The sequence below is a fragment of the Tauraco erythrolophus genome, chromosome 3 (genome assembly GCF_009769465.1).
Source record: "Tauraco erythrolophus isolate bTauEry1 chromosome 3, bTauEry1.pri, whole genome shotgun sequence".
NCBI classification, from domain to species: domain Eukaryota; kingdom Metazoa; phylum Chordata; class Aves; order Musophagiformes; family Musophagidae; genus Tauraco; species Tauraco erythrolophus.
In genome coordinates this window covers 8,965,651-9,020,889 of record NC_141467.1, presented here as the reverse complement: position 1 = coordinate 9,020,889, position 55,239 = coordinate 8,965,651, and the positions used below count along the sequence as shown (strand labels likewise).

The following is a 55,239-nucleotide window of genomic DNA, read 5'->3' as shown; positions in this document are numbered from 1 at the left end:
TAGCACCTGCCAAAGGAAAAAAAAAGAAATTTATGGCATTTTTTGGATTTGGACATCTAGAAACACGTAACTGCTTATAATCCTTTCACAGCTACAGGGGCAGGATGTGACTGAATAGCAGCTTATACTTGTGGTTTTAAAGTCCAGTTGCTGAATATTTTCTATTTATAGAAGTAGTGATGGGAGCTCTCCACATAAAAGACTCACAAAACCAGAAGCCAACCTTTGCCCTATGGTTAGAACCAAGTACCTCATTTTGTAATACCAGCACCTGCAGCTGTGTGAGTGCTGAGCAGCACAGGGGTGAACGGCGGAAGTTCTAGCAAAAAACCCCAGCAATGCCTCTGAAACCAGTTCAAGCTTGTGCAGCTGAGGCAGGGCTCTCCAGTTCTAGCTGCAGTGAGCAATGGGATCTCCAACAATGCTGTGGCTTAGTAAAAGTTCAGCTGTGGTCCCCAGACAAACGAGCATTTCCTCTCATTTTACTAGAACAATGTCTGCTCTCCAAGAAGCTCCTCCAACTGCTACAGAAGTGGAAAAACCCCAGATTAGTCATTTACAATTGGGTGTACTTTTTCCTCTTCAGCTAGAAGGATAGTGACTGTTTATAACATTTTTTTTTTAAATAGCTTTATAAAATTTAACTGCAACTGTTGCAGCCAGGCAGCTGGCACACTAACCTACCGCTCCAAGCTAAGTCTACAATGAAGCTCTCCTTCCTAACAGGGAACACCTAACGAACTTAAGGTCCTCTAAAACTCAGCATTGGTGTCGCTGTCAAAAAGCAGAGGTTGGTTAGAGGAAGTGTGTGACATCACTCAGCTTGAGCGCATCACCTTCTACAGCTGCAGCTGCCTTCACAGAGAGTTAAAACTGCCAGACAGTATTTCATAGTTTTTATTGATGGCATTTATCCCATGGTTTAACATGTTAATTATACTGTAATAAACATGGCTTTAATATTAAACTTTTCCTTATTATCCAAAGTCACCACAGTCCATTTCAGTAAATATAAAAATATATACTTAATACTTTGTACAATACTGGTTTTTGGTCCAAACAAAAATGGATCAGAAAAGCCAATAAACTTACTTTAAGAATTCCCAATTTTTAAAGATTTTCTAAATGGATTTAGGCAACTTTGAATAATGGGATTTACATAAAATCTGAGACAATACTAAACAAAAATGGCTGTAACACACAAAATTAAAATTTCAATTTCACAGATCTGTTATGCCAAAAAAGTACATAGAGAAACAAAATTGTATTTACACATGTTTCATAATAAAATAACGAAGGCGAGACAGGTGATAAAGGGCTGTAAGAATGAAAATATAGAAATAGCATATAATTATTAAATGAAGAACTACAGATCTAACAAGTCCTTAGCATGGATCATCCTTTAATCAGTCTCCCTCTATCGGAAAATCTTAGTGCACGATACACCCAGACTCACTCACTTCACACATACACCAGCACAAACTCAGCAGAGAAACCATTCGGTACCAGCACTCTCTACTCTACGCAGCGTCCCTCGCTGAGAGAATTACAGCTCCGAGGCGTCGGTGAACGCGGATGAGCGCACGTAGTGGTGCAATGAGGAGGTATTGTACAAGCCATTCGCTGTGCAGGCTCTACTCGCGGCTACAGCCAGACCATGCCGGGTCAGTCCAAGAAGGAACTCGCTGGAGTCTAAAACAGTTTTGCTTGAGAACGGCCCTGTTGTTGCCATCTCTATTAGTTACCAAAAAAAAAAAAAAAAAAAAAAAAAAATCATCTAACTGGGGAGGCGGGAGGGAAGGGCAGCAGAGTTTTTTATTCCTTTAAGCAGATCTGACTTCAGCTAACCCAGCATGAGGTACGATTCCAACCACTGAACGATGCAGGGCAGCAGCTCCTTCCAAAGTTGCTTTAGCGGGCGATTATTTTCTACGTCTAACTGCAGTCTTTATCTTCCGACCAGGAACTGAAGATCCAGAGGCAGAGAAAACATTTTTCCCATTAGTCCTATCAAAAGAAATCAGTAGTTCAGAGTTTAGGACAGCGTAGCTGAAAATTCAGTAGCACCACTGAGCAGATATTCCAGAACAACTGTTTCATAGTCTCGTCTCACCAGTTACCAGCTGGCAACAAATGGCATACGATGGACAGGAGGAAGAGAGCTCCAGAAACCAAAAGCCATTAGATCTCTCTTACGCGGAAGGTAAGCGGCAGCGTAGCAGCTAGACACGGACCTTACCTTTCGAGAACAAGACCATTTCACAAGTGTTGATGTGTGACACTTCTGACAACCAGGCTCCTTTAGAGACACCGCTGCTTAGTTAGCCGGCCAGGCTAACGCACAGCAGGATGCCCAGTTTAGTTTCAAACTCCAGGGTTCGTCTCCTGCTGAGCACCTCACGAGTTAACAGCAGCAGAGGCTCAGCACTGTCCGCTGACATTACCCGAAGCTCAAGCGAAATTCCGATACGGTCTCTTACCCCACTGTAAATGCTGGAGGCTGGCTGAACGAAAATCCCGAAGAGCCGGAAGGCTGTGCTGGTGCTGCTGGTGCAGAATTTGCACCAAAAGTAAATACTCGGGGGTTGTTTGTAAAGTTGAAATTAGGAGTATTACTTCCAAACTGGAATACAGGACCTGGGAAGATGGGGTGGAAGCAGAAGGGAGTAAGAAAGTTGAAATTTGAGTTCATCCTTTCCAGCAAATCCTCGTGCTCTTCCCACTATATTTAACGAATTTTTTTACAGGTCGCTCGAGATGACAAAGTTGGGGAGTGGGCGGGTGCACCAGAAGTGCCAGCTCACTCCAGGAAGGGTGCACAGAAGCATTCATTCACTTCGACAGAGTCTCATACAGAGATTTTTCAAGTAACGCTGCTGGCACACTGAAAATGAATTGTTTGCTAACTTCAGTATCACCGTTAAGTTTACACCTGTGCATACTCAAGTTTATTAAAAAAGTCTTAAATTATAGCATTGAATCCTGTAGATTTATATTTAAGGAAACTTTCTTGTGTTCATGTAGTCAATCCGGAGCCTTCCTTTCGTTTAATGTGCTAACACAGCACCTCATCTTAAAAAAAAAAAAAAAATTCCTACCACCAAAGTAACTGATAAGCAACACAGACAATCCAGGGAGATTTTTTTTATCTTTATAAGCCAATATCTGAGTAATGAAAGACTGACTTTTGTACTGATTAGTACAAAAATGTCAGCTATTTTTAATGGAGGCTAAGCTTCTGGAGGTAAAACTTCCAAGAGGGAAAGACGACGCTTTTCCCTTTAAGTATCTGATGTGATGATATCAAATACATACATTCTGGCAGCGTGTTTTTCTTTTTTAGTAATTACTAGTGTGGAACAAGTCTTTCTTACACTTAAATTACAAGGATTGTTCTCTGCCTTCCCATGGTATTTTATACTTCGTTAGTAAAAACAACTTTAAATAAAATCTTAACCCATAAACACTTAAAAATAATTCTGACCATATTCTTACACAACAAAGCCCCCAGTCCAAATCAATTGCCAAAGCCTTTTAACGATGTCAGATAACGAAGAACTACTCTAACAAACCCAAAAAGAATAATTTTGCAGTGCTTCTGCCATTCTGGTTCGTACCATCTTACCAGTGAATGCTCCATGGTTTTCAGATTTTTCCAGAAAATAAACTGCAATATTCAGTGGCAGGGTTGCGACCTCCATGTCTGCCAAGTCTCTTGCCGAGAAGGCTTACTGTGAAGGTGGCATACCCCTGGCACATCCTCCACAGTCAGGACTGAGACGCAAATGACTTAACTCTGTACCCTTTATTTTTGTGGAGGGCAATTCTTACCCTTAAATATGTGCTGAAGGCAGAAGTCTTTCTCCATGTAATTTAAGGTGCACTTCATGTGAAAAAAGGGGGAAAAAAAATCATCTTTGAGACCACAAGGGAAGAGGATGATGGCTGTCACTCACCAGAACTGGGGGTACCAGAGCCAAACCCTGGCTGCTGGGTCGCTTGCTGTCCGAACACAGCGGGCTGAGTGCTGCTGGTCACCGAGCCGAAGGCAGGAGGAGCAGGCTGAGCGCCCGCTGAAAACAACGTTCCAAAACTGGGAGCACTTGGCTGGCTGGACCCTTGGCTCTGGCCAAATGCTGGTGGCTGACTGGCACCAAATGCTGGGCCGGCAGCAGGCGCCAGAGGCCCAGAGCCAAACGGAAACGAAGAGGACGACCCTCAGGGAACAGAAGAGAAATGTCAGTATACGCAGGATTTTTTCCCAAAAAAAAAGGCTGAATCTAGAAACAAAGGCTCTAAAACCTCATCCTTCCCTAGTCTGGTAGCTGAATACTCATCTTAATTTCAGACAACTTGTGTGAGAATACAAAAACACCCACTACGTCAGCCACAACAGGAACTGCACATTTTCTTGTAGGTGACAAGAGCAACACCACGTTTACAAGGGTCAGAAGAAATTAAATCTTAAACACGTTGGTTGTCTAGACTCAAATTACTGTGTTAACGTTCTTGTTCTAGAAACAGATTCCCACAAATAGTACATTTTAATTTGTATTTACTAAAAGCTGTTTATATCACACACAGAGAACGTTCATTCAAATTGTATTTTTCAAGCACCCAAAATACAGCTCCCTGCTTATCAGGAGAACATGGATTGATCTCGTCAGCAGCTGCGCACCTCCTTGCCCAAGCATTTATCATTCTCAACTTCTGGAGACCAAATCAAGCTTGCCCTGAGCTCTCCATACTCAAAAACTCGGTTTAGCAGCACAATTCTCTACGCAACACCAACAGGGAACCACCGCGCTTGTTTAACTGCTTCAGTTCACGCAATAACAACATGAAAACATGTGACTCAACAGTGGCTCTACATAAAAGGGGACACTTTAAACAGCCCCCACGCAACGGAAAACACCCTCAGGTGCACCGTAATTTGGACTGGCTGACTGTTTGTCTTTCCAAGAAGATGAACATGGTAGAAGTTAATACAGGCTTCTGCATAAAACAAGAAATCCTTTGTGAAGATGTTTGGAATATGGCATCACCTACCAACAAAATGACACTGAAAGTAACTAATTTGTAAGCAGGTTAAATTGAGCTGCTGGTTGTTATAATTTAGGACTGTCTTCTCTCTGTTTCTGATACACAAAAAAGCATAGAAATTTAATTTCTGTGAATGACAGGGTTAAGCAACCAGATCAAACTAGATAAAGTCGGTTCCTCACAGATTCAACTTTATTTCCAACATACTGCTAGGCTAGCAGGAATACAGGTGATTTGGCCGATTTAGTCTTGTGTCAAACTGCTAAATTTATCTAGTGGGACAGCGAACATAAAATGTGAAGAAACTTTAGATTCTTATCTCTGTCTTCTCTAAATGGCTATAAAATTAACAAACACTGGTCATAGTGCTTATTAGAAACCAATCCTTAGCAGCAGCAACTGCATGTAGAGGTACTGTGTTTATATATACTTATGAAAGAAGGATTTTGCAAATCTTGACATTATTTACAGCACTTTAGAGTTTCAGGTACAGGAGAGAAAAATCAGCGAAGTTGTAATTCATTGACTCCGAACCGTAAGCACTAGACTGACAGTGAGAAGAAAGAAACTACCACTCTCATGGTAGAAAGTTTCTATACGAATTGAAATCCAGTAAAGGGTTGTCCTTCGCTAAAACACCGCTGCTGCCAGTTCATTCCTAAACTGTTTCCCAGGCTGACTGTGAAAAATTGACCCTCCATTTATATTGTTGAATATAAATACTCAATTATTTTTCTCTACTTCCATGCATTTGGCCTACACGTTCTCCAAAGTAAAATATTCATGAAACAGGATTTCCTTGGTCCACTATGTAATGGCAAAACCGAGAAGACCATCTATTTAAAATGTACCTGTTGTACTTGATGTGGTTGTGGCTCCAAAGGTAAAGCCTGAATTTGCTGTATTGGTACCGCTGGCTCCCGAACCAAAGACAAAGGAAGCAAGACCCGTGCCAGTGCTTGAAGATGTGGTTGCTGGTTTGTTTTCTTGAGAGAAGCCGAACGACTGAGAGGCTGCAGATTCTGCAGAATTGCCAAAAACAGAGCTGCTCACAGTGTTGCTGGGTTGTCCAAACACGAAGGGAGCGGGAACTGGCTGAGGATTTGAGGAAGAGATGGCACTGCCAAACACACTGCTGCTGTTGGCTGAAGTGGTGGGTAAAACTGTGCTGGAGGAACTTGAGCTCAAGAAACTGAAGGATGGTTTTGCTGCTCCTTGATCTGAAAGGAAGAACAGTACATAAAGCACCACAGCAATGCCCAGTGCAGTACAGCAAGTAGGCTCCTATTTCGATAAGCGTACAAAAAGCAGTCCTGAATGACACCTCAATTACTATCCCAGCCACTGATGCTTACCTAAGATCTAGATGTGATGTGCTGGTTGCTGCCATCCACAATTAAAGGAATGGAAGAATTGTGAAGAACAAAGACACCACTGCAGTCTAGGTTTCATCGATTACAAACACTAAGCATTGGCTGTCATTAACTGAACCAGTATTAACCAGTACTTCTGAACTCTTCAAACAAAAATATATTTCAGATGTTCTTAGAAGAACAACATCGATCACCTGCAACAGTTTTATGGTTTTGCTCAATGGGGTATTGAAAAACACAGCGATAAAGTTGCATTTGTAGCTTGTTGGAGCTCTAAGTCAAGCAAAGGTTACTGTCCTCCAGCCTAGCTCTTCCAAGCTGAAGTTCCATGTACTCAAGCACCTGCAAGACGTGCTTTCAGGAGCAACAGAGAACAGTCCTCCATTGAGACGGCTGTTATAAAGTACGAGTGCAGTTTTACACACTGAGAATAAAGCTGTCTTTTAAAGTCAGTCACTCTTCAGCTTTCCCTAAGCTGCTGGTCTAATTCTTGCTATTAATTTATGATCTTGTTTTCAATTTCCCATTATCTTTTTTCCCAGCAGTTATGGCCCCTTTTCAACTATGCCCTTTTTAAGAATTTTTAAGAATTTAAGAATTATACCATTCTTCAGAGCACTTGTTAAAATTTGCTTTTTGCACAAGGTGGTTCATCAAGTTTCCATGACTAAACCAAACTCCTGAACTTTACCTGGCAGGTAAAAAAAACTCCACAAACCAAACCTAACCTCAAAATCCACCACCTACCCACCAGTCTCCCCTCTCCCGAAGCCCACAATCCTCCAAAAACTGTTCAGTAGCCGTTCAACCTAAGAATACTGTGATCAAAACCCGTATAACCCTCTGTATTGCTTTTATTCAGGGTTATTACTGATGTCCTTTTCCGTATCACTTCAGAAGTTAGAAACTAATTCTGTTCTCTAAAACACAGTTGCTAAGTCACACAAATGGAGTTTAACAACACAGAATTTTTCCACACAGTGATCACCACTGCAGAACTTTAATCCTCCACTGCAGACTTTCAACAAATTAAAGGAATATAAAACTATGTAATATCTATCAAGTGACTTTTGTACCTTTGTAGCAGTAGAGAAACAGCGGTCCGCCCTGCAGCACAGCTGCAAGTACACGGCAATAAGACACTCCCTCTCTCATCCCCTTTCTCGGTGAAAAGCAACGCTGCACCGTGCTGCGGCATTTATCACCAGCTGTCCTGCTGCCACTGAGACAACACAACTTCTGTGTTCATACAAGCAGGGATACAGGTTCCTTAAGGTGTGGTGACTTTTTTTATCTAAACCTAGAGTTAAAACTCACTGAAATCTAAAAAGGACTTGCTACATACTGTCTACACACCAACAACCAGAACTCAAGACCGGCTGCAGGTAGTAATGAAGCCTTTTCTAAAGCTCTAACGCATGAATATATCAAATCCCACAGAATTTGTCCAGTATGGCTTCAGAGGAATTATTTGACAGACACAAGCAGACACGCAAAGACAAAAGATGTTCCGTTTACCTGAAGTACTGGTTTGTGCCCCAAATGCAAACGACGGCTTTGCCTGCTCAGCTTCCTTCTCCGATGGTTTAACAAAACTAAAATTGAATATAGGTTTTGCTGTGCTCTCCTCTTTGGTATGCTCAGCCGTCTCAGCTGAAAAGATAGGTTGTGCCTTTAACTCTTCATTGTCAGCTTTCTTTCCAAATGCTAATGCAACACCAGAAGTGACAGAGTCCTGTTTCTCTTCTGTCCTTCCCAAAACAAACTGCGAGGCAGGTGCAGGCTCCACATTGCCAAAAGAGAAGCTCCCCTTTTTTGGAAGAGTTTCATCCTTTTTCTCATCTGGCTTCTTAAATGCAAGAGCAGGTGTTGCTACCTCCTCTTCTGCCACAGTTCCAAAAGTGAAGCCACTGACCCCGGTTTTATTCTCATTGGTAGCTATGGAAGAAGTAGAATTCGTGCCAAAACCAAAGCCTCCCAAAACTGGTTCCTCTTTCTTTTCCTGCTGTCCCAGGCTCGCTGTCCCAAACTGAAATGTTGAAGGAGCCTGACTGCTTGTAGATGGAAGTCCAAAGGTAAAACTGTTACTTTTACCTTCTTTTTTACTGTCTTCTGATTTAGAGTCTGAGGAAGAAACTCCAAATTTGAAGTCCTCTGAACTAGTAGGAAACTTAAATCCCCCAGTCACAGCGTTGGAGGACGCAGATTCAGATGCAATGCCGAACTTGAAGCTCCCTTGCTCTCCAAATTTAAAATTTCCTGTGCTACCTAATGTATGAGAAGATTCAGAGGAAGACGACTGGACTCCAAATGTAAATGATGGCACTGCAGCATTTGTGGACACAGCAGCAGTACCAAAACCTGCAGAAATAAGCAACAATGCTAAATTTGCACTCTATGATGTAATATACCTAGGCTTTAGCTACAGGGCTGGGATTCTAGTACTGAACTTCCCAGAGTCACAACTGTTTAAAAAAAAGAAACAACGAACCACAAAATAAATAAGAAAACTCCACATTTTCTCCCTATATAGACCTTTTCGCAGTGGTATTCTTCTATCCACCACTTGGCTTTAAAAAGGATACGGCTGGCTTCTTTGAAAGATTATGCTTTTAGCCTAAACTCTAAATGAACAACATGTAAGGCTTGTAAGGCAACAACTATGTCATTAATACAAGCTTTTCTCTAAAAAAGCATTATCTTTTCCTGGGGAAAGGGTGTAGAAACATAGGCTTAAGCAACATTCCTAGAGGAAAAACGAACAATTTTGCCATACTTCAAAGGAAAAACAATTGTGCTTAAAAATAAACAAAAGAAAAAAAACCCTGCAGAACGCACACCCTTGTTTTTCTCATTATTACCTTTGAGCTCTGCTTTGGTGCCCGGCTTCGCGCTTTCACAGGCTACACATTTTGTGGCTTCTGCTTTGTTTTGGACCAAGCAGACCTCACAATCCCAGCTTCCTTCAGGCTTCTTGAATTTGTCTAAATCCATAAATCCTCCAGAAGAAGTAGAAAATGCAGAAGCATTGCTACTGGTCACAGGCACTGAACTCCCTGAGGAATAAACAAGATAATTAATCATCCTGCTTAAATGATCAAGTCAACATGAAGTTTTTAAGAAACTCTTAAATGCTCACTAAAATTACAAAGCAGACAAGCGTAACAGTAAAAAAAAAATTAAAAAATCAAGCTACAAGTTAATTTCAGTCACTCAATCCGAGAATGTAAACAATAGAAACACCTAGATTCTTCTTTATAATCTTACAATTCTTATCACTGTCAAGTGATGCGAGGCTGAGAATTTACCAGAGTGATTCACCACCAAATCCCAAAGACAATGTTCAAAACTACACTGTGACAAAAACAACCACCAGAGGAACTCAAAGCTTCCAAACTCACAACTCTGCATTTGCTACACAAGCTACACTGTCATCAACAGCAGCAGAAACCTCCATAGAGAGGCCCAAAAGACAACTCTTGCCTTCTGCTTTTCCTCCCCTGTAAAGGAAGAGATGTCACTTGATGCTGCACCCCAACAGAAAACTTCAGCTCTGTACGTGTGAGGATTGAAGTGGACATCCAGAAGGCACAAAAACATCACGTAACTGTCACGTTCACCTCCAGTGTCAAACCACTGAGGGTGGCATTTCAGAGAGAGGCAGAAGATAATGCCTCAAATTCAAAACAGTAAAGACAGGAATGGGTCTTCTCTTCAACAACACACCACAGAGAATTTTTATCCTCCTTTTAGTTGCCTCACTCTTCCCCTTGACAGACCGAATTGTTGTGGTTTAACTCAGTCAGACACTAAACACCACGCAGCCGCTCACTCACCCTCCCCCACCCCCCAGGGAATGGGGAAGAGGGGAAGAGAATTAATGAGGAAAAGGGAAGGAGACCGATGGGTTGAGATAAGAACAATTTACAAATTGTTATTATTAATAATTGCTATTATTAATAATAATAATAATGTATGGAGAGCGAGATATATATATATATATGTATCTTGATAATAATATAAGCAGACAAGTGACGAACAGTGTAATTGCTCACCACCCAGTGACCAACGCCTGGCCTGTCCCAGCAAGTGATCCCCAAAACAGGTAAGTCCCGATACTACAATCCCAGACAACAGAGAGGCCCAAAAAGAGAGCGAGAAAGAGAGAAAACGCCAAGAGACCAAGAGAGCCCTCAGAAGAGAAAGAACCTTTCTTCCCACTCAGCCCTCATCTATATGCTGGGCATGAAGTTGCATGTTATGGAATACTCCACTGGTCAATTTGGCCCTCAATCCTAAATCTAAAGTTGAAATCATAAGGGGAGTTGTGGGCCCTCTGTCCCGGCCATGCTCCCCGCTATCTTGTTGTGCTCCTGCACTCTGGCAAGAATGCAGGAAGCTGAAAAGTCCTTGATGTCTCAGCACCGACTACAAACATCAGTGCGCTGTCAACATTGTTCTCATAACAAATCCCAGACTAAATTCAAAACACAGCGCTCTTCTAGCTGCTAAAAGAAAAACCGACTCTGTCCCAGTCAAAACCAGGACAGTAATATAACTGAAATCCTCTGTACGGTGGTGGTCACGGCAAACTGCTCCCATTTCCAAAATTCCTCCTTGCAATGGCTAGAGTCTCAGACAAAGTGCCAGCTGATCACTCCGAGGCTGAAAGTTCCTGAGAATAAGCTGCCTCTGAAATGCATTATTTTACCTGAAATTTCACTCTTACTGTGCAGGATGATTACAAAAGCCCAACTGAGTCCATGTTGGATTTTTTTTTTCCACCCAGGGGTATATTTGCGAAGGTCTTTTTTGACATAATAGTATATTAAATGTTAAGAGCCAACAAAAATTAACACTAAAATAATTACTCATGCTTTAAAAACAATACACTCACCAGACTCAAAATCATTTACAATGGTAAACAACCCAGTGCTGCACTGAAGAAGGCACCCACCTCCCCAAGGTCTGAAAGGACCCTGACCTTCCAGGACAAGGTCACCCATGCTCTGAAAGGTTACCAGAGGCCTTCATAGGCATAGCTGAACATAGCTAAAACATATTGGTTTAGCTTCAGATAACTAGTTTAAGACTGCACTCTCTTGAAATCTGGCTTCAAACTTCTGCTCAATTACACACAAATGTTGAGTGGAGATATTTTTGGCCACATTCTGTAAACACCGTATCCACTTATGTCTTGAAACAGAAAAAAAAAAAAAAAAAGTAATTTTAAATTCTTTCTATGGAGTTCACATTTTTCCCCAGTGAAAATGAGTAAATTGGTTTTAAGTTAATTAAGGTATCTAGTTGATTTGTCTTTCCTCAGCAGCTGCAAAGCAAGGTATATTTGCTTCAATTCAGCTCTGCAGTAAGACATTTCACAACCAGTTCACTTCATGTGACAGGCTGGAATCTGGGCTGAGATCTCAAAAGTGCCTGTAGCCACTCCGGCAGGCAGGCACTAATCCATCCCGTCTGGCACACAGCCACGCTGCTGGAAAGCCACGCGCAGAGGCTGAGACTGAAACAACAGAAAAGAGAAGAACACACCTGGTTTCTCGGATTGACAAGCCACACATTTGCTGTCTTCTGCCTTATTTGATACGAGGCACACCGCACAGTCCCAAGAGCCTTTTGGCTTCTTAAATTTGTCTCCAAACCCCAGAGTGACTGCTGTGTCAGTGCTGCTGGAGGATGATGTCACTGTCACCGAGTTGTCCACAGCTGCTGGCAACGTCAGAGCAGGCATTACTCCTGTTCCCGGCTTTGGTGTCTCACACGCCACACATTTTGTAGCTTCAGGTTTGTTCTGGACCAGACAGGTATCACAATCCCATGTGTTGGGTGCTGGTTTAAATTTGTCTCCAAAGCCCAACGTCCCTGCTGTAGGGGCTGCTGCCTTAGAGGTGACACACTGGCTTGAGCTCATGGTCTGTTTTGCACTCTCAACTGCTGACGCTTTAGCAGCCTGGCATGTTACACATTTGTCATCGGTGGCTTTGTTTTGCAGACACGGGTCATGCGTGTCAGACTGCCAAAATGAGGATGCTTGTTTAGAGGTGTCTTTACCTGCAGAAAAACTACTTATTGCAGGCCTTGTATAGACCACTGTGCTTGTAACAGGCTGTGCAGATGTAGTAGAGTGTGTTTTCACAGACATAAAGCCTAGAAAAAAAAAGAAACAGGAGGAGATCTTACTGGTAAAGCAGTACCCTCACTACATAGAAGTTATTTATAATACTACACGGCATGAATTTAAACCAAGTGCCAACGGTTACAACTACACATTCCAACTAACCGCAAGAGGAAGTCTCCCTGGAAATCTTATCTAAAGGGATGAAATTTCATACACTGCACTGGGACACAACAGAACATTTATTTAAAGCTTGATTTAACTCTTCATTTCCAAGAAAGTTTTAAATGTAAATCTTCACTGGTAGATGCAAGTGTGAACAAACAGTACTGAAACTGACTGCCCGTCACAGACTAGAAATAATCTAATTTCATTTTAAGACACCACACCCAATCGAATCAAATTTCTAAACCTATTTCTGCCATAGGAGATGACTCACATTTACTTTAGCAGCTGTACAGCAGTTAGTACTTGGAGCAGCAATCCACATGGTATTTCCCCACAGATACTGAGTATTAATTAAGTCATAAAAATTAAGACAACAGAACAATTGTTATCTATAATCTTTGTTCAAAATGCACTAGATACAGGCTAACTCCTTATTTAAAAGTGCCAATTTTAACAGAAAACAAGAACCACCAATATGGAAACACTAAAGAAAACGCTACAGCAATGTATCTTAGATCGCAGCACAAATTACTTGTTAAGCTAAAATGAAGAGTTTGCTTTTTTATTATTACTATGTTGTTTTGGGGTTGGGGTTTTTTTTTTATATCAGAAGTGGAGCACTTGAACAGTGCAGATTTAGAACTCACTTCTTTTAAACTGATAAAGAAAACGAATGTTACATTCAGGTCTTTCCTCCTGGGCTGTATCAAAAGAAGTGTGGCCAGCAGGTAGAGGGAAGTGATTCTGCCCTTCTACTCAGCTCTCGTGAGACCCCACCTGGAATACTGTGTTCAGCTCTGGAGTCCCCAACATAAGAAGGAGATGGAGCTACTGGAGTGAGTCCAGAGGAGGGCCACGAAGATGATCAGAGGGCTGGAGCACCTCTGCTCTGGAGACAGGCTGAGAGAGTTGGGGCTGTTCAGCCTGGAGAAGAGAAGGCTCCGGGGTGATCTTATAGCAGCTTTCCAGTACCTAAAGGGGGCCTACAGGAAAGCTGGAGAGGGACTTTTTACAAGGGTGTGTAGTGATAGGACAAGGGACAATGGCTTTAAACTGAAAGAGGGGAGATTTCGATTAGATATAAGGAAGAAATTTTTTACATTGAGGGTGGTGAGGCACTGGAACAGGTTGCCCAGAGAAGTTGTGGCTGCCCCATCCCTGGAAGTGTTCAAGGCCAGGTTGGATGAGGCTTTGGGCAACCTGGTGTAGTGGAGGATTTCTCTGCCCATGGCAGGGGGGTTGGAACTAGATGATCTTTGAGGTCCCTTCCAACCCTAACCATTCTATGATTCTATTCTATGATTTTCTCTCACTTAGCTCCTTCCAATATAAAAAGGCCCCATCTTCTTCAGTAGTATACAGATTTGTCACTTCACAAAAAAAAGTCCTGATGCAACTGAAGTATTATGGGAAAAGATCAAATTCAACAAAGTCCTTTTTCTTAAAACAAAAACCATCGTCTACACACACACGCTTCATTAAACAGTTCAAAACAATTTCAATTGGTTAAAAATAAAAATCAGAAAGGGGTTTTTAAAGCTAAATAGCCCACTTCTGCTTAAAATTTACATTTGAATCCATAGTAACTGTTATAATTTAAGGGCAAAAGATTTGCAGCTTTTGAAACATCTTTAGGAATGAAACTGTCTTTACTAGTCTTAATTTCCAGGGATGGTGAAGGTGGGAGAGGAATGTTTGTGAAGCGTTTTACAAACATTTCCTTTCCAATTCTGCAAGTTTGATTTATTTAAAATGAAGCACTGATTATTTGGCTAATTCTCTTTATACTTCACTTACAATCACCTCCTAACACATAAAGGAAAAGTAATTTATCCTGTTTGAAGTTGTAGTTTTCCTTTCAGCAATACAAAAGCCACTTAGGGTGGATCTCCTCTTCTATTCTAACAGATACAGCATTTAGTGGAATGCTCTCCTATCTTTGCATTTACAGCTAATATTGCACTAACCCTGACAAAGTGTTTGGGTTTTTGGTGGTGTATTTTTTTTTGTTGGGGTGGTGTTTAATTTAAAACCCAATGCAGTTATACACTAGCATATTTTTTGCAGTATCTTTTAAAAAATGAGTTCATTATCTCACCAGGGCTTTTTAGAATGTCTAACACACTTCCTTCCTTTAAGACCTTTGCAGGTTTGGAGAAGACATCGTATTCTTCTTTCTCTTCCTTCTTATTGCTGGTGCTGTTTACAGTGGTGGTATCTTTAAAAACAAAGCAAACAAAAAACACCTTTCACAAAGAAATCCACTTAAAAGATAATCACATTTGCTAGACACAAGAATTTCCAAGTTTCAAACTTCTTATGTAAGAATCTTCAAAACTCTACCTTGTTTACAACAGTTGATAATTACAAGTTTGTTAAAAGCAGATCTGTCACTGAAAACATACTTTGCCTGGAATTACTAATATGTTCAGAAAGGACAGATCTACTATTTAATATACAAAAAAAGAAAATCAGCACTTCAGATCTGAAATGCTAAAATTTCTGTTACCTAGAGTAAGTAAGGACGTCACTGGTGTATCACTGGATCCAGAAAGCTCTGCTGATTTTACAACAGGAACACTAAATGTAAAACCGATCTGCTGTGAAAAAGAGAGAATTTTCAGGTTCTGGAACCAAAGAAACTTTCATCAAATTTCACAAATAAAAATCCGAAATCCAGTCTTCAAACTTTTTGTATACATGCTGGATGACAAATTATAAGCCAGACCTACATATTTATTTTCCCCATTATCAGGGCCCATTCTGCTTTATCGTTCTGCAGGATTCTACTAAAGGCTTGAGAAAGGGTTGAGCTTTACTTATTTTACTTACAGATAACGGAGGTAGCACTTCCGCCTCAGTAGATTTCACAATTGGAGATGAAAATCTGAACACAGGACTGCTAACATTACTTGCTGGTTGTACCTGTATTTTCAAAAGAATTAAGGTTTGTATCTAAAAGAAAGAAACCCTGGTGAAACAACAGCAGCTAGCTGAATTCACTAACAGATGTTCTGCAGTGAAGCTGGGAAATCTGATGTTCGATATTTATTTCTAATTTACAGATAAGAGTTATACTAAAAGAAAATGAAGCTTGCAAGTGAGCTTACAGCACCATATCATCAAAAACAAACCCCATAAACCAAAAGAAAAAAAACCTGAGATGCTACTTAGATCTAAATATATTAAATATATGGAAAAGCAGACCAGGCAGCTTAAGAACCTCAAACTAACTCAGCTCAGTTGTATTCAGAGCTTCAGCAAATACTTCAACACATTGTAAGAGATACTTGCCTTCAAAACATATTTCAAGTACTCTGGAGCGGATGAATGTTTATTTTACTGCAATATTATTCCAATTATTGCACCCTAGGCTCATATTGTATGCTAGGCTTATATGACCATTCATGCTACTTCTAAATTAGTAACTTAACTTGGCATAAAATCCCAACAAAATTTCCACAGCATTTGAACCAGTTATACAATTATGTTGACCAGAAGTTTGCAAAGTGTAAGATGGACAGAGGCCGAATCAAAAACTTTATGTGTCCCCCCACCTCCAAATCAGAACACAACCTTGATTTATTCAATAAGATATAAATTAATGTGGGTTAGTTTCATGAGCACCACGAAGAAGTTAACATGCAACAAAGCAGATGTATCCTCATCCTAAAGAAGTATTCGAAGTAGACAACAAAGCCTTACCTTGTTCACCGCTGCTGTTGAAACAGCACTTGGTGACGATGAGACGGTACTGCTGGCAAGAAAACTAAAGCTGAACGAAGGCAGTGATGCAGTACTGATGGGCAGGGGTACTTTCGGTAGCACTGGTTCCTCTACTTCCTAGATGTAAATTTTAATTGGTGTAAATTTTGATTTTTCGTTCTTTAAAATAGTGGTACATTTTAGTTTTTCTCTTTTGCAAGACATACTACTTTTCTACCCTGTCCCACCCTTAATTTCTTAACCAAGGTAAATATAATGGAGAGATCTATAGATTAAGATAAAGCAAGTTTTCAAAAGGAATTCTAACCTCCCCACCTCAGTCTGCCACGTCATTTTGATTTATGGCAGGCGTGTTTCCATGCAATACTACATTCACCACCTGTCCAGTAAGAATACTGGAAGTTAGCTCAAAATTGTTACCTTTGCAGAACAGAGGGGGGCACAGATCAGATTTATTTTTGTTTTCTGTACTTAGTTATTAAAGATCTAGAGAAATATCATTCTTCCTAATAATCCTCTCATCTCTTCAATTAAGAGTACACTCTCAAAAGAAAGTGTTCCTCTTGCAAAATTAGATACGACAGCTGCCAAAGTTTCTGTAGCCACTACTGCAGCAAACTTGGAAAAAGATAATGTGTAAAGAAGTATGTGGATTCCTAAGAGTACCAAAAACCCCAAACCTAAGCACAAAACACAAAAAAAAAGCCTGGCTAGCAGCACAGAAGATGATACTCTAGGAAATCTAGTCTATATGATGTATCAAGGATGCAAATTTAGAACTCAGAAACCGGTGTACCTTAGAAACTTCTGGTCTTCTGCTTGCCTTTTAAACTACATATCAAGATTAGATTAGTTAGGGTTTAGATGGGAAGTGCCAATCTAATCACAACTCGCACAGTAGTACCAAGATCTACCCAGAAGTGACTGTAGAGAGATGTAAGTTACTACTACAGAAATTTAAGGTATCCTACTGCTTACATCTATTTCACCGTTTTGATTTGAAGAGTCTATTTGACCTCGATATTCAGGCCATTTGTATTACAGAAACACTTTCCAGTATTTACTATTTCTTCATTTTGCATCAGCCAGAAGACTGATTTAAAATTTTTTATATTTAAGATCCAGTGGTAGGCAGCTTGCAAAACATGCAATCAGAAAAACAATCTTCCAGATAGTCATGACCATAGTTTTATTAAATGGACTCTTCCCGTTAAGAAAAAAAACCCTCTCAAAATGAGTTTGATTAAGGGCCAAAAATTGTGAATGATCATTAGTCAATACACATAACACTGTCTTCTGCTTCAGATTCTTGGCCTGTATCTTTCTACATGATTTAAATATGAAATAACAAATCAAATAAACTGTTTACTTAACTCGGCATTTGTTTCAAACATCATTCCTTTATAAAAACTCTACAAACCCCCAACAAAATTCAGTCATTCAATTGCTAATGAGAAACTTTATAGCATGAAGCATCTCCAAGATAATATGACTAACGATTTCAAAAACATAAAAACGAAGTTGAGGCACTTAAACAGATAAATAAATTGGAGCCTGCCCTGAAACCCACAGCAAAAACCCCAAAAAACTGAAGTGGCATTATTATAAATTACTATGAGATAATCAAACTGGCATACTTAGCTAGGCAGGTCAGTCATCTCAGTGAGAGCAATTAACCTAATTGTCCCTTACCTGTTGTTCTTGTCCAGGTTTTGATATATAGTGTACTCCTCTTTCTCTTCTCATCTTGCCACCACCACCCACTCCTCCTGAAGACAGACCGTTGGATGCAGGAGTATCGAATTTGGGGTAGGTTAAATTGCTGGTACAGAATAACAATATGTAGGTTGAGGAATGGGAAAAATAAAAAAAAGAATAGGAAAAATAAAAGAAAAACAATTTATCAACTAATTGTTTCAAGCTGTTATAGCCACTATTAGTCCTAGAACTGCCTCCTAATCAGAATCAGAAGAAAACTCTCACACAAGTTGCTAAATGCCGGTAAACATCTGACGTTCTAAACTGCAAAAGCTGCATTAATAAGAGCAGCAATGAGAAGGACGTACACAAGAAACAGTCACAACATCCAGAAAGGAATGATGTATGAGTCAGAAGACCTGAAATAGAAGAACTAATTTAAATTGTTATTTTCTAATGTTTCCTTTTAATAGTCCAGACAGCGGAAACTTCGACTGCCAGTTCTCCAGTTCTGTGATGAGCATGTATCTTTGCAGAGATATAAAAGAACAACTAAAAATATATACGAAGAGGGAGAAAGAGAGAGAGAGAGCGCGAGAGCGCACATGTGTGTGCACATGCATATGAAATGCTGCTGACAGCTCTTGTGGAATAGAGGTGCTTAAACTTGTGTGGCAAGATAACATGGCAAAAGCTTCAGAAGCAGCTCTGGCCTTCCTGGGCCATCAGCAGAAGTGGCAGAGGTGTTTGGGAGTGCCAACGTTCCAGAAGCCTTTTCAGACCTGAATACAGATCCCTTTTGTAAGGCATACAAAGGCATTTCTCTGTTCATCACAAAAGCCTAGATCCAAACCAGAAAGATATCCTAATCCAAGCGGGAAAGGAAAAGAAAAACCAACCAAAAAAAGAAAAAGAAAATCAAAACAAACAACCCCCTCCCCAAAAACCTCACACCACACCCCAAAATAGAAGTGAACTAAGGAATAACAATAAAAAGCAGTATGACATAAAAATGAAGTATCCCTGGAAAAAAATACTGTATCAAAGTTTATCCTGCAGCCAAGCAGTCAGTCATTACAAAAGTACATTTGATCACACTGGAAGACACCAGGTCAAATTTCCAGAAGACTGAGGAAGAGAATTGGTCTAAACTTGTCAGATACTTGCAAACCGTCTGCTTAGCACTGTAACCACCGAGAGGAAGCCAGATCCTTACAGCCATATGCTCAAACTTTTCTCTAATCCAAACTGACAATCAATTTGAATTCTGAAAAAAAATCTTATGTCAAAATAGAACTTTATTCAGACAATTATAGCCTGCCTATAATAGCCCATATTCCTCTTTTCTGTTAACACCTGTCAGCTTCTAAGGGGCTAAGGCAGTTTTCTGTCTTCAAGCAAGTCCAACTTACAATTCTGAGTGAGGTTTGGAAACTAAACAACGTCTGGTAGGCTGAACAGAGATGTACCAAAGTACTGCAGGTTAACTGCACGGAGGGACTCTGGCCAGCTGCCCCTTAGCAGTGCTGTGTTCCTGCTCCAGAACACGGCACCCAACAAAGACTGGCTTTATAACAGAATTTTTAAAAAAAGACCATCTAGTCTACAGACAAAAGTAGAACACAGCAGTAAAACTTGTAAACCAAATAAAAAGCAGCATCAGTTTTCTGGACCTCCCTTCTACAGGGAGGAGAGGAAAGGAGTTCTACGAAAGAAAATTTAGAACAGTTTGAAAACCTGCAAATAAAAACCTAACATCTGTTTGCACCTATGCCAAAACCTTAGAGCCAATCTCTTACACCCCTGAAAAGGTGGTAGCTGTGAAGTCAAACTATTAGATGCCAAAACAAAGGGTTGGGGTGGGTTTTTTTTGCAAGACACAGCATGCCCAAGGCAACATAAAAAGTGCTTGGAAGATAAACACAGAGAGAACAAAATACAATTCCCTGCTATTGTTCTTTGAAAAGGACAAATCCTCCAATAAAAGTATCCTTTGAATGGAAAGTGTCTTAATTCAAGCATTACTCAGACAACTAGTTGCCCAAAAGGCAGTCATCGATATTATCTGGAGGTGAAGTTTTTCTACCTAAACAAAGCAAGCAGTGTAACGCAAGACAAACTTCTCAAAAAGAAATACAATTATTAACTCTCTTGGAATGTTCTGTTTTAGAGACAAGTTGACATTTGGCCTCAGATGATTCTAAAGGGCTCCTGTTTTTCATGCAAACTTACACAGGTTCTCCGTGAAAGGAGTATTAAAAAATGGTCTTCCTCCATGTTTTTGCTTATTTTTAAAAAAAAACCCAAAACTAAATATACTCCTGGACTGTAAGCCACTTCAACTTATTCTTTCTGAAAGATTCTTTATAATTCCTTTAGGACAAAGCTTTCCGACTCCAAGCAACTAAATAGCAGAAACTAATAGCTGCCCCACTAATGAACATTAAGATGCACAAATGGTTAAACTCTCTCATAATACAATTTTCTTACTGTAATTTCCATCCCCTTTACTGAGAGCTGTTACTGCCCTTCCAAAAGAAGACAGGCATGCAGACTGTAGCGACAAAGGAGAGAGTTTTCTTCTTTCACGTGTTTTAAATTCACAGATTTGTCATACCTTTCCGATGGTTTTACTCCCTGTTCTGCAGGAAAACTCTTCTCTCTCATGCCCTGCAAGTAAAGTTTGATTTATTTCAAGATTTATCTGAATATATGCATATACTATACACAAAGCAAACAACCACTCATGTTTTGTGTCGGGTTTTTTTATTTATACCACTGAAAATACCTCATCTACTTAAGCTTGTTCCCAAACTACTATGACTATCCACTTTGATCTCTGGCCTAAAAAGCCCATAGATTTAACACCTGGTCATTTTTACATTCAGATTGATGCTGGAACCATGGGTGGTTTTTTCCTGCAAGAGATGCCAATCTTGTTTCAAAGAAAGTTTATCAGGGACTCCATCCACACCAAACTGATCAGAATGGGTAATTGAGCTTATTGTCAGAGATCTCACTCATAGCCCACAGTTCACCTCAAAGAGTTTATCTACATCAGCGTGTTCCATTAGCAACAGCTTTGTGTACAGCAGCATACAAAGAGGAAAACGTTGTTTCTGTATTTTAACATTCTTTCACTGAGAACAGCCTGACCCAACAGCACATCATCACATTCTGAAAATAACCACCAGCCACTCACCGTTCCAAAAATACAATTAAATCCATAAAAACTCAAAAGTTTTCTCTCTTCCACAATGGCTCCCACTGTCTTAATGCTTACCTCGAACATACTATCAGTACTCTTTGTCAAGGAAGAGCATCTTAATAGAGGAATTAGAGACATTCCAAGCTTGTAAAAAGCAGGCAGATAAGGACCAGAAAGTTTACTTACTTTGTGCTTTATATCTACTCTCTGGCGAATTTTGCTGGCATCAGTAGCTGGAGTCAGAGATGGTTTAAAATACTGGGTCCGACTCACTGGCAGAGAGATTGCCTTTGGTGTCACGAGTTTCTGGACAGGTGGATGCTGCGATTCCATCTTTGAAAGGGAAGCAACAATCAATTTATGCTTGCACACCCATCCCAATTACTGCAGCGTTTACTGATAAAAAAAACCTCCCCCATCAGTCTCAGCACCCAGTGAAAATTATTTGGAAGTGTTGAAAGCATTTAGCTTGCAGAGGGCCATCACCAGAAAACCAGTTATGAAATCCAAAAAGCTACGGAAGTAGCCAAAGTCTGACTGAATCCTACCTCAAAATTGGGCAGTTAACTTCACAGACAAAATAATTCACGCTACTATAACCAAAATAACTCATGTTACTACAATATGCTCCCATCTTTTCCTCTCCCACATTGTGATTTTTTTTCAGTGGCCTAATCCATTAATCTAACATTGAAAGCGTTATGAAAGTGTTAAGCAGTTAATTATACAGGCTTCTGGGTTTCATTTTTTCCTATATTTCCCCCCTCTAAAGTTACACTTTCAAAAAAAAAAAAAAAGAAAAAAGAAAAAAACTTGTAAAATAATTTTAAACTAGTCTCATCCGTTAAAATATGTTTCAATATTTTAGATTTGCATTAGATGCACTTAAAACTAATAGTTTGACTTTCCTCGTCAAGGCATTTTCAGAGACCAGAGTTGATTTTTAACAAAAGCATTGTACATTCTGCAAAACTATCTTAATTTAACTGTGAAACAAAAAAGACCTCAAAAGGCTACAAGATTTACCAAAGGTTCCATCTGCAGTCTTAAGGAGCAGAAGAATCAGACTTAGAATGCATGCTATTATTTTAATTAGTATCAACAGAAAACCATGTTTACAATGCTGCTTTAATTTCACAGTATCTCCCAAGTCTTGGTAATAAAAGAAATTGCTGTACTATCTATAAAGTGAAGAAAAGTACACGTTTCTAAAAATTATTATACTCATTTTGAAACCTTGAGTAAAATGTGGTTTACTTCAGTTCAGAAACCCATTTTGTGTGAAGGATGGTCCACTGCAGTTTTTAAATGTAAATTGAATAGAATTGGAATAGGAATAGAATAGTTGAGTTGGAAGGGACCTACAATGATCATCGAGTCCAACTGTCTGTCTGCTTCAGGGCTGACCAAAAGATAAACCATGGTATTACGGTCACTGTCCAAATGTCTCTTAAACACTGACAGGCATGGGACACTGACCACCTCCCTAGGAAGCCTATTCCAGGGTTTGACCACCCTCTCGGTAAAGAAATGCTTCCTCATGTCCAGTCTAAATGTCTGCTGATGCAGCTTTGAGCTGTTCCCATGCACCCTGGCAGTGGATCCCAGGGAGAAGAGATCAGCACTTCCCCCTGCGCTTCCCCTCCTCAGGAAGCTGTAAAGAGCAACGAGGTTGCCTCTCAGCCTCCTTCTCTCCAAAGACAAACCCGGTGTCCTCAGCCACTCCTCAGAGGACATGCCCTCCAGCCCTTCACCAGCTTTGTTGCGCTCCTCTGGACACATTCAAGGACCTTGACGTTCTTTTTCAATTGTGGGGCCCAGAACTGCACACAGTACTCAAGGTGAGGCCACACCAACGCTAAACACGGCGGGATAATCACCTCTTCTGCCCGGCTGGTTATACCGTGTTTGATGCACCCCAGGATGCTGTTTGTCCTCTTGGCTGCCAGGACTCACACTCACCCTGCTGTCAACCAGCACCACCAGACTCCTTTCTGCAGGGCTGCTCTCCAGTCATTCCTCTCCCGATTTATACTCGTGTCTGGCATTACTCTGGCCTAGATGCAGAATCCGGCATTTGTTCTTGTTAAATTTCACGCCATTAATGATTGCCCAGTGCTCCAATCTATCTAGATCTCTCTGCAAGGGCTCTTGTCCCTTGAGAGTCAACAGCAGCTCCCAGTTTAGTATCAACAGCAAACCTGCTAATGGTGCACTCATCTCCTGCCTCTGGACCGATGATAAAAACATCAAACAAAACTGGGCCTACAATTGAGCCCTGAGGAACACCGCTGGTGAATGGTCACCAGCCAATTGTAGCCCCATTCACTACAACCCTTTGAGTCCTGCCCCAGTTCTTCATCTGCCAGTCAGTTCTTCACCCAGTGCACTGTCTACCTGCTCATGCCACAGTCAGACAACTTAGAATGGTCTGGGTTGGAAGGGACCTTTAAAGGTCATCTAGTTCAAGCCCCTCTGCAATGAGCAGGGACATCTTCAACTACATCAGGTTGCTCAAAGCCTCATCCAATCTGACCTTGAATGTTTCCAAGGATAGGGCACCTACCACCTCTCTGGGCAACCTGTTCATGTTTCATCACCCTCATCATAAAAAATCTCTTCCTTATACCTAGTGTGAATCTATCCGCTTTTAGTTTAAAACCATTTTCCCCCTTGTCCTGTCGCTACTAGAGTGTCCCCATCTTTCTTATAGGCCCCCTTTAGGTATTCAAAGGCCGCAATAAGGTCTCCTCAGAGCCTTCTCTTCTCCAGGCTGAACAATCCCAACTCTCTCAGCCTGTCCTCATAGGAGAACTTGTCCAGAAGGACTCTGTGAGGGACAGTATCAAAAGCCTTACTAAAATCCAGAAAACTACATCCACTGCCTTCTCTTCACCCACTAGGAAGGTGACCTTATCGTAGAAGGGTATCAAATTAGTTAGACAGAATATATAAAGAAAAAAGTAAAAGTCACCCAGTTAGATGTTTAATACACTAAGAACTATTCTGTCTGGTGCAGATGCTTCAAATATGAAAAATACAACAAAAAAAACACCTGCAAAAGTTTGCCTGAGTGCTCAAGTGTTCTGCCAACCGTACGCTTTCTTTAGCAGGAAAACACACAACCCTCTCCTCCCCTTCTCACCACGGGCTACCCTTCCTCTGCCAAACTCTAAATTCCAGTATTATGAATAGACAATTTGTCTACTTTTACTCAGTGACAGCTGTGTGCAACATTCGCTTTCTGACTGACGTCAGGCTCTCTGCTGCAAAACTGGTAGATCTTTCTTAATGCCTCATCACAGGTGTAGTTCTACAATTAACTGAGAATCCATACCAGCTTTGTTTTCTATTATTTGAATAATATTTAAAGAAATTTTATGCTCTACATTTCACTGTTCTTGTAATGCATATGGTGAAAAATGGTACAAGAAATCCAAGATGTTTGTAAACTGTGACTGTAAAATTAATTATACTTCTAATCAAGGGATTAGCATAGAATCTTCTTGAGGCATTCCCTCAATTTTCGCATTGAAACAGCAAATGAAAAGTTAACATGGAAGAAAAAACACACTTTTTTTCCTTCAGTTGCCTGATCTTACAGAGGCCTTTTGTGGGTTTTACTTGTAACTCAATGATATCCTAAACTGAAGTGAATAAAAAACATTACTGTTTTTTTTTGTTTTTTTTTTTTTTTACAAAAATGAAGAAAAACACGCTTTACCACAGCATTATCACCAATTCAGTGCTACCTCCAAATAGGAATTTAGGAACATAAGGTTACACAAGTGACAACATTTGACAACACTCCGTCTCCTTCCCTTGAGTGGTAATAAAAATCATCAGTACCACGTTTCTGTTTGAAATGAAAATCATAAAATCATAGAACGGTTTGGGTTGGAAGGGACCTTAAAGATCATCTAGTTCCAACACCCCTGCCATGGGCAGAGAAATCCTCCACTACACCAGCTTGCCCAAAGCCTCATCTAACCTGGCCTTGAACACTTCCAGGGATGGGGCAGCCACAACTTCTCTGGCCAACCTGTTCCAGTGCCTCACCACCCTCAATGTAAAAAATTTCTTCCTTATATCTAATCAAAATCTGCCCTCTTTCAGTTTGAATCCATTGTCCCTTGTCCTATCACTACACGCCCTTGGAAAAAGTCCCTCTCCAGCTCTCCTGTAGGCCCCCTTTAGGTACTGGAAAGCTGCTATAAGATCACCCTGGAGCCTTCTCTTCTCCAGGCTGAACAGCCCCAACTCTCTCAGCCTGTCTTCATAGCAGAGGTGCTCCAGCCCTCTGATCATCTTCGTGGCCCTCCTCTGGACTCACTCCAGTAGCTCCATGTCCTTCTTATGTTGGGGACTCCAGAGCTGAACACAGTATTCCAGGTGGGAGAGGGGCAGAATCACCTCCCTCGACCTGCTGGCCACACTTCTTTTGATACAGCCCAGGACACGGTTGACTTTCTGGGCTGCCAGCGCACATTGCCAGCTCATGTTGAGCTTCTCATCCACCAGCACTCCCAAGTCCTTTTCCTCAGGGCTGCTCTCAATCCATTCTCCGCCCAGGCTGTACTTGTGCTTGGGATTGCCCCGACCCAAGTGCAGGACCTTGCACTTGGCCTTGTTGAACTTCATGAGATTCTCACAGGCCCACCTCTCCAGCCTGTCAAGGTGCCTCTGGATGGCATCCCTTCCCTCCAGCGTGTCCACAACACCACACAACTTGGTGTCATCTGCAAACTTGCTGAGGGTGCACTCGATCCCACTGTCCATGTCTCCAACAAAGATGTTAAATAGCACTGGTCTCAGTACTGACCCCTGAGGAACACCACTCGTCACAGGCCTCCATGTGGACATTGAACTGTTGACCACAACTCTTTGAGTGCGACCATCCAGCCAGTTCCTTATCCACCGAGTGGTCCATCCATCAAAACCATGCCTCTCCAGTTTAGAGACAAGGATGTCGTGTGGGACAGTATCAAATGCTTTGGATAAGTCCAGGTAGATGATTTCAGTTGCTCTTCCCCTATCCATCAATGCTGTAACCTCATCATAGAAGGCCACCAAATTAGTCAGGCAGGATTTGCCCTTAGTGAGGCCATGTTGGCTGTCACCAATCACCTCCTTATTTTCTATGTGCCTTAGCATAGTCGCCAGGAGGATCTGCTCCATGACCTTGCCAGGCACAGTGGTGAGACTGACAGGCCTGTAGTTCCCTGGGTCTTCTTTTTTCCCCTTTTTAAAGATGGGGGCTATGTTTCCCCTTTTCCAATCATTGGGAACTTCACCAGATTGCCACGACTTCTGAAATATGATGGATAGTGGCTTAGCAACTTCATCTGCCTGTTCCTTCAGGACTCGCAATGCACCTCATGTGGTCCCATGGACTTGTCCACCTTCAGGTTCTTAAGATGGTCTCGAACCTGATCTTCTCCTACAGTGGGCAGTTCTTCATTCTCACAGTCCCTGCCTTTGCCTTCTGTGACTTGGGCTGTGCAGCTGGAGCTCTTGCCAGTGAAGACTGAGGCAAAGAAGTCACTGAGAACCTCAGCCTTCCCCATATCCCTGGTAGCCAGGTCCCCCGTTTCCTTCCGGAGAGGGCCTACATTTTCCCTAGATCTCTTTTTATCACTGACATATCTACAGAAGTTTTTGTTGTTGCCCTTGATGTCCCTGGCCAGATTTAACTCTAGCAGGGCTTTAGCTTTCCTAACCTGATCTCTGGTTGCTCGGACAATTGCTCTGTATTCTTCCCAGGCTACCCATCTTTGCTTCCGCCCCCTATAGGCCTTCTTTTTGTGTCCGAGTTGGTCCAGGAGCTCCTTGTTCATCCATGCAGGCCTCCTGGTGTTCCCATCTGACTTTCTCTTTTGTTGGAATGCACCGCTCCGGAGCTTGGAGGAGGTGATCCTTGAATATTAACCAGCTTTCTTGTGCCCCTCTTCCCTCCAGGGCCTCGTCCCATTGTACTCTAGCAAGGAGATCCCTGAGGAGGTCAAAGTCTGCTCTCCTGAAATCCAGGGCAGTGAGCCTGCTATGCACCCTCCTTGCTTCTCTAAGTATCTTGAATTCCACCATTTCATGATCGCTGCAGCCAAGGCTGTCCTTGAGCGTCACGTTCCCCACCAGCCCTTCATTGTTGGTGAGAATAAGGTCCAGCAAAGCACCTCTCCTCGTTGGTTCCTCTACCACTTGGAGAAGGAAGTTATCATCCATGCATTCCAGGAACCTCCTGGATTGCCTATGCCCTGCTGTGTTGTCCTTCCAACAGATATCAGGATGGTTGAAGTCCCCCATGAGGATCAGGGCTCGTGAACGTGAGGCAGCTCCTATCTGTCTGTAGAGGGCCTCATCCACCCAGTCCTCCTGGTCAGGGGGTCTGTAGCAGACCCCTACTACTTTGTCCCCTGTCCCTGCTCTCCCTTTAATCCTAACCCATAAGCTCTCAGTCGGGACCTCATTTGTCCCCAGGTGCAGCTCCATGCACTCTAGCTGGTCCTTGACATAGAGGGCAACTCCTCCTCCTCTTCTCCCCTGCCTATCCTTCCTAAAGAGCCTATACCCTTCTATTCGGACACTCCAGTCATAGGATTCATCCCACCACATCTCCGTGATGCCAATAAGATCATATCCCGACAGGCGCACACACACTTCTAACTCCTCTTGCTTATTCCCCATGCTGCGCACATTGGCATAAAGGCATTTAAGTCGAGCCCCAGATGAATCTGGCTTCCTGGCTGGAGCAGCTGGAATTCCCTTCTTCTGTTCTACAGGTACTTCCAGCACATCTTTATCATTCTTGATATTCCCCCCCTCCCCCTTCAAATCTAGTTTAAAGCCCTGTCAATGAGCCTTGCTAGCTTTTGCGCTAAGACCCTCATTTCCCTCTGAGAAAGACAAGTTCAAGGTCTGTATGATCACTCAATCAGTATCCTTCTATTTCTGACCATTTCTGCAAGAGGAAGCTTTCCTAAACAGAAAGATTAACATGCAACTTAACCCCAAGTTGCAGGACATGATAAAACTACTTTGTGTGTTCTAGAGAAGTTGTTCTTTATTGACATATCAAGACACCACCACATAAAGGTAACAGAAACCTTAACCTGAGTAATCTTCACAGTCCATCTACTGTGGGTAGAAAGACATTCTTAGCAATTTCCACATAGCCAAGACAGCTATCATTCACATAATGCTAATATTAACTTGAATTCATGTGTGTGCTGTCATTGAGGATTGTGACATTTCTTCTAAGAGCTGTAAAGAACAGAACGCTATCTATCTCAGTTTAAGATGTTACTGGTTCTTACCTGTTTTCGTTTGGATTGGAAGCTAGTTATATTCAGCACGCTCCTGTCCGCAGGCTAAGGGGGAAAAAAAAACCTAAGTATTAGAGGACGATTTTTTCCCCTAAGAGAGGGTTCCATCCAACAAAAATATGGGGGTTTTGTGATCAACTTACAGAAGACAGTGGAGTAGAAACAGAAGACGGAATCCTTTTAGCATCCTGTTGAAAAAACAGTGCAATAAATTAAACTGGACACTACATAAGATCTTCACCCTATACTGGGACAATTACTATGATTTTCAAGCATGTGAAATAAAACAGATGAAAAGGAGTGCCATTTACCGCCAAAGGACTTGACATCTTCTCCAATGACTGCAAGATGCGTCGTGCTGTGGAACTTGTCACGCCATAGGATTGCACGCTTGCTTGTTTAGCTTTCATTTGTCTTCTTACTGGCTGCTGAAAAATCAGCATTGCAAATGTTATGATGCTTGATTTTGAATTAAGCATGCATGTACCTTATGTCCTATGGCTACACTGATGATAGAACCAATACTCTTGTGATGACGAGGCTGACTAGGCGATCGAGCCATGAAGAAGAAAACATACTCTATTGACTTTCTAGAAGTTTAAGTAGGGCCCCATATATCTTGCACATGGAATAAAGCAGCAAAAGAAATCACTGAATGTAAAAGGTCATAAAAGGGAAAATGTTAGGCCTGTAGAGTCTCCGAAGCAGTAATCAGGAAAACAGAACTGAAGCAAAGACTTGTGCTGCAGAAAGTACTTTGGGCAAGAAAACAAATTTCAGTTTCACGATGGTGTAAGTGTACCATCTTAAAACCAATGTATAAAATCAACATCAGGAATTTCTAGTTTTGCTTCTCTCATTTCCTCCCTTCCCCCAAGATCACAGATGAATGCAAATCCTTTTAATCTGTTTAAAAGGGTAAAGATCTGATTTGAACTGCAACAGAACTAAACATATTTAACTGAAAAAGTAAAATGTTTTATTTGCACCATATGACTGAATATAATTAAAAAGAAACTTCTTTCAGTGTGACTTCTTTTTTTTTTTAAATTATGGTAAACCCCTCACGTAACCACATCACGCTTGCCACACTGCTGTGTGAAGACAGGAAGCAGACCATACAGTATGTAAAAAACACAAGCGAGACTCGCTGTAACCCACAGCGTGCAGAAAACAAGAACACCAGTGTCTCCTTCAAAAGCCTAGTGCTTCGTCCCTCTTTTCAGCACAATCCACATTTATTTTGTAAAAAATAAAAACAGCTGACCAAAGAGGGCTCCTAGCTTACATGAAGTTTTGAGTGTTCTGAAGTTTCATTTAACATCAAGTCAGAACAAACCACAAGTTTTCAAGGTTTCCCGTAAGTCAGGAACTTGTAGGTCCCCTTGTTCCATGGCAGAAATGGACTGCCAGAACAGGTCCAGCAAACTATTATTTCCAGTTCCTTAAATAAAGTTCCTTTTGACTTTGGGTTATTTTTTTTTTTAAATAACAGTCATTTTGTTTTAAACGCATTCTAACCAAACCGGATTTATTGACTTCCTTTTAGATTCAACTGCAGCTACGGAGAGTTGTCCGCATTTTCAACTTGTTGGTTCATTTTAGAGGGCTAAGAACTCTTAGGGGCACGTAATTCTTTCCAGGACCTATCTGAATCATATTAAAATAGAAACCATTTTATTGTTTATTCTGAGATTGTGTTTAGGACTCAGTGCCTCCCTCTAGGTAACAGAACAGCAAAGGATCAGCAAAGTTGCCTTTTAGATACTACTACAGTAAAGACTGCACAGTTCTATACAATATATTCGTAGCGTGAGTGTAGGCATGCTTGTGTGAGATCTACAGACAAGTACCAGGCAGGTAGCTTTTGCTACTATAAAAACAAATCTTCAAAGTTATGCGATCATCGTTTTTATTTACACGTTATTTTAACATCATACAGTCAGAGGTAGACAATGGCACTTCTCTGGAATTTTCTGAAACACTTAACAACAGAGGAAATCCCAACTACAAACAACTAGCCAGAACCTAAGGTGCTACCATCATTCTCGTGCATTATGACAAGTATTTCTACACAAACTGTTAAAAAAGAATTTGAACAGAAACTGTTCTTTTCTACTCTTACGGGTTAAGAGGGCAGAATAGGAACTGTTGCCACATTTTCAGCTCCCTGATCACAGCTCTTTTGGCAGTTCTACCCCTTCTATATTTCAGTCACATTTTTTCCTCACACCACACTGCTATTCTCATACCTGGTAAGGAGCAATTCGTGCTTTTGTCTCCCTTGCTGCCGCAGCTGCACCACCATAAGTGGTCTTTCCAGGGTAAAACGGAGAATCCCCTAGCTGGCTTGTCTTAAAGACAGAAGTGTTTCCAAGTGACTACAGAAAGATGTTATGATAAGTGGTTAGTAAAACAGCTACACATTCAAATTGATTAAAATTAATACTGTGCCGTACTTACAGGAGAGGGAGATCCAAAAGCAGATAAATTGAATGCAGGTTTTTTAGAGCTAGCTGCAGGATGCTGTAAGAGGGAATGGGATCTTTCAGCCTCTGTGGACCAGAGCAGTGGTGCTGAAGTATTTTTTGAAACTGTGATATCTGCAAAAATGACACATGCTGTATGTAAATGCCTTGTGTACATAGAGAACTTTAATCTAAAGATCACACTAACTCCAGAGTTCTTTAATGCAGAAAAGTAAGTCTTGCAGAATGAAGAAGTCCCCTAACACTCATTTTTCCAGCACTCTAACTTTCGGAGCTCTTCAGACAGATCAATTTCACATATGGTAGGAAAACCAAGTATCAACTCTGAACTTGAAATCTGTTCACAGAACTGCAAATACGTTACTTTTCAGTAATCTTTCAAAAGCATGCACAACAAGTTAACAGTATGCTTCTAATGTAGAGCAATTTTATTTTTTCTTCTATCATGGTAAAATAAAAGAGAACTGCATAAACACTGGTGCCTCTATAACGATACAAAGTTTTCCCTAGGTTGGTAAAGGGTTGAAGGCCAGCATAAGAACTGCACAGGTTTTAAACCTGAAAAATTCCCCAAAGACTGAACTAACAGAGTTAATGACCTACTTTCCATGCATGTTTGATGGAGACACACCAGAAAGCTCTAGTAAATTCAGGTTATATTGCTAAAGCCTAGCAATATCTACTCTGAATTGTAAAAATATGTTCTTGAGAGAACTTGCTGAGCATGTCTCAATTCCCTTTTTTAGGGGAAACCTGCAAACCTGCTGTTGCCCCTTCTTCAGTGAGATCACCTAAGTTCCCATCTACATCAATACAACGTTTATTTTTTTTTACTTTAAAATGATGTACATTCCACACTGAATTCAGCAAAAGATATGACAGTATTGACAACTGATACCTTCTACCAAAAAAGCAGCCTAAAACTACTTGCTCAGTCAGAAGAGTTCCTTTATTGACTCCTGGTGAAAACATAGGAAATGGTCTTGTGTTTCTTTCTGCCACCTGTATTTATTCACATTTAACTAGTTGCAGTTAGATATTCTGAGTCACCCTTCCAGGCAATCAACCTAGCTGTCAAACTTCAGCGAGTCATCTTCAGTTCCTACTATCCCAGATCAAGATTTACAGGTAACCTAGCTAAAAGTGTGTTTATAAACACCAACTCTTTGCAACATCAGGGTCTCAGAAAGGTATTCTGAAGCATGATTATATTAAAAAGGTGTCAGGATTATATACTTCTAAAATACTAAAAATTAAATTTAATTCTAACATCCAAAGCTGATATTCACCTACTTTATTTACTAAAGTGACGTGGAATATTAAAGACTGCAAAGTACTTTGTGTTACCAAAATCAATTAGAGAAGATGAAAGTTACCTTTATCAGATGCTCTAGAGGAGAAGCCACTGGTTGTTGAGATGTTATCATCATCATGCTGAGAGGTAGAATCTTTTATTTCTTTTACAAGAGACAGTCCGGGACTGCCAATGCCAAGGGAAGAAGATGTAGAGGGCTGACAATGTGGTACTGTGGAATCCAACATGGTACAGTTCAAATGGCTTCGATGAAGAGAGGGCCTTGTTAACACATCTGAGAAGTTCAATGCAGATCTACTCGTGGATGGTTCTAAACAAGAACGACAAGACAATTAGCTTTCCTATAGGCAAGCTCACAGAAGCCAAGACCTGTTTTCTATCAACAGTCATGCTATTGCCAAGTTCTAAGCACAAAAATAGAGAAGCCGAATTTAACTTCTTCCTCACCCAGATAGGGTTTCATCTAACTGATTACAACAGCAACACTGCTTGCAATAATAAGTATTAGTGTCGCATTAAGAAGTAGTTAACAACGAGGTTTTACACCACCAAATTCTGACCCCATGCTTAAGTGCTCTAACACTGGGTCTTTCACTAAATCAAACATGTATAAATTCCTTCTGCAGCAGATAAAGCTTGCAATAAGCTTTCCAGAATTTGAGATTACAGGGCAAGTTACAGACAACTCTGTAGTTTAGACAGTCTTGTAACAAAGATGATGTTAATCTGAATACATAACACGAAAATGTTATTTGCAGAGGTTTCTGGGGGGATTTGTTTTGGTGTCATCATGCCCCCTCCCAAGTTCTCCCTGACTGACCAAGCATCAGGTCATGCTACAGGCAAAACATTACCTCCTATCCATTAACATGTGAGATTTTGGCACAAAAGACAAGTAAGCGTAGTGGCCTCAGTTGCAAGATGGGCCTTTTTTCCTCATGAACCAAAGGGTCTGCAAACACTGCCACTGTCTTGCAAGAGGTGGTCTCACAGCTCCAACTTGTGACATGAATGGAACAGCTATTAAAGGGTATCTTGCCTGATATCCATTTAAGTCCACAGTCTCTCCCACGAATTCCGAGCATGAACATGATCTTGAGTCACTATCCTCTTGATATTTACACCGAATCTTAAACTAGCTAGTTCAATCTTCAAAACCACTGCAATACTAGTAATTAGTTCTCCAAAACACCGTTAGATTTTTAGGACTGTTTTGCTGAAGGCTGGCCACGCAAAGGAATACAGGCTCTAACACACTGGTACCTCAAAGCTGAAGAAACAGGCTTTCGAAAATTGTAATAGTAATAATAATTTAAAAAATCTTGTTATTAACTATGGCAAGAAAGATTGGTCTACAACATCCACAGACTGCAACACACACTACTAAAGGTTCTAGGGCATCCATCTGCTCCTGATTTCTTGGAGTTAGAAAGTTTGTTGTGCAGCTGTTCTTACTGAAAGGTCCTTTCACACAGTTCTCCAGGAAAGCCAACACATGTTCCCCATTCATGAAGACCTTCTCTATTCCTTTAGCCAAACTTATTCTCAAGCTACAGCTACACTGAAAGCATATTTACAATTAGATTACATTGGTGACAAAGGTATTTCCTCATTATTTTTCATTCTGCCAACAACAGAGGCAACTGACTTTCCACACTAATGGTTACATACGTGTGCTCAGACAAAACTTCTCTTTACTAAAAATTAAGTTCCATAAAACTGCTAATTTAAGAGTAGCTCAAACGAGAGCATATGCAAATTTACAGAGGAGAACTACAGAAACAGTGAGGGGAATACATATAAAACACAGATTAACCTTCTATAAGGTAAAGGGGTTGCAAACTTCTTTGCCAAGGGTCCAAATAGGTTTTCAAATGCCCCATGCTAGCCACGCATACATCTTAATGTCACAAAATATTTCAAAAAGAATAATATCATAAATTGAGTTCCCCAGTTCTCCATTAAATTTAATAAAGGAATTTACTAAACTGACTGAAGAAGCCCAAAGGGAAAAAAAAAAAAAAATCAGGACATGAGAAGGAATTTTCCTCTGGCATTCTAGCATCTGGTCTTTTGTTTTGAGGACAACAAAACAAATTAGTGTTTTTATTACTTTAGACAATTAGATAAACTTTCATTCCAGACCTTTTAAAAAGAAAACGTAAGCCAGCACACTTGCAAATGAATATTACCAATATTTTGCACCTGGCTAATTGACTACCTGAAGTTAACTGATGATTTCCAGGAGCTGTAAAACAACCTCCAGTATGTTGCACAATTATGTTTACAGTTTAAACCTAAGACAGCTTCACAAACAGTTTTTGGGGGTTTTTTGGTGGGTTGTTTTGTGGGTGGTTTGGGTTTTTTTTTTAATTCTATCAAAACGCTCCTTCCAGTTTCCCTTCGAAATTTAGATTCAAAACCAGAAATCTGTGAATAAATACAGATGGCCAGAATACTAAATGATTTTTCACACACCTTCTAAATTAATTCTTGCTGATTCAGGCGTGACTCTCCCATCAATCATTGTGGTATCTTCATTTCCATAATCATCGTGATAGTTTACTGGATTATCTTCTTGGTTTGTAGATTCATTTGTATCTACACATTCATCTTCACTTCTATTGAAATACTTCTGTAACCATCCTGGTACGATGTTTTTCACTGATTCTGTCACTCTGCTAATGAGTCCCTGCTTGAAAACAAAAAAAAAAAAAAACACTTGTTAATTTCAGAAACACAGTCAACAGCATTTGATGGGATGCAATCTTGCACAGACCTTGAAGACAGACATTAGATAGCAAATACTCAGGATAAGAATAAGATAGAAGAGGTTGACCCTTGACATAAGATCTCTATACTTCTGGGGAACCGCAAGACAAAAATTCACCTAACATTAATTTACTACTAACCTGTCAGTTTCTGTACTTCCCAGTGACCTTGGCAATGTTCAAAATTCTGAAACTCTAGCCAAAGTTCACCAGAGGCTTGTCAAGTTACAAGGTCATCAGAAAATGCTATTTCTAAATAACTCCTGATGTACGTACTTTTTTTGAAGACTCCTCCTTTTAACGCCTTCACTTGAAAAACCATCATAAACAGAAGCTCAGCAGGAATCTACAGTGATAGTGATGACCATAACAGCTGCTAAAATCAGTGAACTTCAGTATTTCTAATTTTTCTAATGCTGAACTGCAGTAAACCACTGTTATGCTCTGAACAATCAAGGTATCCTAAAAGAAATCCTGGAAGAAACAGCTATAGTTGAGTAACAGATGCCTCACTACAGGACTGTTAAATAAATCCATTTTGATCAAATTTCATTCCATGGTATGTTAAAAGTTCTGGATCTCCAAACCTTAATATTCTGCAATTACTGAATACATAAAAGCCATTTCCATTTTGACATTTACCAATTATTTGCAATGCTTACATTCTATGTTTAAGAAATATTTATTTACCATTTTGGTTTAAGCAGTGACTTGTTCCCCATCATGCCCTCAAAATTCAACACACCTTCCGGTCAAATCTCAACCCCCCGCAGCAGACGGAGGGAGCTCCATGCTGCAAGCTCTTACACTGACTGCAGCCACAGAACCAGTTGCTAAATTCCACAAGCAATTGTGAAAGCTAACTCAGCAATTTCAACACTTTGGAAACTGAAAAATAACGAGTTGAACAGATTTTTGTTGAACTCCATTGTCAGCTGCTAACACACATATCAAAGGCTCTGGTAAGGTACTCTGATATTTTTCTGGGTTGGGGCAACAAAGTTTCTAGTCAGAATTATTATTCAGGTGTAGAAAATTGAAAATATTCTTTGAACATGTAATAGCTACAGTCCAGTAAACAATTCTGAAACAAGAACTCTAATGTATTCAACTTTCTTAAAAAACGTAGCACACTAATGAAAACAGAAACCCACATCATTTATTGAAGTCTTTCACACACAATGATGCAAACATCAACTTACAGGAGTTACAAACAAATTAGACACTCTTGAATCTGCAGTTAAGAGGAAGGCAGGGAAAGAGGAGGAAGGGAAGGTAGGAAACGAAAAGCCTTTTCACAGAAAGAAATTGTCTTAATTTACAATTTGACATTTTTCATAACGATCCATAATTTAATCTCGTACTTGCACAAAGACAGAATAAATATCCAGGGGCAGTTTAAACCAGCAGAATGCAGCGTAATAAACACATCCATCACAATTACCACGCTGAGACGCACACAAGCGTGCCACGCTCAGGATGCTGCTGCTATTCCACATAAATACGGAGCCTCAGCTCTCCAACAAAACGACCAACTGCACGTAACACCACAGTTCACAAACAGTTCAGCGCACGGTACCAGCAAAGAGTCAGTCTCTGCTCCATCCCCAGGCTCTCACTTCCACCTTTCCCCGGGACACACTCCCACTATTTTGAGGCAAATATTCTGCTGCTATGAATAAAAGCGTACCAGGAACTCACAGGAGTTAAAATTTGACAAAACGAGCAAATGGTCAGGACAAACTTCATTCAAGGCAACGTTCTTTCCAAAAGCTAAGCACTACTGCATTCAGTATTGACAAATGCAACAGGGAATAGATATTATTGGCCATAAACAGGCCTGCATGATTCTCTTGCTGAAGAAATCCTCCCAGGACTGAAAGCTACCTGAGACTCAAGATGGAAGAAGTCACAGGCATCCAGAGGAGTAAACACCTCAATCATGAGTAATCCAAACGAGTAACTGGAGAATCCAGCTAAACTAATAATTAACCAAGATGACATTTTACCATCCATATCTAAAATGAGACAGTTTTGACCCTTTCTTGCATATGGCAGCCTTCCTAGCATTCTCCACGTCATCGGCACTCTACGACTAAGCTGGGTAACCCAGAGTAATTTCCCAAACCAATCCAGGAGCTGAAACTCACTCAGGGCAGCTGTGCTGGAGGAAGTACTAATAGCCTGCTCTATCTGGCTTAGGCACAGTGGAAGACAAGAAGCATGGCTTTATGCTGCAGAATACTGCCGGCTTAGTGACACAGCAAGGAAAAGCAAAGCACATGGAAATGCACCTCCATTTTCTGTCCACAAAATGCAAATATTAATTAAAGGCATTCTGAAAGAACTAGGCAGGCCTTACAAACAAGCCCCCATCAACTACAGATCTTGATAAAAACCCCTCCTCCTCCCTGAAAATAACACATTGTGCTGGGTTTGTGGGAGGGGCTGCAGAAAGGGTCCCTCTAAGTAGTTGTGAAAAAAAGCTTAATGTGCTGGCTTTATGTGATGGGATTTGGTAGCACGGGAGGGGATGTGGAAATGGCCCCTGTAAGTAGCTGTGAAAAGCTTCCCCTGGCTCCTAAACCGGTGGGACCAGCCTCTGGCCAGGTCAGACCCTCTCCATCCTCCAGGACACGGCCAAGCCATCAGCACTTCTGTGAATGCCCTATTTAGAACGGGGATAAACGAATCCCAGCTGAAGCTGTACCTAACACCGAAGAGAGAGGAGGCAGGGGCTGCCCACACTGGGCTGCCACTACCCGACTGAAGACAGCTGCAGTGGAGAGAGGGCCGAGACCTGGGAGAAACGGCCACGCAGACACCAAGGAGAGTGAAGATGGAGCGGGAGGAGGTGTGCTGGAGCTGAGATTCCCCTGCAGCCCATGGTGAGATGGCAGGTGGCGCCCCTGCCACTCGTGGAGATTAACGGTGGAGCAGAGATCAACTTGCAACTCTTGGAGAACCCCACACTGGAGCAGAGATGCCTGTGCCTAAAGGAAGTCATAGAGAATGGTCTCCGTCTCTCATTAGTCTCTCTGGAGGCTGACAATGAGGCAGAGAGGCATATGAAGGTCATGGAGAACCCCATGCCAGAGCGGGTGGCAGCGCCCTAAGAACCTGTGACTGTGGGGAAGAAGTCCACAGTGGAGCAATTCAATGGGTCAGGATTGCATCCTGTGGGAAGGACTCACATTGGAGAAGTCTGCGGACTGTCCCATGAGGAGGGGATCCACTGGGCAGGGGGAAAGAGTGCCAGGAGTCCTCCTACTTTGAGAAAAGGAGCTGCAAAAACAACGTGTGATGAACTGACCTGCAACCCCTCCATTCTCTGTCCCCCTGCGCTGCTGGGGGAGCAGGTAGAGCCAGGAAGATGGGAGGGGTGGGGGAAAGGTGTTTTTGAGATCTGGCTTCAATTCTTGTTATCCTTTCTGAATGAACTGCTAACAAATTAAATTGATTTGTCCCCAAACTGAGTCTGTTTTGCACAGGGCCATGGTCCGTGGGTGCTCCCTCCCTGTTCTTGTCTCACCCTCAGGCCTTTTGTTACATTTTTCTCCTCTCCACCTCACTGAAAAGCAGTGAGTGAGCGACCTGGTAGTGGCTTAGCTGCCAGCTGAGCTAAACCATGACACACATACACCCCAGGTATGCACATTCACCAAAAAACAAAGAAACAAAAAACCTCCAACACATTCCTTATGGTATCTCCTACCCGCCCATCACAGCTGTAAGCAAATCCATGCACCATGGCTGGATTCCTGCCCAAGTCAGGGAGCTAAGGTACCCCTGACCAACTACACTTTTAAACATGCACACTCTGTATCCTTGCTAGGACATTTCAGCAGTGTCATGTCTTACGTTGCCTTTAAAGCTGGCATTTTAATTTATCCTAACTTTTTCCTTGTTCGTAAACTTCAGCAGGTGTGTTTGAACACCCTTTCCCTCTCCCCGCACATGCGACACAAGCCTACCCGGTCAGCGGCCGAGCACTCTCCCTCTACGGCTCCTGTGCCACCAGCTCTGTATTTTGCTCATCCCAGGTTCCCTGGCGCTACCATCTCCCCACACAGGCATCATTAACCCTTCCAGGAGGCAGACAGGGATACCGCACATCTCATTGATGCAAACAGATCTTTAGAAGTGAAGTATAGAAGATACGGTGCAGGACAACTCTAACAGGCTTATTCCTCCAGTAAAATCCCAGCACATGGCTCAGATCCCAGTCTCCTCTTGCCATGATTAAGTTACCAGTCCCTTCCCGAGCACCTTCATTCAATGCAGCTACGCCGAACACACTACTGCACAAAAACTCTTCTAGTCCCCCGTGCCCGGCTGGGAGCGGAGGAGGCGGCGCTGGCGGCAGCGTCAACACTCAGAACTGGTTTCTACAGGCGACAGAGGCACCAGACCTAATGCTGTGAAAGGGCAGAAAATGCCACGGGGCAATCCCGACTGCGTGCAGCAGCATTTTAGTCCGTGAATGTGTTTTAGCTCTTAACTGACTGATTTCAGCAGTCTGAGAGCTGCTGTCAGTACCAACAGTTGTCTGCTCATCTTAAATACGCTCATACTCTATCCTCATCCCAAAATATCAGCAGGAAAGCAGAACAAAACAAAACAAAAAATCCACTGAAAAGATTCAGTAGCCCAGGAATAGATATTTACAACAGCTTTTCAAATTGTGTGCCTCTTCCTAAGTGTCTGCAGCTCAGCTAGATTTATCTACGTATACAAACACCACAGCAACAGTAACTACAGTTACTCGAGGCACATTGCCTTGAGATGCAACTCTAAGCAAAAGATATGTAGATAGAAATACTAACCACCAAACAGGCGTCATAATTTACTACTTCAAAATACAATTTCTTCAAAGGATTTATATAAAGAAAGAAAAGTCAATAGGTTATGGTCACAGTTTGACTTCCAAACTTAAAAGCGGACTACTTCTTGGCAAAGAATGTCTATGGAGTAGGCCAATTTTCCCAGCTTGTAAGGGTCTTTCACATAGCAACATAGGGGATGCAAAGTGCTGGCAGGAGTACTCAGCAATGATGCATTACTGGAAAACATCTATTTTTGTAATTGAGTGGACTTCAGTCTGAGAAGTGTAAGTAAATCCCTCTATACAACACGGGACATATAAAAAAATATATGTGTATCGGTCAGGTCATACACTAACATGAATTTGTCAGAGATGCAAAATACACAACTGGATAAAAGACCTAATTTCCACTTCAACTATACGCACATGTCTGAAAGCATCAAGCTTTTACCTCCAGGCCTCTCAGATTTTTTGTTTCCCATTTCAAATTTCAAGTTATTAAAACATATGAATCACTAAGTCCTCAAAAAGAAAACCTGCATCCAACGGTGAAGTTCACTGAGATAGAGAAGATCAATCTAACCACTTCCAACCATCAAGAAGGAATTTTCATGCTCTCCCCATCCCCCACAGTTACCTCGTGCCAGCTCTGGCACGTAGCAGTCTACTCTCAGTACTGGTCGGATTCATCAATCTGGCAAAAAGTACTTTTCTCTGCTGGACTAATAAGTTCAACGGGCTCAGTGCATCAGCACTGGCCCAGAGAGATGGCAAGATCAGGCAGCCAGGATGAGAAGAAGAGGAAACAAAACTTCTCCGTTCTGTGTCCGTACCACCTTTAAATAGATTGTCCCTTTCTCCTCTCTTCAACTCACCCTTCCCTTGTGCTGCCGCGAGCACATATATGCAGCCAAGCAACAAACTGTATCAGGGCTCTATCAAACAGACCCAGCCAAAAATTCACCTACAGACCGCGACAGTGAGGACGACCTCTCAGGGGCATCAGGTCAGCGGTCCAGCTTACCACATGGCTGCAGCACGGGTGATGATGCAAAAGCAGGAATAGAAATGGAAACATGACATGGTTGTCTCTTGCAGTGGCAGACTTAAACTGGCTTAGACTAACTCTGCTTTTGCTACTTAGGGAGTGGTTTCAATTTGGATGTAGGACAGCAGAGTTTGACATTTCATTTAGAAAAAAAGACCATAAAACTTATGACTTAATATGAACAATATGTTACAGGAATGCCATTAATTATGCAGAATTTGAAGAACAATTTTATTTAAGGCAAGTGAACTAGTTTAGATTTATTTCTAAAAATCACAAAAAAGGAATTACGATACCAGTTGCCCGTGTACTTCTTTCTTATTGCTTGAAGTGGGCTTTATCTTCCTTACTCTAGTTAGCGTTAAAATAAACATTCCAGGGAAACACAGGTTCCGTTTTATATTTGGACACTGCTTGCACTCTGTACCCATCACCATCGCTTCCATCTGAGCACAAAATGCCAGCATACGCTCCGGTAGGTAAATGGGTGTCTAACCCACTAGGTTAAATCCTTGTGATGCTGAATGGATTTATCTCAAGTTTCATCCACACCTTTAGTTGACACAGTGACAACATTACAAAAGAGAGCACAAAGTGCAGGGCACCTTTCTTCCTTCCTTGCAGAAGGGCAGCATTAGGCTCTAGTTAATCCTCAGCAGCGACCAGAGATGGGTGCTGTGCATCACTGAGCATACGTTCAGTGTCACACTGAGAAAGAAATCTATCAGCATCAAAACCAAAAAATGTAAGATTAAGGAGACTACTTTCACTTTCAACTTTACAAACAGTTTTAAAGGAGTTCTGTCTTAATCTGAGACTCTTAAAGTACAGTTAATATTTTTTTATTGAAAGACTGAATACTTATGCTGTATGCCTGCAGCTAAATTTCATAGACAGTATGTAGAACTACATTAACTGAAATGCTGCTCAGACTATTTTGATTATACTATAAGGGAGCTCTATAATTGAAACAATTATTTTTACTTAACAAGTACAACAATAGGCAAAAAAACATGGCATCAGGACAACAAACACTGACATAACCACGCAGACAAGTTTAAAGTTTTCAAAATTAGAATGACCAGAAACACCTTTCCATAGCACCAGATGGTCTTTACAAGGCCCTTAGTACAAGTTATCAGATTTAGCGAAGTATGATAACATACATTTTACATTTAGGATTTAAATACAGTTTAGGTATAAAATTGTCTATCTTATTCATAGGTATTCTCTATACAGAAAGACCCAATTCATTACAGTATTTCAACATCATCAAACACAACTGATAATAGAAAGGGCAAACTTCCTCTTTCCTGCATGTATGGCAAATAAGAAGTTTATGCATACAAAAGCTTTCAATGTATCATACCCCATACTACAAATTTGCTACCTCCTCTATCTAGTCTACCTGACTCCCAGCAATGAGTTAAACATCTTCGGTGCCATTTTGCCTAAAAGCACTCACAACCAAACATGGTATCACAGGCTAATCTACGGCACGTAGTACCGAGGACACGTTAGGTAAGTAAAATACAAGCAAAGGCAGACAAATTCTGCAACAACTCCCGAAACAAAGGTCATGTGCCGTTCCATGGCAACTCACGGCTTGCTGATGTCCATCCCCATGTCCAGCGCTTTCTAGTGCAGACAAGGCTTTATAGATAACTTGAAGCATATTTCACAAAATTAAGAACTTAGTGCTACAAAATTTCATTCCTGTCACTTTGGAGTGGCACTCCAAAGTAAATCACAATCTTCAAACAAGACAACTGGAATTGAATTAAATTAAATGGGGTGTTAGCAAAAGATGGCAAAGCACTCTCACGCTCACTTGGAAATATCTTTTCTATCCATCCTGAAACTGAGCTGACAGCACAATACGCTAGAGTATTTGCAAAATGTAATACGGCAATCCTGTTGCACACTCAATATGTTATCTCATTCACAATGTTTAACACGTAAGTTAAAATGAAGTAATCAAAGAATCACCTTTAGTTATTCTCTGTGATAATCTGGTATTTCAGCAAAACTCAAAGCCTTCCTACTTTTTAAGTATCATATATAGACGTCTAGCATATAAAAGTTAAACCTCACAATTCATCTAAACCAGCAGAACCTGCAATTACTTTAAATAGGACACATTTAATCCTGCTGCACACACTTCCTAAAACGTCAGAATTGGTGCCCAGGAGAAACTAAACCACTGACCCTTGGGCAGAGCTGCTTTAGCTGCAGCGGTGGTGGCTATTAAATTCTTTGACATTTTAAGGCAATATTCTGAAACTGTAAAGCCAAGGTAGGCTACCTCTGCGGCAGGGTGGTAATCTTCAGTCATACGGGGCAGCAATGTCTTTCTGGCCATACCTTTTCACCACAGCTCAACTGACAGAACCAAGAGCATCTCACAAACATGTAACCAGTACCTCCAAACACTGTTCCCTTACCAGTAACACGAAAAATTGCCACTGCACATAGAGATTTTTTTTTTTTAGTGATTTAAGATAATGGCATCTGTAAATCTGTATATATTCTACAACTCTGTAAAGTAAGTTTAATAACAAACACTAAGGACTGACATTAGAGCAGGTGCACTGTTATAGCTAAATTTAACATGTATCTAGTTGCACCACAGTAACTCCCTAATACAGCTGCATTTTAACCAGTTTAAACCTTGTTTACATCTGCTTAGCTCAGGATGACTTAAACTACAAACGCACCTGTACTACAGGCTTGCATATACTGCTACACTTTTTCCTCACCAATTTAACATTTTGACATTGTAAATATTTCAGTGCCTCACTAGACCTATAATCCAGTCCCAAAGAAAACTCCAGTTGAATAGTTTTAACTCTTTGCTTCATTTACTTTAGCCTTGGAGGTCAACAGACCTTGAGCTCTAACAGGGGAAGGAGTTGTGAGACTCACCTGCTTCAAAAAAGAGTTTGATTCAAAATACAACCACAACTAAAAGCAAAGTCAGCCATTTCTCCAGGACACACTCACACAATCCCTTCCAAGAGCAGAGCTATGGAGATGACAATAAACAGCCTCAGCAAGGAGAAAGAAAACGTTCTGCTGGCACAGGTATTCGCAAAGGTAGCGTTGTGTGCTAAAACTGTGGCCGTAGGACTTCAGCGCTTGGTAGTGTCCATGTTCAGCATATACATTCTTTTCCCAGCAAAGGTGAATGTGGAAATGAACTTAGCTTACTTAAAAAAGCCATGGTGGTCACAACCAAGCCAAACACACACAAAGGCTCAGTAATTAAATGCAACATGCAATTATGAGATGAGTTACAGAAACTCAAAGGAAACTCTCCCCTCGGAAATATTAGCACTGCTGCCCCAATATGAAGGCTTTTAGTACTGTCACATTTCCTAGACAAGGGGGAGAAAAAAACATTTAAAGTCTTTTCTTGTCAAAAGAAGGGAAATGCATTTGTAAACTCTCCAACAGAAACAAAGAGAAGCAAATCTCATAGTCAAGAGAAGATCTTTTAATTAACGAGTACTTTTGTGCAGCATTCTAGGATACCACAATGACAAGCACTGTATCAGCAAGTTGCAAAACTGCTCATGCTTCGGGCAAAGTCAGACAAGCTAGTTCATACTTGCCTTCCCTCAGTTTAAGATAGTCCAACTGGCTTGGCTTAAAGGCACCAAGAGAGTACTTACCCTGCCTCTTCCACCAACAAAGCTGCAGATGTGACAGTCTCCCACCAAAGGTGGTGACAAATAGCTGAGAACAACACCACCTTCCAGCAGCTCAACTGTTAGCAAAATTAACAACTCTTTGGCTTAAAAGGTGCACTTAAATTAAAACTGCAGTTAGACAGTTGCAACAGGCAGATAAGACCAGTAGCGTTTAGGCGTAAACAAAGGACAAAGCAAGTCAAGACTTTTAAGCAGTACTGCAAATGAAACCAAAATAAAATAAAATACGGAATGAAGTGGCAAGAAGGGAAGATACCTGGCACAAGAGATCAGTACAAGGGAAAACAAGAAATACATCCAAATTTAGGGCAGTTGTTCATGAAACTGCACAGATAAGTAATTTAATACCTTAACAAGTAAAAAAAATTTCTGCCTAATGGCTAGGATTCATTACAAAAATATTTTGGGCACTTAAAAATTCTTCAGCATTGAAGACTTCTACTACAAAATGCACAGAGGAGAGTTTTCATTATACTGTCTTAGTAGCACACACCGAGAAAGGTGTACTGAGGAACATCTCCCTTTTCTCTCATGACTGTGTAATTACTACTGCTCAACATATTATAGATGTACAATAGCTATGCAATAAATACTGGATTGATTACACAGAACATTAAAGAGCAAAAACCGCGGAGTTTTTGCAATTTAACAGCAGAAAAATGGAAAAGCCTAACACTAAAGCCACTAAAAAAATGGAAGACATTTTTTAAAAATGGTCTGGAAAACAGCAACCCCAGAGAAAAGCCTCTTAGCTATTCTCTTCTTGAGGGCAACCTTGCACTTTACTCTGGATATAGCACAACAGTGAGATGGAGGCATTATTTCTTCCCTCAAAAAGCAACACAGCCCTCAAGACAGAATTGGAGGATGGACCAACCTGGAGTAACATCGACATTTACACCAAAACCACACGTCTGTGCGTGCTCTGTGGTCCAACGCTCAGCTCTGACAGAACCGCACACGCACAGAGGCTGTATGGCACCCCAGAGGTCACCTACTCCAATCTCCTGCTCAGAGAAGGGCCAAGAACAGCAAGTAGCCCACTGCTGGTGTGTCCACCCGGGTTTTGAACACCTCCAGGGATGGAGATCTCTATGGACAGTTCTTCCAACATGTTGCCGATCCTCACAATTAAAAAGATTTTTCGTAATATGAAATCAGAACTTCCATTTTCACAACTTGAGTCCATTGTCTCTTTTCCTGTTGCTATGAACCTCCGAGAAGTGCCTTGCTACACCTGCTCGATACTCTCGTTACGTATTTGCTCCTAACCTGAAGACACCTAGCTCTCTCAGCCATGTGCCTCAGTCCCCTAATCATTGTGAGGCCCTCAACTAGACTTACTCCAGTATGTGAAAATTTTTCTTTGTACTGGAGAGGCCAAAATTGGACACTTGATTCCAGATGCAGCCCTGGAAGTGCTGAATAGAGGGGAAAAAACACTTCTCTCAACATCCTTCCCACATTCTTACTAATGCACTCGGTATGCAGTTGGCCTTCCTCACCTCAAGGGCATGCTGCTGACTCAAGTTCAACTTGCTGTCCAGCAGGTGGGTGGGGCTGTTCTGTCCCAGATGAAGGACTTAGCATTTGCCTTTGTCAAACCTCATGAGGTTCCTGGCAGCCTATTTCTGTCAAGATCCCTCAATGGCAGCCCTGCCCTTCAGTAGCCTGCCATGAGGCTGACGTTCCCCCAGGTTTGGTATCAGCTGGGAACCTGTTGAGGATGCACACTATTCCTTCATCCCAGGTTGTTAATAAAGACAGATGCCAGTACCAGCCCCAATATCAACTCTGAGAGGCTCTATCAGCAATTAGCTGCCACTGGAACTTTGTATGGTTGATCACAGCCCTTTGAGACCAACAGTCCCACTAATCTTCCAACCACTTTACAGTCATAGAATCATAGAATGGTTTGGGTTGAAAGGAACCTTAAAGATCATCTAGTTCCAAGCCCCCTGCCACGGGCAGGGAAACCCTCCACTACACCAGGTTGCCCAAAGCCTCATTCAACCTGGCCTTGAACACTTCCAGGGATGGGGCAGCCACAACTTCTCTGGGCAACCTGTTCCACTGCCTCACCACCCTCAGAGTGAAAAATTTCTTTTAGATCTAATCAAAATCTCCCCTCTTTCAATTTAAATCCATTGCCCCATGTCCTATCACTACACGTCCTTGTAAAAAGTCCCTCTCCAGCTTTCCTGTAGGCCCTCTTTAAGTACTGGAAGGCTACAATAAGATCACCCCGGAGCCTTCTCTTCTCCAGGCTGTACAGCCCCAACTCTCTCAGCCTGTCTTCATAGCAGAGGTGCTCCAGCCCTCAGATCATCTTCGTGGCCTCCTCTGGACTCTCTCCAGCAGCTCCATGTCCTTCTTGTGTTGGGGACTCCAGAGATGAATGCAGTATTCCAGGTGTCCCTATTTACCAACTGGGCTACAGGACTAACACAGGAGACCATGCTGAGGGCCTTGCTAAAGTCCAGGCAAACAACATCCACTGCTCACCTCATGTCCACTGAGCCAGTCATCCCACTGTGTTATGAAATTGTTACAGGGCACTATGGTAGCCTGCATCTGCACTGATCTGAAATAGCTCTGCCCAAACTTTTTTAGGCATGCAAAAGAAATTTTGAACTCTGTCCTCTCACAGTCCTTAGAATCAGCAGCAGCTCAGTTCCTCCACTGCAGGGGAGCAAGAACCGGTTCTAATTACTGACTGGAGGAATAAATAACTCAGAGGAAGTGATGTGCTGCCAGCAACCAAAGGCAATTTGCAATGTCCCAGCTAACACAGTCAATTATTTCATGTGCTTTTTTCTTCTCCTAAGACACTGCTCACTAATACTGCTTTTCTCCAATACTTCACAGCCTCCAAGGCTGTTATGACACCACTTTGAAAGAAAAATCCCAGAATATTAATAAAATGCTATAGCAATCATCATCTACAATTTGTTGTACCACTGACAGCACTGTGAGCCTAAATGAGAGAAAACTGTCAATATCCCAGTTTAAAACGTTCTTCCCAAGTAGGATACATTTTTGTTTATGGTAGCAGTAGAAAGCCACGCACCACATTCAAACATCTGTTATGCTAATACAGCTTGATATTGCTGGGACAGCATCAGCCCCAGTATGAACCCTGAGAGGCTCTATCAGCAATCAGCTGCCACTGGAACTTTGTACGGCTGATCACAGCCCTTTGAGGCCAACAGTCCCACCAATTTTAAAACCACTTCACAGCCCACCTGACAAGTCCACATTTTCCAAATGGGCTACAGGGAAAACATGGGAGACTATGCAGAGGGCCTTGCTAAAGTCCAGGCACACAACATCCACTGCTCACCTCATGTCCACTGAGCCAGTCATCCCGCTGTGTCATGAATTTGTTACAAGACACTATGGTAGCCTGCATCTGCACCAACATGAAAGAGTTCTGCTCAAACTTTTCTAGGCAGGCACAAGAGATTTTGAACTCTGTCCTCTCACAGTCCTTAGTTTTGTCCTAGATGAAGGACTTAGCATTTGCCTTTGTCAAACCTCATGAGGTTCCTGGCAGCCTATTTCTGTCAAGATCCCTCAATGGCAGCCCTGCCCTTCAGTAGCCTGCCATGAGGCTGACGTTCCCCCAGGTTTGGTATCAGCTGGGAACCTGTTGAGGATGCACACCATTCCTTCATCCCAGGTTGTTAATAAGGACATGGAAAAGCACCAGACTCAATATCAACCCCAATACAATTATACTTGTCCAAGTCCCTACAGACATTCTTAACAAAGTTTTTTTAATTAATATTTTTCTGCTTCAGGTTTATGAAACATTAACTAGTTTACATTACTCAATATGATACTCTAGGAACTGTTTAGCATGACAGTTTCAAAATTTCCTCCCAGAATAAACCTAGTGGTTTAGAAGATTCCTTCTGCTCGCTGCCTGTAGTCATCACCCACCAAGAAAATCCCATGCATACATCAAACAACAGTTTACAATTGGCCTACCTTCAAGACAGTAGCAGGTGATAAGGTAATGATTTAGACATTGCTGCATGTAGTTTAAGTTGCCAATCCTGTAGCTATTCCATCTGGAAAGAATCTTACACAATGTCTCAAGCGATTTATGAAACTCACCAATCCAGAGGGACTTTCGTGAGGAAGACCTGTGAATGTGCCTTTCAGTGGCGTTCTGGTCGTCTCTTTCCAGTAATATCCTAACTACATCAGTGCAAGACCAACTACAAATATGCAGAAACGTATGCTGGTCTCATCAAGGAAAATATCTTTGGACTGTTTTCTTGTATATCAGTGTAGCACATCTACATTATAAATATGCACTGGCACATGCACATGTAAGAAAAAACAAAAAACGTATTGCTCCCCAGAAGTTTCAATCTACAAATATTATCTCTAATATCAAACAGCTCCGAGCTGAAGCTTAACATAAACATACAGGTTCACGGGAAGGTTATAAAGACTATTCAGAGAACTGGTTTTTCTCACGCTTAAACCTGCTCGTATAAGTTTAAAAGTCCAGCAGAGTCAAAGTTCTCTGACACTTTCATTTGAATGGTTAATTATCCAATAAAAAAGTAACAAGAAAGTTATTTAGTCTCTTCTCCTCTAAGTCACATTTAGAATCCTTGAAATCTGTATGTTACCTGGATGAGAACGGAACTATTCCAGGCTAAACCACCGCGGACACACACACACGCAAGCACACAAAACATCAAAGTAACAACAGGATCATACAGATACTATACTAGAAGCTGCTTAATAAGTCAACAATGTAAACACTCATCCCATTAACACATCCGCAATAGTAATTCCAATCATCAGTCTACGCAAATAACTAGGACAAACCAGCATGTAGAAGCACTGAGGCCACATCCGGAAGACGAAATCCAGATGCTGGACACAACAGCTCCCTCACTTGCCCATGCTTGGCTCTCCAAAAGCCGTAATTTTAACCCAAGTGCCTAAGCCCCTCACATGGTACAGAAGGAGGATGGCTACTTCAGCATCAGATGGATGAGTAAACAGGTAGCATGCTAAGCACAGTGTAATCTAAAATCAACACATTCATTGTGGAGCTGTCAACATTTAGCCACCAGGAAAGCACAGTCAATAGGGAGGGACTCCTCAATCCTACTCCCGTAACACCCAATGCAGAGATAGATAAAAAAGGGCTCTTTTCTTTCTGAGGATTGCCACACCACAAACCTTCACGGTAACATCCTTACTTAGCAGTGCTGCTGCTTTTGGTCTGTGAGTTTGTTTAATAACATAGCTGCTGACAGTGCACTTTTTATAATGCAGGATGATAGCTCAGAAGAGAAAATACCACGGTTTAGTTCCCTCACTAGTGAGGGAATCTGTACCTGTATCTCCGTCTTCGAGGAGAATATGCAAGCTACACGTCAGAGTCTTCTCTTCCAGACAGCATCTGTTCACCTCTCCTATTTTGAGGCTGGTTTAAAAAAAGGCTCTAGATTTAAAAAAGCTACACACAAACATAAAGAAGCTTGGTTCTAAAGTTCAGTGATCAGGCACTTGGGGAGAAAGGGGCAGGAAATATTGGGCTTTGTGTGTGTGTCCCAAGGAACATCTAACATGACACAAATGACTTCTCAAATCAAGGATCAGAGCCTGCATGTCTGCAAGTCTTCAAGGGCAACATCTTCTTATACATGCTCCTTCTGGCTCCATGAATCATGCGTTCTTTTTCTGGCTAGTAACACAGCTTCAGCCAGGAGAACTGAAGACAACACACAGCTTGGCGACTGGGATATTCGCCCAGAAAGTGGAAGATGTAGGTTGATCCCTCCAGGCAAATAGGAATCTGAAGCAGGGTCTACCACATTCTGAACAAAATGCTTTAGCTAATAGTCATCAAAAAGCAGCAGCAGCAGCACCTCCTCTTCCAACTGTCTTCTAAAGCTGTCGCTGTACTTTATAGAAGACTGACTCTGCAGCATGCTGGACACGATGGAAGAATTCTCATCTGACTGAACTCCCCAGGAGACTATGGCAAAATAACAACATCCAGAAAGCAGACAATCATGAGCCAGGCATCATGTTCATCATCTCTCACACAAGCGAAGAAAAAAAGCAGATATCCTAAGAACTTTAAAACTGTTAGCATACTGAGTACAGGGCTTAGGCACCTTCAGACCCTGACAATAAGAGACTGAGGGTTTTTAGGACCGCGGTTTTGACTGAAAGCACCTAGAACAGTTCTATTAAAGTATTTCTATGAACCTACTTATTGATAATAGTTGAGAGGAGGATCAGACTCAGAGGTATAACCTCATGTCAAGATTGCGCTGAGCACTTTCGTATCTTCCCAAACTCATTACTGAAAGACAACTAATACTTAACCACACAATACTTCTGCAGAGTGGACATTATATTGAAAATAGGAACACTTGTCAATCAATTCCAATTTAAGTTGGCCACCTACCCAGAGCTCTTTTTTTTTTTAATGTAAAGCAAGTTAGTGAGCTGCATAGGGTTAAAAAGCTACCCATTATATCAAACGCACGTCTGACATCTATCAGTTTGCCTATTTATTTAATCACTACGTTTTTTTTCCCCAAGACATGACTGTTAATTTGATCTGTGTATTCGATTTGCAACATCCATTCTCTGGGCAGAAGCCCACAGATATCCCCAAGCACGTGTTTCCTTTGGCACATTGTTTAAATAAACCTACTGGAAAACGCAGAGATAACAGACAATAGAAGAGTCAAAAAAACCATCTACGCTAATTATTTTAAACTCAGGTGTAAGGTTTCAGTTATCTACACCGCATCAACACATGCAACATGCGAATTTCAACGTTATTCTACCATTCACACATGAGTTTTCACCGTTTGCTCTCTCAGTGCAGTGATCCTTTGTACGAAGCACCACCACGCCAGCTTCACAAGGACAAGACTGCTGATCAGCATACTATATAAAAGACTTAAGTATAGTACTTCCCAAATAATAAAAACTAATTGAGCCACAACTTGTGCATAACACTCCTTCAATTTTGCATATAATATTCAATCCCCTAGCTTATGTTAACGATTTAATAATGCAAAGGTTTTGGCTGAACGGTCGACCTTAAGTTCGTAATTACACGTGGAAGGCATTTCCAGAGCACTGTCTCTGGGCATCGTGAAATTTCTTAGCGAGCAGTAATTGGGAAAGGATCTCTGCTTCTTTCCCACCAGCCACTCTAAACGACACAGGATTTTCGTGTCGCAATTTGCAATCTGTTTTTTTGTTACCCATCTACTCTGTCCTACAATACAAAGGAGAACAAACGCCTCATGAATTACATTTCACTTGCACCGCATCAGCACATTTAGGTACAGGCAAGGGACTGAAGAAACTACCAGATGCAGACCTGAGGGTTCCTCATGCAACATCCTACAAAACAAAAACCCGATCGAAGATGCCCAACTACCCAGCACCCTCACAAACTCATTTGCAATCCGAAACTTGTCGAGAAAAGCGAATATTAGCAGTGATGCGCTTAAATCTACGGAGTAACTGCACTTGATAACCCCGCATCAATTTAACCGGGGTGGGGGGGCTCATTCCGAGACGGGTGCGTGCAGACAGCAAGCACGAATTATCCTTACGTTCGCCCGGGGTCGTTAAGGAATGGGACAGTCCGGAGACGAAACGATCACCCCGCACAGAGGGAATCAGCCCACCGCGGGGCCGCCGGGCGCACGGCGAGGGAAGGAGCACCGACCCCTCCCCAGCCACCTCCCCCTCCTCCCGCTTTCGCTCCCCGCCGAGAGCGGGCATCTCCCCGGCCCGGCGGGAGACAAAAGGGAGGCGCGGATCGCCGCCGCGGGCCGGGGTGACCGCCCGGAAATCCCACAATCCCCGCGGCCCCGGCGGGAAACCCTTCCCCGCCCCGTTCCCGGGCCGTTCTACCGGGAAGCCCCGGCCCAAAGCCTCGCACGTGGGTTGGGGGGTGGCGGCAAGGGGCGGCCCCGCCGCGAGCGGGCCGCCTCCCGCCGGGAAGGGGCTCCCCACGCGCCCGCCCGCCCGCCCGGGGTGACCCGCAGCCTCCCGCCGCCTCACCTGCTTGCTCCTCGTGTAGGGCGGCTTCACGGCGCCCAGGTGGTACCGCCGGGTCCGGATCTTGCCGCCGCCGCCGCCGCCTCCGCCGCCCGAGGCCATGATGGGATCCGGCCCTTCTGCTGTCCCCTTCCCCCCCCCCTCCCGCCCCCCACCGCTGCCCCGGCCCCGCAGCCGCGCTCCTCCCGCTGCGCTGTCACAGGCTCCGCAGGGATGGGATGGGCCCGGCCCGGCCCGGCCCGGCCTTCTCCGCCGCTCCCGCGCGCCACGCGCCGCGCGGCCTGGCGCGGGGGCTCCGCGGCCTGCCCCTCCCCGCCGCGCCGCCCCCCCTCCCGCGCGCTCGCTCGGGCGCTCCCGCGGGCGCGCGCGCGCGCTCCCTCTCACGCCCCTCCGCGCGCCCTTCGCCCGCTCCTCGTTCGCGCTCACCGGCGCCGGCCGGCCGCGCGCTGCCCGCCCGCTCGCTCGCTCACCCGCCCGCCCGCTCGCGGCCGAGCCGCCGCCGCACCCCTCCCCCCTCCGGCCGACCAACCACACAGCGCCCGCCCGGGCCGCGCCGCGTCACCACAGCGCGCGGGTGGCGTCACGAGAGCGGGACACGCCCGGCAGCCCTCGCGCGCGCGGGCACCGCCCGCCCGAGGGAAGCGGGAGGGGGGCGGGGCGGGCCGGCTCTGCCGCCGGGACCCGCAACGGGGGAGCGGGGACTCGCGGGCTCGGGGAGCGGAGCTTTGTGACACCAGGGTCTCGCCGGGGTGAGCCCCGGAGGCGGCGGCGCTGGCGGGGATGGGCTGCGCCGCCTTCCCCCGTCTTCCCGCGGCGCTGCGCCGCTCCCGGCGCGGTTATATCCCCGGGGACGCAACCCACCCTCCCTGCGGCGGGCGGAACGGGAGCCTCCCCCACGGGACGGGGGCTTCCCTCGCCCCTACCGGCGAGGGGCGGCGAGCGGAAGGCGGGAGGAGAGCTTGAGAGGCGGCACGGCGAGGTACCGCGGAGCTCCCGGGATGGCACCAAATTGCGTCTGCAGGTTTTCCGGCGCTCGTTTTGGCAGATGGGAAGGAGTTGGGGAAAAAAAGCTTCAACAGCCTTTTCTTCCTCAAAACAAGAGGAAGATTAAGTTTCTACTACACGTTTAAAAACGTGTAGTAGAAACGTTCAAACGTTTTTTGTTTTTTTTTTTTTTTTAAAAAAAAAAGAATATTTAGGTTTCTCTTGATTTTTGTTTTACTAGAAGTAAAGCTGAGAAAAATCCATGGCTCTACAACTTATTTGGAGCACTGATCTGCCCTGGGAATGATGGACCAGAGCAGAAAGCCACAACCACCTTCCCTATGTAGAAGTCAAGGAAAACCCCCTAAAAAAAACCCCAGAATGTACTAAAAAAAAAATCACCCATATAAAATGAGACACCGGCACTTAACAGGGCAAGACAGTCGTGATGTAGCACAGGCCCCTTCCCCGAAAAACAAGCATGTGTGACCCCACGCACCTGGAAAAAGAGGGCATTAAACTCGGGGTTTAGTGGAGCTCAGAGCAATCAGGGTGATTCTGAAGGCCTGAAGCAGCACAAAGCAGCAGCAGGAGCAGAGAAGGAACTGCTTTTAGAAGGAATTTCACTGGGAAGTTTGGTACTGCCAAGTCTTTGCTTTGTTTCACACCGCCTTATCTTGGCCTCACTGGTATCTTCCCAGCTCTCCTGCATGACTTGTTCCTTCTCCATTTCTTAGTGCTGCTTTCGTGGTTATCTAAAGGAGATAACTGTTTCTGAAATCCCGGCAGAGCGGGATTTTCTTCCAGATTATCCCTCCTCATGAGCTGCATCTTCACAACTCCAGTGTCTCTTCCTCTCTTACCCTACCACCATAAATACAATTCTACATGCAGCAGGATGAGGTGTGGTGAGACTTAATCCCTTCTATGATGCGGAACATACGCGTTTTAAAGCGACATGACAGAACCACCTTGTCTCCTGTAAACTGCTCCTGTGTTGCATCTGAGGACAAATTTTAGGATGAGGCTCCATTTCTACAATATGCTTGTCAAAAACAGATCAACATCAATATGATAATCAAAATACAAGAAAAGTAGTATTTTAGCATAGATTTGCAAGTCTTTTTGTCCAGGAAACAATTATCATGCCAAATTCCAACGTAGGGGAAGGAAGGGTATCATGATATATTTCCATTTCATTTCCAAATGATGTATTTCCATTATCATTCCATTTCCAAAGTGTTCCAGGCCAGGCTGGATGAGGCTTTGAGCAACACGGTGTAGTGGAGCATGTCCCTGCCCATGGCAGGGGGGTTGGAACTAGATGATCTTTTGAGGTCCCTTCCAACC

At 42.5% G+C, this 55,239-nt stretch overlaps 1 protein-coding gene across 2 annotated transcripts; it reads right to left on the bottom strand.

Moving 5' to 3' along the window:
* Positions 1-881: 881 nt before the first annotated feature.
* Positions 882-53,007, bottom strand: NUP153 (nucleoporin 153). Of its 2 annotated transcripts, XM_086608455.1 has the most exons (23): positions 52,909-53,007; positions 36,074-36,079; positions 34,954-35,167; positions 32,537-32,785; positions 31,135-31,274; positions 30,924-31,052; positions 28,983-29,099; positions 28,815-28,859; positions 28,663-28,716; positions 21,536-21,682; positions 20,759-20,811; positions 18,136-18,265; positions 16,423-16,560; positions 15,550-15,642; positions 15,227-15,317; positions 14,816-14,935; positions 11,967-12,581; positions 9,278-9,472; positions 7,935-8,777; positions 5,895-6,263; positions 3,957-4,217; positions 2,481-2,637; positions 882-2,007 (listed from the first exon to the last, which is right to left on the bottom strand). In XM_086608455.1, the coding sequence occupies exons 1-23, from the start codon at positions 53,005-53,007 to the stop codon at positions 1,923-1,925; spliced, it is 4,350 nt and encodes a 1,449-aa protein (XP_086464581.1). In that variant the 3' UTR covers positions 882-1,922. The 2 variants fall into 2 exon arrangements, with proteins under 2 accessions (XP_086464581.1, XP_086464580.1); XM_086608454.1 differs by lacking the exon at positions 36,074-36,079 and having other exon boundaries at positions 34,954-35,170.
* Between the last annotated feature and the right edge of the window lie 2,232 nt (positions 53,008-55,239).

What these genes read in the sequence shown, in the direction of transcription:
- NUP153 (XM_086608455.1), bottom strand. Translation starts at nt 53,007, where the DNA reads ATGGCCTCGGGCGGCGGAGGCGGCGGCGGCGGCGGCAAGATCCGGACC. An exon ending in CTTTTGGATCTCCCTCTCCT is followed by an intron (nt 31,053 to 31,134) that starts GTAAGTACGGCA and finishes ATCTTTCTGTAG; the next exon opens with TCACTTGGAAACACTTCTGT. An exon ending in AACCTGGACAAGAACAACAG is followed by an intron (nt 16,561 to 18,135) that starts GTAAGGGACAAT and finishes ATTTACATCTAG; the next exon opens with GAAGTAGAGGAACCAGTGCT.